This window comes from Pteropus medius, unplaced genomic scaffold (genome assembly GCF_902729225.1).
Source record: "Pteropus medius unplaced genomic scaffold, Ma_sr-lr_union100, whole genome shotgun sequence".
Lineage (NCBI taxonomy): Eukaryota > Metazoa > Chordata > Mammalia > Chiroptera > Pteropodidae > Pteropus > Pteropus medius.
Genome location: NW_024348304.1, coordinates 9,680,122 through 9,752,210, shown reverse-complemented (window position 1 = coordinate 9,752,210; position 72,089 = coordinate 9,680,122). Strand labels below are relative to the sequence as shown.

The 72,089-nt window shown below is 34.6% G+C and overlaps 1 non-coding gene and 2 pseudogenes across 1 annotated transcript; 1 reads left to right on the top strand and 2 right to left on the bottom strand.

The window, feature by feature from the left end:
* Positions 1–17,869: 17,869 nt before the first annotated feature.
* LOC120616273 (trifunctional enzyme subunit beta, mitochondrial-like) lies at positions 17,870–36,613 on the bottom strand (annotated as a pseudogene).
* A 10,361-nt stretch (positions 36,614–46,974) lies between these two features.
* Positions 46,975–47,093, bottom strand: LOC120616291 (uncharacterized; annotated as a pseudogene).
* A 22,444-nt stretch (positions 47,094–69,537) lies between these two features.
* LOC120616284 (5S ribosomal RNA) lies at positions 69,538–69,656 on the top strand. The gene has a single exon (XR_005656568.1). It is a non-coding gene; the product is annotated as a 5S ribosomal RNA (ribosomal RNA).
* Positions 69,657–72,089: the final 2,433 nt, after the last annotated feature.

Here is a 72,089-nt window from a genome sequence, read left to right as displayed (position 1 = left end):
TTCTAACACCCATATGGTCAATGCTGAATTTAATGTGACCTGTGACTTGGGCACTTTTTCTATTCTTACTTATGCTCCTGAAACAATTATAATTGCTCCCTCAGGGAAGCATTCAAGATATTCTTCACCAATTCACCCTTATAAATGATAGGCTATTTTAAAGCTCAAGTCTAACACAATAAAATGCAATGATATATAGTCAAAAAGACTTGCCGATAATGGAAATAGGTTGTTTAATGGAAAATTATAATCCTAGATTTCAATCTCTCATTCTTTATTATCTTTAGGAACTCAAATCTTTATGACATTTTTCTAAATTCACCCTCCCGCCCCATTTTTACCCTCACTTTTACAAGTTAACAAAATTTAATTAATTATAACAAAGATTTCTAAGTTAAAGCACTGCCTTGTGGGTTTGGCATTTTAATTGTATTTATTTGTTTACTCGGTCATTGTCAGTGTCTAAACCCCACAATGATTCCCTTCCTGGTGCTGATGCAGCAGATGAAATGTTATCACTGAATTTTTAATAGCTTGTTCTTTTAATATTTCATCTTTCAACTGCAAATATAATTATTTTGGAAATAATTGAAAAGCTGAGTTGTCAAATCTATTCAACTCTCCCATGTCAATCTGTTACATCTTATTCTTTCTAGCTAGTTAAAGTAGATGAGGCGATGCCCCAAGAGAAAGAAAAATTGAAAGTACGAAATGAGTTCAACATAAGTATGGAAATTCTCCTACATTTATGAAGTATACATCTCTATTTATTTTAGACAGTGAAAGATATTTAAGTATTGATAATGTCCAACTGTTGTTTGAGATTCTAATATGGTTTTTGCAAACTTGGCACAACATTGCATATTTGGAAATCAAGGTAAAATCCCTACCATTTAAAAGTAGCTCGTTGCAAGGTGGTGATGTTGTGATCTGGGGATTTTGCTATGAGGAGAGACAACAACAAGTTTTTCTTACCCATTATCCTAGGATTTGAGAACAATAATAACTCAGTGACTTGAGAACGCAGACAATAAAGATATGTCACCTACCAAAATGTATATAATTTAATATAAAACAGATGTAACAGGCAGGTATCACAAGCCCAAAACTCAAATTTAGAAAAATTATCAATTTTCTTACTTTCTTAAAGCAAATTCAATACAACTCCAATCCTTCTTTCTCAAAGGTGTTGAAAAACTAGAACAGTAGTGGTGTTAACCCCTTCTGTCTTTTCTGAAGATCACACAAAATCCAAGAGAACCCATGATATCAGTCGGATTTAGAGTTAATGCGAGTGTTTTAAAATAGACAACGAAGAAAAAAGAAGTTTCACTCTCGTACAAACGAGAGCACCTCACAGCTTGGAGAATTGGAAGAGCACTGTCCTTGATATCTTGAATATGATTTAGAATATATTTTGCTACAGAAATGATTATATTATAATCCTGTACTATCCAATTTAATATGGAATCTTCCGAAAATACAAAATAATATCAGCCTTATTTTATTTTCATATAACATGCAAATCTCAGAGCATATGTTTTTTTTCCCAAATAAATGAAAAATTTGTATCCGTTTATTTAGTATATTTTAATAAATTTTGAAGGACACAAAAATGTTTCATAAATCGATACTGGGATATGAATCAATCAATATGCTTATTGCTATTTAGTTTTCAATACGATTATGCAGCATGTGATAATTATATATTTTCTCTTTAGTTAACCACACATTATAATAAATGGAGGAATAATATTAATATGGAAATGCTATATTATTTTTGTTCTTAATATATCCTATTTAATATCATAAACATTAACACTAAGGCTAAAATCATCGCATTATTGATTTATAGAAGAATTATTTGTCTCCAACTCTTTCTAAAAAATTATGTGGACCTAATCTCACACTTTCTTTTACTTTCCCCTTGAGGGAATTTTTTCTATACTAGACTTTCTTGTTATCTGTTTGATATAAGAAATTGTCACTTTAGGGGGAAAAAGCTGTAACTTTGAAAATGTTATATATTAAAAGTAAATATCATTATTGTTTATTTGAAATTGTAGAAAAATAACAGTTATTCCAAACTGAACCGAATGATGGTTAACTATCCAATCATCGCTCCTTCCCACAGAAAGCACGTTTATTAAATCTGAAAGGATTTAGAACAAAAGAAATCGTGCCTGAGCACATCTTGGCTGCAAAATATGCGATTTACTTAAACATTAAAGCTATTTTAGTTTCAGTCTCATCAGTGATTTCATGCCGTCCTTAGAGATGCCTGCCTGCAGGGCACTGTCACCATGCCCAACAAAATGTAAAAATAGAAAATGTCACGCATTTCTACTATTCATCTGACTAATTCTTATCTACTTTTGTTTCTTTTCCTGGATTTCCCAGTAATTATATATTTTTGGAATCCCAAGTCATCTATCCTCTTGTGACTTTTGCCTCTGGACTTTTTTTTTTCTTTATAATCTGAGAGAAATTTTAAAAATATTTCACCTCAAATATTTGATTTCCAATTGTCTATTCACTGCTTGCTTAAGTTTCAAACTTCAATTATCTTTACCGTATCTTTTAAAATGTGCATTATGTATTTCACTAACTTTTTCACTTGTTAAAAACCCTACCCAATATTATTGGACATTCGGGCTTTTTGAAATTTTATTCTATGCAAAATACAAAAAAAATCTTCTATACAATATGTCGCATATATGGCTAATTTTTTCTTTGTGAACAATTTAAAAATTTTGATGTATATAAAATTTCCTGTATAAAATTTGAATCAATTTACAACTCGCTTAGCATAGATTAAAACTGATATAATATTTGTGCTTGGAAACGGGAGGGTAAAGCAGAAGTGGTATCTTATTGTTTTATTTTGCATTCCTTTCAATACTACCGGTTCGAAGAGTTTTCCGTATATTTTATGTGTCCCAGCTAGCCAAGAACATCTGTAGTCTCATGACTGAGGGTCAAAGCAGGGGCAGGGTGCTCCACTGCACAGTTATAAATTTCACTCAAACCAAGGCTAATTCTGAGTTCGTCTGTGCTCCATGAAATTTTTATTAAAGATAGTTTTTTTATCATTAGTATGATGTGTTCTACCAAAATTTCTATCTGCTCCATTGTTGTGATTTTGCTCTGCAATTTCAAGTTACCCACCTGCAACCAAAAAATCATTTTTTCCTCATTTTCAGTTTTTTGAATTGATGAAATATATTGTTTATTTTTTATACTCTTAAATAGAGCAAAACTTAAAGGTTATGCAGTAGGTCATATCAATCTCCAGTTCTTTTGTTATTAAGGTACCAATTCAGCATGGATTCTGCTGTATAAACATAGAAGACAGCAGACCCAGACCCTAGTGCCACTCAGCCAGACCCACGTCGACGTGACAGGATTCCTTCCTCCACACAGTGGCTCAGCGGAAGCTCTGTGCTCGAGGAATCAGTCTTCCTCAAAGGCTAACAGAAGGGCTAGAGAATTCAACTCAGAAATGCAGAGACTGATATTTACTCTGTGGGACAAAATCGACCCTAAAAATCAGGAGACAAGCAGAAGCTGGCAGTTAAATACTTCTCACTTACTTTGACGACTGTTTTGAGTTGTATCGACCGATCGCCTGGCTGTGCATTCTCAGAGAGCTGTAGCCAACTCAGTAGCACACTAACTAAAAGTTTCTTTCCTTGCTTTTCTAATTCACTCTATCTTCACCCTTGTCTCTTGCTGCGTTGAGTCCTTACTTCTGATAGGTTGTAAGGTTTACAGGATTTGTTTTCAAGGTTTCTCAGGCTATGAGACTTGCTCACGTCATTCTCACTCCTTTGCATATCCCTCAACTCTCTTTTTTCTTTAATATCACTCTATATTATCAAATTACAACCCTGGTTAAATCTAACTCTGCCTATGCTAAACCTACACTCATGCCATTGATTATTGGAGGAGAAATGCATGAAACAAACTTAATTTTCAATTAAAATTTTAAATTTAATTTTAACTGCAACGCATTGGACTTCCTGGAAGAAATGGCTTATTTTTTTTGAAACATATGACCTTTCAAGACTGAACCAAGAAGATATAGAAAATCTTGAGCTGACCAGTTACTAGTAAGGAGATTGATTTAGTAATAAAACAAACAGACAAACAAACAAACAAAAAATCTCCCAATGAACAAAAGTCCAGGACCAGAAGGCTTCACTGGTGAATATTAACAAATATTCAGAGAATATTTAATACCTATTCTTCTCAAACTCTTAAAAAATAAATAAATAAAAAAGGAGAAACGCTTCTAAACTCATTCTATGAGGCCGCATTACACCGATATCAAAACAAGACAAGGATACCACAGGAAAAGAAAATTACCATTCAATATTCCTGATGAACATGGTAGCAGATATCCTCCACACAATATTAGCAAGCTGAATTCAATGATGCAATTAAGGAAATACGACATAATCAAACGGGATTTATTCCAAGGATGCAAGGATGGTTCAACATCTACAAATTGATCAACAAAATGAAGATAAAAACCATACGATCATCATTTCACTAGATGCAGAAAAAGCATTTGGCAGGATTCAACATTCATTTTTGATAAAAACTCTCTCAACAAAGGGAGTAAGAGGGAATGTACTTCAATATAATAAAGGCCACATATGACAAACCCATAGCTAACATCATACGCAATAGCAAAAAGCTGAAAGAGGTTTCTCTAAAATCAGATACGAGACAAAGATATCAACTCTTGCCACTTTTATTTAACAAAGTATAGAAGTCCTGGCTGCATTAAATGTTGACTTTAATTAATTCACTGTCTCTTGTTTAACTTTTTATAATTTAGTACTTTAACTTAAATCCTCTTTACAACAATGTGATGCTGAATGGATGAAATAACCAAAAGTAATAAAATTTTTATCGTTTTATTGACCCTTTACATAGGATAATAATAAGTACTTACAATATGACAGTAAATAGATTTTCTAATTAAATCCTCAACAACAATCTTAAACACCTTGCTTGAGGATATAAGTATTTTGCAATTTTTTTAAAATGATTTCATGTGCTTTCTTATCTCTACATAAGTATATGATATTTAAAAAAACACTCACTGCTTCAAAATTTTTCATCAGCATAGTTCATTACATTATGTATGTATAAATTCAAAAATAAATTTCTCGAATTTATTTAGCTGACAGGTATTCTTTTCAAATACATTTTTATGTGGTATTCAGAAAAAGGCAAACAAATAATTGTCTGGTCCCTAAATAGCTAGATTATCTTTATTGTGTCCTTACTGTGTGTCAAGCACTCTACTAAAAGTTTTGCCCATCCTTTCCTCTCTATTCCTGCCAATGTCTGAAATAAGTCTTGTTATTTCCATTTTATTATTAAGTAAAGAAGTTCAAAGAATTTGAGTAATGTTACCAAAAGTTACACAGCTCAGAATAGTGCTAGGTTTATTTGATTTCAAAATCCTTTATCTTAAGCATGATATAATCACCAGTCTTAGCCTGTGTTCCCCAAAAAGCAGCAACTTCTGCCCACAGGTAACGTGCTGGGACCCAACATGTAGAAATTGCTCTGTGTGGCTCCTCATCCCTATAGCACTCAGTGTTGTCTTAAGTTTCAAGCAAACTACACTGGTTCATGCACACATAAAACATGCCCACCATGTTTATTGCACAAATTATGAATTTTAGGAAAGGTATTTCCTTAGAATAAATCGATACAAATCAGATGGAGTTTGTAAAATGTTTGTTACTATGAAACAAACTCTATGAAAATGTCGATTTATTATGTTTTTCTCCATCGTGAAGTTATGTACCATCACCATAAATAATAGACTCATTGCAATGGAGAAAGAATTTTTCACACATTCTATAGAGAATATTTTCCAGTAATCTTACACTCATCATATATCTGATTAAAGTTAGCAAGATTATAATCAGCCAGAATCTTGAATCAATCACACATGGCAACCGTGCTATTCTTGAAATGCATGCATAAAACGGTCATTTAACATTGCTAACATTTGAAGTCTTCAGAAAAGCAGCTGTTTTAAAGGTTAAAAAAATAATGCCTATAGCATTTTTTCTCATAATTTGTATAATTTGTATACAGTTAAATTCATGTAACTCAAGCATGTGTCATATCTCTGACAAATTATGAAATGAGTGTTAATATAAATGAATATAATTCCAAGAGACATGTTTTATAAAATGCATGAAAATGCTCATAATATATTTCTTGATTAAGTGAATTGAGAAAGTTTATCGTAGAATGATATACATTTTAGGAATACTCATTAGTGCTAAATATGGTTTATAAATTTTAGATAACATGGAGCTTGAGAAATTTCATCTTTAATTACTAGAGACTTAATAAAGTTTAAGATTCTGGGCACATTAACTGATAAATTATTTTAGTTTTCTTACTTTAAGTTCCAAGCACTTAGAACTAATCATCTGAGAAATCAGAATCATTATTTGGTATTTTTTAATTCTTTGTGATACTAAGACAATTACATAAAATATGTTAAGTACTGCATTTTCATCTGAAACAATAATTCTAAGTTATGATACTGTACTTATTTTTTTCCTTCTAGGGTCAACCCAATTCAACTCAATACGACAAATATTTCTTTAGTATATTAGCATATTTTTAACCCAGCATCTTTCACTTCAAGGGAGAGTTCAGAAAGCCCTTGAGGTGATAAACATACCTGTGAGTCAGGTATTACAAGACTGTACACAATATCATTTTCCCAGCCTCAAGCTGATGTGGAGCTGCACCTACATTCAAATATATGAAATGCACATATACACACATACACACACAGAGGCATCTGCAGTAACAAATGTTTGCAAACATCCAACTCCAAAATTAATTTCATGTCACTTATTCTTTAAGTTATTTTAAGCCAAGCTATTACCAGGGCCACAAATTACATGTATATTATTTTTGCATATTTTTACCTTTTTTGAACTTAAATCTTATGCCAAAACATGGTATAATGTTTAATTAACAAATGCATTTATAATGTTATGATTTTGTATGAGATTTATTTAACTCAGAACTCTGGTTTTGAGTGTCAGATGTTACTGTTCATCGTTGTAAGTCTTTACAGTGGCTCCAAGATAAGACAACTCAGAAAGTAGGCCTTCCTTTTTTTTTTTTAACTAATTCAGGATAAACCGCTAGCTTTAAATTTTTGAAAAAGATGTTATCTATAAAGAGTGAAAGTCTACAATTTAAAATCAAAACTGAGAAATTGTAAATAGCTACCTAATTGTCATAACACATGGAAAATCTGTTCCCTTATTTTTTAAATGTTGTATATACAGAAAAAATGTTAATTACCAGCACTGAATGATTGATAGATAACAATCACATCCTTTTACCAGATACCCTGGGCAGATGGCCTTTTGGCAAATACTTAATTTTAATATGGAAAGAATGCAGTCTGTTCCTGGACAGTTCTGAATTTGTATCACTAACTAGTTAACTACTAGTTATGTCACCTTGTCAAGTGATAGCATTTAATTAATAAATATTTTCAAATTTATATTATTATCACTATCTAAAGAAATTTATGGTGTAAATTTTAGATGAAATGGTACTGGGTGTCTTGATAGCAGCCCCTTTCACTCTGAAAAGTGTCCCAGTTTTGTATGGGACAGTCACCTTACAGACATACAGTAAATCGTGCGTACCAGTGCACGATTATTGCTCTGATACAGACACGGGGACGTTAACAGCGAGCCTGGAGAAGGGTACCCTGTAGGAGGCTGTAGCAGTCATGGAAGATTTCGGAAAGTGATGACACCTTGCATTTTCCTCAACCAAAAGGACATTGAAGTCAGAGGAAACAAGTAAAAGATCATTTAGGCGTTAGGTGAAAACGATCTTGTGCGTTCAAGTTACTAGTTGTCAGGATCATACAACATGTGGCTTTTTTCACTAGATAACATTTTGGGGTTTATGCAGTTTACAGCATGTGTCAGTAATTTGTTCCTTTTTATTGCCGAACACTATTTCATCATACACCTTTATGGAATATTTTTAACCATTCACCAGTTAATGGATATTTGATTCTTTTCAGGTTTGGCTATTACAAATAATGAATAATGCTGCCGTGAACATTCACATACATGTCTGCGAAGACTTGTGTTTTTTAATTTATTTTGGATAGGTTCCTATGAGTGGAATTATGGTGATGTGTAGTAAGTTTAAGTGGCCAAACTGTTTTCCACAGTGGCAGTACCATTAGTGTCCCCACCGGCAATACAAGAGGGTTCCTCTTCTATTCACCTTCACCAACACTCATGTTTTCTGTCTCGCTTTCCTGTAGCCGTTCTAGTGGATGTATCGTGTTCTCTTAGTGTGGTTTTAAGTGCATTTCACTAATAACTTGACATTAAACATTTTTTAATGTGCTTCTTAATCATTTATACATCTTCTTTAGTAAAATGTCTATTCAAACCATAGGCTTATTTTAAGTGAGTTGTTGGCTTATTATTGAGCTGTGAAAGTTTTTTTTCATATTCTGGATACAAATGGTTTATCAAATATATGCTTTGCAAATATTTTCTACTAGTCTGTGGCTTATCTTTTACTGGTGTCTTATGAATAATTGTTTATATTGAGTAAGTCCAAGTTAAATTTTACTTTTATAACTAATCATTTTCATGACGAATCTGAAACATCATTGCCTAACCCAAGATCATGAAGCCCCTTTTTCCTGTAACTTTCTAGACGTTTTAGTTTTAGGTTTTACATTTAGTTCTGTGATTTATTTCTATTTAATTTTGTATGTGGTGTCAGGAAAGGGTTTAAGTATTATTATTAATTATTTGCTTTTGGGTATCCCAATTCTCAAGGCACTTTTATTAAAAATCAATCTGCCATAAGTGTATGGCTTATTTTTGGACTCTCAATCCTATTTCATTGATGTATTTGGCTATGCTTTTCACTGTATTGCCTACTATGGCTTTACAGTAAGTTTTAAAATCAGGTAGTTCAAGTCCTCCCACTTAGTTCTTTTTTAAAAAGGTTTAGGATATTTAGGTCCTTACCATTTCCATATAAAATTTAGGAAATTTTTGAAAAGATGTATACAACTACACACTGAAAATATACCATCAGTTGCTTTCACTTGCTCTCATGAAATAGTGTAGTAGTTTTGTTTCTGTTTTCTGTCCAAACTAGTTGTAACCTAGCTTTTGTTATTCTTTTGATGATCTATTCTTCTAAAACAATTCAATTTACAGTAAATGAAATTAATGGTGTTTTGTGACTATTTATAGGCTCTGATTCCTAATCAAAATTTGCACATATAATTCTCTGTTCTTTCTAGGAATTCAGTATTTTCTCAAATTTATGGAAACTATGCTGACATGAATCTCCTTACTAATGCAATCACATTTAAAAAATTTTTAAGCTCATAAAAATTTTTGACATTATACTGAAAAAATCAAATAGAAGATAATTGATTAGGATTGTCACCTGTTAGACAACTCCTGTCAGTTCTATATTAGATATTTTCAATGTTAAACAGAACTTTTAATCAAGATTGGCGAAGTAATAAGATTAAGAGGCTAGCTCTGTCAGATAGGGACTGCTCATGAGTTGCTAACAAATTGGGAAACTTTCTTCCTTTTTAATGTTTTGGACTAGGGTAGGGCATTTGCAGCCTGTATAAAGCTTTTGTGTACAAAAATTTGTTTGATAATGATGTTGAAATATTCCCTGAAACAATGAAATAAGCTAAAATTTTATATATTCCTTGAATTAGATGTTTTCTCAGTATTTTCAAAAGCAGACTTAAGATAGCTATACAAATATAATATTGAATTATGTCACAAATATTATATAATATGATAAAATAAAATATGAATGTTTAAAATAATTTTATATGTACTTGCTACCTTATCCAATGGCTTAAAAAAGTCTTTAAAACTTGGAACAAGAAATGTATCAATTGAATAATGTAAGTGGCTTTGAAAATAACACAATATTATGGAATTTCCAGTTGCATCTTAGATATTATTTCTTAGATGGCAATTTCAGTATATTCTCAGAAACTTTTTTGAGACTGATAGTTCACTGGAGCCTCCAGAAAGAACACAGCCTGACACTACCTTAACCTTAGCTTTGTAAAACCCAGTCACACTTCTCACCTACAGAACTGGAAGATAATAACTGAGTTAGTTTAAGCCTTTAAGTTTGTGGCAATTTGTTACAGATGAATGGGAAACTAAAACATTTTGTATCTGGAACTTGGGTGTTACCGTAATAAACATTAACATGTGAAAGTGACTTTGGACCTGGGTGATAAGAAGAGGCTGGAAGAATAGTGAGGAATAAGCCTAGATTGCCTTGAAAAACAAGTGTTAGTACAAATATGAATGTTAACTCTGCTACTAAAGACATAGTAGGAAATGAATGCATGTTAGAGAAAACATTTATTATCATGAACAGACTGTTGGTAGCAATGCAAACTTAAAAGGCATTGCCAGAGAGGGCTTAGGTGGAAATGATCTAAATGTCAGTAGAAACTGGAGGAAAGCTAAACTGAATGGTGGCCTACAGTTATTTGAAAAGCAAATTTTGTAAACAACAAACTTGTATATTTAGCTGAAGAGTTTTCCAAGCAAAGTTTGAAGTTTACCGTAGCTTCTTATTACTACTTACAGTGAAATGAGAGAGGAAATAGGAGAAGGCAGGAATTGTTAAGGGAAAGGAAGCAGCACTTGATGATTTGGGAAATTCTCAGTCTATCCAGATTGCAGAAATTGCTTAAATTAGGAGATTTACTATCAGAACAGTGTGCTCTGAACAGAAGGCCAAAGGTGTGGACAACCTTTAGCTAGTTTCTCAGAAGGGTCAAAAAATCAGTCACTCAGTGGACTCCTAAAAGATTAGTCATGTGACTCCTGGATCTTTTCAAAGACCTGAGCAGAAGCCAGGAATAGATAAAAGATTATTATCCCAGAAGGATCTGTGGGGAAGCCTCATGTCCGATGGAGTGAATTTTTGTGACATACATGGAAGAATCACAAGATTCTTGAGAATTATATACCAGTTGGACTGACAAGGACAGAGAGAGGATAAGATAAAAGAAAGTTTTCATACTCTCAAAATTGTAAGGGCAAGAAGTAAGCTGATAAAACTACTCAACTTAAAACACTTGCTACCCTTCAAGAAAAAGGAAGGATTACTTTGAGGGTGGAGCCACAGCCTAGAGGGAGAAGCCTTAAACCACAGAGGATTGTTTATGATTTATGCGCCTTGAAACCTAATAGAGTTTGACAGGCTAGAATTCAAAATTTCTTAGGACTAGTGACACCTTTTTCCTTTCCTTTTCTCCCTTTTCAATGGAAATGTCTGTAACTGTTTTCCTCTGCCTATCTTATCATTTTATTTTAGGAGCAAATAAATAACTTGTTTCTTGTGTTTCGCAGGTTTATAAATGTAGCAACATTGTGTCTCAGGATGGATTAGGTCCAGAGCCTACAGATTTAGACTTACCGTCTTCCATCACTGCGAAAGTCAATTCCTTAAAATACATCTTTCTATATATTTACACAGTTTTGTTGGTTCTTTTTCTCTAGAGAAGCCAAATACACATCTTAACATATTCTGTTTCAGACATATAATAACTTAGAAAGAGAAAAATATAGAGATTTTACTGTTACGTGACCTGTTCCTTACCCCTTGTGGTGTGTTATTATTAGTATACATATTCCATCTATCTTAGGTTGTGAACCCCTTTTCCTACTTATTACTTGATAAGATTTCATGTTTTTATAGAGCTGAGAGAAGAAGATAAATTTATATTTATAGAGTTGGCGATGTTAACCTTATATTTACCCTTTCTGGTCCTCGTCATTTCTTCCTATTGGTGTGAGTCACCGTCCGTGTCATTTCCTCACTGCCACTATGCTTTGTCTCCTCTTCCTCCTTTGTGCTTTTATTGCCAAACATTTTACACTTTTATAGTCAAAAGCCCAACGGTACAATTATACACATGTTATTTTATATAATTGTATTCTAAAACTGTTAAGAGTTCTCAAGAAAGGAGAAGAAATAAGGAATTTTGCTGTATTTTATTTTTACCTACATAATTAGCTTTATTGACACCGTTTTCGTGTGCGGATTTGAATTACTATTTTGTGTCACTTGCTTTCAGCCTGAAGATTTTTTTTTTTTTTAGTAATTCTTATAAGGCAAATGGGCTAGCGATAAAGTCTCCTAGTTTTTGCTTATGACAGTTATTCATAGTAGTTAGATTTATTATGTTTTCTTAATGATTTTAATAAATTAATTTTTAAATTTCCATTTTTATATTAATATGATAGATAATGATAGATATAACTCACATAAACAAATGCTTTTGGATCCTCAGTAAGTTTCGAGTGTAAAAGTGTAATGAGACCAACAAGTTTCAGAACTGTTCGATTACATGGTTAATAGAAAGTCAAATTTCTGTCCTCTAATATATCCTATACTATATTAAATCTGCATGTGTCATGTTTGAATTAAATTCCATATGCTGTTACACATTTTTGGTCCTTTTATGTAACATCAATTTTCTGCTCTGTCACTTTAAGTTGTTTAAAAACTAGATATTTCTGAGTTCGAATTTAGTCAACATTTCATTGTATTACGATAGCTACTTTATACAGAGCTAATAATAGATTTATGGTCTCTAAGAAAGAAAATATTGTATATATTGTTATTTAGTCTTCTTGAACCTCGGCAGTGCTGTATCACTATGCCATTTGCTCTGTCAACATGGAGGTTATATTATATCTCTTAGGTGTTTGCTAACAGTAAGGGGGTAATGACAGGGGACAACAGAGAGCATAAAATATTTATGTAGTGCCACTTGTTTTGCCCATTTGGGAAATCAATATTTTAACAATCGTATTTTACAATACCCCGAAGTATGAGTCTACTGTGCTAAGAAAAACAGAGTTTATAGAAGTGGAGACGGAAAACACCAAGTGTATAACATTTCTTAAAAGTATACATCCTGGAGCTATAAAGAGAGAGCAAACATGCCACTAGCAGAAACTAAACCAGCAATGGTCCTCCTGCTTTTCACCCCATGTGCATTACATTTTCCTTATGGTACTTGATATTCTTCCGACAACATTCTGTAAAGTAATAATATCATACTGTGTTATTTAGGCTGTTTTTAAAAATCTAGTTTGAAAGATAAATACCAAAATTGTATAAAGGGTATTATTTTTTTCAGAATCTTTTTTCTTTTTTTTTTTTGGAGGGGGTGTACTTAGACACTTACAAAAATCTAGGGATTTTATAAGCAGGCCCACTCAATCTGAGATACTTGTTGATTGCTTGGTGTAGAGGAATTAGTTGTTTTCAGATATGAGTTGTGCCATATACTCCATTCAAAGAAACGAATTTCTTAGAGTTGATATCTACAAATCCAGTGGTTCTTTATTAGGCATTGAAATTCACACTCAAGTTGTACAACCGTGGGTTTTTTGTTCTGTTTCGTTGTGTTGTGTTGTGTTGTGTTGTGTTTATATTCTCATTCTTGAATAGGCAGCATGAAATGCAATGCTGATGGAGGTGGCCAATACCCAAAAAAATGTGCAAATATTAAAGATTTGAACAACTAGTTCATATTGTATAAAGATATGTCCAACCCATCGGTGATATAATTTAAGAGAATTAAAATATTTCTGTAGAAGAATGTCAAATGAATATGTCCTTTTTGAGGCAAGCACATCGATTGTTGTGTTTTGGTTAATTATTGAAAAGAAGGCATTAGCAATGTCAAAAGGTACATCCAAATGCCAACAAAAGCAGCAAAATATTCCAACCATGATTATAACCATAAGGGTCAGTATGTAGTAAGTTCACAAAGGTATTCAGCCTCCTCCTAGGAAAGGAATGGAAAATTGAGTTTCAGCCCTAGTTTTTGCTTCTGTTTGTCTCTTACCTCTGACCTTAAAAAGGAAAATCAGTTCTACATTTTTGCATTAGCCAATCTGCTTACGTGTGTTTCTGCCTAGTAGAAGCAGCCAAATCTACTCTTGACTTAACTTTGAGTTATCTGCATTTTTGCTTTTCACTGTCCTAACTATTACAGCTTCTAGCTGAGCTCATACAGGTAATATCCATAAGTCCCTGTTAGGATCCAAAATATTCTGCAGAGGAGTACATGGATGAACCACTACTAAGTACACGTAGTACCAATGTAAACTAGAGCTTGCTAGAGAACTCAAAGGCAAAGGGAGCAACAAAGCACACATGATTCCGAAGCTCTTAGTATCCTACAGAAAGATTAGTTGGGGGTAGACATGGCCAAATATCTATGGAAAGAATGTCACAAAAGAGATTCCACCCCATGATAACGTACATGGAAGGGGGACAGGAGACTTGAATTCAACCACGTAACAGTTAGAGCTTCCTGGCCAGGAAGACTTTGTTAAGACTTGGCTGCTGGTACCATCCAAAAGGCTTAGTTACGGTCTGTTTAGCTGGATTTTTTTAAAGCTGCCAAGTATAATTCTGTAGCTATCCATATTTGCCTCTTTTCATTAAAAATTGATGTTAATTAATTTATGAAATTATCTATTTATCATTATAATGCTTGTAAAATATAGACAGGATGGACACAAACTAAAGGTTTGTTGTTGAATTGTGTTTAAAAGAATTTTTTAACTAAAGTCTGTCTTAACAATAGACTGTCGTTCTCTACCTACCCATTTATGTAATTACCATTTCTAAATAAACTGATGTGAAAAGAAACAAGAGTTAGTGAGTGTGCCACCTATCTATTTGTTTCTATAACTAAAAATAATAGATAAGAAAATGATTAGAGAGTTAGATGCATAGTTGTTTAGAAACTATCTGAAACATAGGGTACATTTGAGAATAGGAAAGAGAAATGCAAATGTAGGAGAATATTTACTTTTCATTAAATATATTTTCTATGATGTGGATTTTTTAACCAGTTTAATATACTGTTTTATCATTAAAATACGAACACACAAGTGCAAAGGTTTTGATTTTTGATACCATTCTCTAATAAAAAGAAGCAAGTTTCCATGGAGAAAGCTGATTCTGAGGTGGGGGTGTGGAAAATCAAAGCATAACACGAACACCTTTCAGTGCTGGAGAGTACGGAAATATAAAATGATGGGTGTTTCAAAGGGGCACAGGAGGAGCCAGTTTAGAGACCTCCCAATGGCCAAAGCAATAAAATAACTAATATCATATTGGATTGTAACCCAAGGTATAAAATAAATACTCATGAGTCCATACTGATGTAAAGAAATGATTAAATGGATAAGTAAAATGAGGGGAGGATAGGCCAATCTGTGTAGAAGAATTTCAAATAATTTATGTAGATACTCTCTACTTAAGGAGGTGGGACATAACTCTCTCTTCTTTAAGTATGGGCTGCACAAAGTGACTTCCTTCCAAAAAGTAAAGGATGGCAAAACAAACACAAACACAAACACAAACAAACAAACAAACAAAAAACTAGTAACTTTACAGTGGAGAAATGTGACAAGCGCTATGCCATGCAGATGATGAAGGTTAATATCCATAGTGATAAGTGATATTAATAGCATATTCCTTTGATAAGGTGTGTCTCTCAAAATATGTAAGCCTTATCTAACATTAAGAAGGGAAAAGAATCAAGCAAACCCGAACTGAAGGACAGTCTATAAGATACCCTATCAATACCCCTTAAAACTGTCAAGGCCATCAAAAAGTTGAAAAAAATGTCACAGCCTAGAAGAGTCTGCAGAGATATAATGACTAAATGTAATGTTTTATCTTGGATAGGATCTTGGAACCAAAAGGACATTGTCTAAAGCCTAAGGAAATTCATCCAAAGTATGGACTTAATTAATAATGATGTATCAATATTGGTTCATTAGTGTGACAAATATACTAATGTAAGATGCTACTAATAGAGAAAGCTGGGAGTGGACTATGTGGGAACTCTGTACTAATTTTGTAACTTGTCTGTACATCTAAAACTATTCTAATATGAACTTTCATTAAAAGAAGAAAAAAGAAGATATAGGCACAATAGGTATAATATTAAAACCTTTAATTTCAAAATGGATAAAAACAATTGTATCTCCCAATAAATTAACTTATATTTTGTATTTATAAAAGTAAAATATAGATTTTCCTCAAACATTTTCAGTAAAGAATTAGTATATTTTAAGGACAAATGCTGTCAATAATAAACTAAGCAAAAGTTACATGAACATATAATTTCTTTCTCTGTTTAAATGTTTTAATAAAATCTGCGGAGTGATTTATAAAATAAAGAGGATCGAATATTATTGAAACAAGTCTTTGAAGTTGTTAAAATAGATTGGCTTCTTTTTCCTCAAAGCTTGATCAAAATATGTCATTTTATTCTTCAGCAGAACATCTTGTATTTAATTCAAAATACTTATTTTTTGCTATTATGACTTACACAACTCATACTTGATGTGATTTTCTTGTGTAACGGCCAGATTGTAGGACGAATACTACTTTCGTAATATAAACACTTTGCAGCTGAGAGATTTAAAATAAACTAAGCAATTAAAAGTTTTAAACGTACCAAAGTAAAAACAGTACAGAAATTTGGGGCATATTTCATCCTAATGTGAATGATTCTAAAGTGTTCTTGTATTTTTGCATACATTAAAAATCATTCACTATAAAATTCAAACATTGATTTGTTGCTCTTTTCAGCAAAGGCATAAAGATACTTGGGGTACAATGACAAAGAATTTGAAAAGTAGGTTCAGTGATACATATGTTAAATGATTTTATGCTTTCCTGTGGGTTGAGTAAAAGTCGCCTCGCGTGTATATACGTGCAAGCACACCAACATATACATATATAATTTTGGACATTCAGTTTGTTTTAATCTGAATAATAATTTAATGCTGACTACAGGGTTTATGTGTTAGGCAACTCCTAACATTCAGAGTACAGAAAAATCTCTGGATTTTTATTTTTCAATTATTTTGCATCCCAGGCAATCCCACGTGCTACAGCTGCAGCAGCAGGTGCAACAATCCACAGAAGCCAAACATCCCAGGGAAAGGTAACTTCATCACCTGTCAGTGAAGCTATAGTCTTAAGAAGATGGGGCAAAGCCTCCCTCCTCTTACCTTTTTGCCCCAGAGGCACAGTTGTGGAAGCTCGGGCCTGGGCAGCGTATTTAAAGCCAACTTTCTAACCTGAGGACAGATTAAAGGATTCTCAGAGAACAAGAAAGTAATGCGAGATCATGGAGCAGTTGGAGCTTGGGAGAGCAACCCTGTAAGGTTGATTAGGAATTCCTAGGCTTACATGTTGATCATTGCTAAATAGCACACTAAAGAAACTAACTATAAAAATACATATATTCTGAATGATTTTTGTCATCTATTTAGCTTAATCATATGAGCTTTTTATGGTATTTACTTAGCTTAAATTTTTTTTCTTAAAATTTTACATCAACGTGTAAATTAATGAATTTATGCAAATATATTCCTCTGTATCATCATCACTCTAAGGTGTGGGGCAATGTGTTAAGAGCTGTTAAGTCGGTGCCAACTGCTGGAGACTGTATAAATGAGTGACGTCCACACTGTCCTGCCCCCACAGCCCTGCTCAGCAACTTATAGACTCATGCCTACGGCTTCTTTTGTGGAGTCAATCCGACTCATCCTTGGTCTTCTTCCTCTTTTCCTGCTGCCTTCTATTTTCCCATTATTGCCTTTTCCATAGAACCCTACCTCCTCGTGATGCGCCCAAAGTAAGACAGCTTCAGTTTTGTCATTTTTGCCTCAGGTTCATTTCTCAAAGACCCACTTGTTTGTCATTGTGGCGGTTCAGGGTATCCATAGAGCTCTCCTCCAACACCGTATTTCAAATGAATCAGTTTTTTCCTGTCAGCCTTCTTCACCGTCAGTCTTTTGCATCTATACATAGTAATTGGGAATACAAGGTATGGAGGATCTTAGCCTTAGCCTCTAATGACACATCTCTACTCTTGATGATCTTTCCTCATTCTTCCATGGCTGCCCTTCTGAGCCTCAGCCTTCTGTTGATTTCTTGGCCACTGTCTCCATTTGAACTGATAAGTGAGCCACGGTAAGCAAAATCTTTTATCAGACCCTTCATCCTCGAGTCAGTCTGTAAAGATAGCCACCACATTAACTCTTATCATCATAAATTTATTTGCCTACTTTTGAACAAATTAATGTAGTCATACAGTATATACTTTTCTGTGTTTGTATTCTCTAGCTCAGCATAATGTCTATGAGATTCACACATGTTGGAGCTTCAAACAGTTTTCCCTTGTTATTATCTGTACTATATCACAGTATGAATACACCACAATTCATTTTCCATTATTTTCTTCATGGGCATAGGGTTTATTCCCAGTTTGGTACTACTAAGAGTAAAAGTTATATATATATTCCTGTGTGTATGTTTCAGTGGGTATAAATATTTGTTTATATAGAGTACATACCTAGGAGTCGAACTGCTATTTCAAAAAAGGCATATGTTTGACCTAATACCATCGGATTTGTACTTTTCAAATAGCATCTTTTGATACCCATTTATTACCCCCTATTACCTATGCATCAGTGAGTTTATTCTATTTTCACATTTCTATCCTCTTCAGTAGTTTCTAGTTTGTCAGAACATTTATATCTTATTCTTACCCCATTATCTCCAACTTTTGTTTTAGTCATACATCTACCATTGCATGTATTAAATGCCTACTACATGAGTTCTTTTTCTGGTTTCTGGTCATGTCTGTGTTGGAGAATGCTCATCCATTAGCAGGTTACTCAAAAAGAGGTTATATTTATATGAAATTTGTACTATTTTCTAGGGGCCCAGGGGATTTCTTTCTTTCTTTCTCTTTCTGTCTGTCTGTCTGTCTGACTGTGTATCTAATAATGTTCTTAATCTAAACAAATTACTAGGATATGTCTTACAGTCAACTATTGAAGGTCATTTTTCTCAGGTACATGGTGGGGCCTTGTCGCTATGTAGATACAAAAATTTTAATTCCAGAGATTTTTCCAATTTCCAGAGATCATAGCTCTAATTATTATTACTTCTGCTTTTTATATTTCTTCTTCAGAATCTGCAGTTACATATGTACTTAATCTTTGCTTCTCTTCAGTTTGAACTACTTCTCACTTGCCCTTTTAAACTTTATCTCTCACTTTCATTATCTTGCTTTTCTTACTGTATTTTTCAATGCCCCTCATTAATTTTGGTTTCAATTTATTTCCCTTCATAAATCTTGTAATTTGATCTTTATTTCTAATATAATTTTGCCTTTTTTTCACTTTTTTGATGTTAAATCCAGTCACTATTTTATATTTTCCTAGATTTTTTCCATCTATGTGTTTAGTTTCTGAAGTTCTTATTTATGATATTTTTTCCCCTTTAAAAATTTCCAGACGCTTGCTTAAGTATATTAATTCGAGTTTAAAAAGTTTTCTGTTAGAATTTTCTTATACTCTTTTTAAAGAGACATTTATCTGTTAACATATTTTGATTCTCACTTTTGATCGTCTCTGTTATCTTTTCCACAGTTACTTACCCAGTTTTAGGTTTTTGTTGTCTCATTTGGGGCAGCAGTTCCGGGTTAGAAGTCTGTCACAAAACCATCAGTTCAACACTGCCCTCTTCAGTCAGTACATTGAAGTGCAATTTTGTTTTTTAACAATTTTTTTTTGCCGGTGTTGAGCATTTAGTGTATCTTTCAACTTTGTAGTTTTCTTTCATTTCTTCAAGACCTCTTAATTTCCCCACTTTCTTCCTTTTTTCTATTCACTTCTGCATGGCCACACATTACTGTCCTTTTCCTATTTATTTCCTAATCTTACATCCCAGAAGCAATCGATGACTTCTACCTCAGTAATTACATGTGTTCAAATGTTTTCTCTTTATCTCCTGCTAAGATCTATCAGACTCAGACTTATTTTTAGGTTTTTTTTTTTCTTTCAGGTAGCAAAAGAAATTTTTCTTTCTGAGATGATTTTTTATCCATGCCCCTCATCCTCGAGCCTTCTATTCGTTCTCCTCTTCTCGTTTGCATGTAGCCTCTTCAGAGTGCACGCATTCTCAGTTTCAGGGCCCTGGTCTGAGCTGTCTGCTGGAGTATCATGTTTATTTCTCTACTTCTGCATAAACTGAGGTTTGTAGTCATCTGTATGTCCTGATATGCTGAGGTTGTAGTTATGTTTAGTTTTATTTGGTTTCTTTGTTGATCTGCATGGTTTTATGGATGCTGTGCAGAGAAACTCAGGTTTAGCAAATCGAAATTATTTTAAAATGACCTAGAATGCAAAGACATACATTTCTATTGGAGTAGAATTTTTGATCGTTTTAAGTTTAGAAAATATAAAACATAATGAGATATAAAACTAACTACGGAGATGACTGTTGTGAAAATGCTTATATAGTATTTTGTGAAAAAATGCACAAATGTACATGTGCAGATATTTATAATTTGGATCATGTCATATAACTTTTTTAAATTTTTTCCTCTAAATTACATATTTTTTTGCAAAATTCCTCTTATTGTAACATTTTTCAGCATGATTTTCCATAATATTTTTTAAAATATGTCTTAGAAATATTACTTATCATAGATTGCCAATATCAACATATTTATGCATACTATCTAAAAGTAATCTTGATGTTATTACAAATTTGAAAATAAATCTTTACATACTGTTGAAAACTCAACAGTATGTAAAGATTTATTTTCAAATTTAAAGGATAGTGGGTATTGCTTTTTATTTCTGACCAAAGTAGTTATATTTATTATTAAAAGATGGTTACTTTTGGATTATTAATGTTATAATTAATTGTGGAATGATTTATTTTGCAAAAGATATTTTTAAATATCTTTGAAAAATCTAGGCAAAAAGCCTGTAAAATTGCAACAATCAGCATTGCTGTAAAATTTTAAGAATGGATAAACATTGCTGAGTTATTGGATTCACTAGACCATCTGTTCAATCTATTTTTCAAACATTCTGTTTTAATACATTACTAAATATGTTCCCGATGCTCATCCCCTACCCACAACAAAGACATGGGAGATTTCTTAGTGTAAAAACTTTTTTAAGAAACTTATTAATTTAAATCCAGAATATCGCAATTAGCTCAGGCCTGGTAAAATTAGTCTTCTTATTATCTTTAAGTAGATGGCTGATAATGTTAACTTATTGCTCCATTTCCTTTCACTGGTTGAAGAATGACCTTCTAACTTTCATATCATGCCTGCTGTGATTCTTCTATTTTCTGCACTAACTAAGCAATGATATCCAAGTCACATTTCTGCGTTCCAGGTTTCATTGGAGAGGACGTTTTGAGAAGAGCTCTGACACTGACACACTGGAACATGGGACATAAAGGTAAATGAGACATAAAGTTAAATCGTGTTCCTTTTCCCACTTGCATCTGTCTAATAGAGATCCTGGATAAAATGTATCATAAATGAGTAGGGTAGAATCTCAATGATCTTGGGCACATAATGAATATTGACAAAAGAGTGTCAGACATTTGGACTCAAAATACTGAGTTAGTTTATTAGTCACTGTATTATTTTTCCTGTGGCTGCTGTAACAAATTACCACAAACTTTCTGATTTAACAGAAAGTTATTCTCCCACAGTTCTGAAGAAGTCTGAAATCAAGGTATCAGGCAGGCACGGTTCTTCCAAAGATTCTAGGGGTACATCTTTCCTAACCTCTTCCATATTCTGGTGGCTCTAGGTTCCTTGGTTTGTGGCTACTTAATTCAATCTCTGCCTCGTTGTACACGTGGAATAAACACCACTTGATAATTGTATATAATTCTCTTTATACATTGTTGAGTTACATTTGCTAATATTTTGGTGAGAATTTTGCACGTATGTTTGTGAGAGATTTTGGTTTGTAGTTTTCCTTTCTGGTAATGTCTTTTTTTTTTTTTTGTGCTAGGGTAATCTTGGCCTCATAGAATGAGTTAGGAAGTGTTCTCTCTGCTTTTATTTTCTAAAATAGAGTATAGAACATTAGTATTATTTCTTTCTTAAATGTTTGGTAGAGCTCACCAGTAAATCTCTCTGAGCTTAATGTTCTTTTTTGGAAGGTTTTTAGTTATTAATTCAATTATTTTAAAAGATATAGTCCTATTCTTATTTTCTATTTATCCTTTCGTGAGTTTTGGAAGTTCGTTTGTTTTAAAGAATTGGTCCTTTTAGTCTAAGTTATCTAATTCGTGGACATAGGGTTATTCGTATTATTCCTTTACTATCTTTTTAGTGTTTATTGAATTAGAAGCGATAGCTCCTCTTTCCTTTCTGATATTAATAATTTGTGTCTTCTCTCTTTTGTCTTAGATATCTTGGCAAAGTTTGGATTTCCTCATATACTATAGTGTACTGACTCCTGCCATAGATCCTTGAGGAATGAAGGTTTAGAAATATGTTTTGGTGAGAATTTTTTAAAATTATATAATTTAAATGAGGTATAAACATTAGCATTTATTAATTTTTCTCTTCTTACTTTTTCTTCAGTCTTCCTTTTCTATTACTCTCATAGCTTCTTATAGTTAATTTATTTATGCCTCTTCACTGAAGACATGTTCACTCCGTTTCTTAAGCTATTCATGACTCACTACTTGTGCGTAAGCTCCTTTAGACATTCCACTAAGTTGGGATTAGGAATTACTTATCTTTCTAGAGACTAATTTCCTTGTCATTGGTAAGGCTGCTTTTCCTATGAAATATGTTCTGCTATTTTAATATCAGCATCACTGTAAGCAGCAACTTCAATATCTCAACTACTTCTAACGGCCTAGTCTAGAGTTACCTTTTATGAGTTCAACAAAAGAAAGAGACAAAAAAGAAGTTTTATATTTATACATCAATAGTGGGAGAGTACAGGGGATTACGGCTTCTTTGCTTGTGTACGTGATTTAACCGAAAATCAAGGCGCTCACCAGAATTCATGAGTCTCATTAGGCCAGGATACTGTGGGAATTACAGGCACAGTGGACTCACTGCTACAATTTAAAGATATGACAATACCTTCCATTTTAAACACTCTATTTGGTATTTCGTAAATACATAGTTTGTTTTCTGTTTTTATTTTTGTGTTTTTTTGTAGGGTTAGGTTTCTCCTACCCTACAATTTCTCCTTTCCGAATTGATACCTGTGTTAAAAAGGCTTACCTACCTTCGTTGCCAAGAGAAGGTGCCTTTAGATCCATGTGTCTGTCTTTTTCTGTTTTGTAAATCTTTGGTAGTTTCTGTGATAATACATTATATTAAATACTAGGTTCCCTGCTAGCTTTTTCTGGCCCTGCAGATTTTCTGTGACATGGTCACAGTCTCTGTTGTACTTATGGTTTAGGTCATCCCAATCCACAAGCTCCATTTAGGGTCACCTCACCCCTTACTGCAGTGAAGGACCTATATAAAAGCAATTTCATAGACTCTTTCTGTGCACAGGAAAAGCTGTTACCTAAATTGCTGAAGTATAGGGAGATTGTGAGCATAATCCTTCGTGGCTCATTTCTCTGTTGGGCTCGTTCCAGATTAATGTAGGGACACTTGAAAAGGCAGTCTCCTCACAGAATCCAAATGGAGACAGGAAAAACATCTATTGTTTTAATTTGCTCAGGCTACCATAGCAAAATACCACAGATCGAGTGACTTAAACAATAGAAATATATTTTCTCAGTTCTGGAGGCTGGAAGTTCAGGATTACAGTGTCAGCAGGGTTGATTTCTCCTGAGGCCTCCTTCTTGCTGCCTCTAGATGGTTGTAGGCAGTGTTCGACTGTGTATGCGTACCCCTGGAGTCTCTTTGTGTGTCCAAATTTCCTCTTCTTATAAAGTCACCAATGAAATTGGATTGGCGCCAACCAATCCAATGGACTCATTTTAACTTAATTACATCTTTTAAGGCCTCATTTTCAAATACAGTCGTATTCTGAGGTACAGGTTAGGACTCTAATATATGAATTTGGGGAAAATATAATTTAACCCATAACATCTGTGTCTGTCTGTTTGTCTGTCTATCTATGTATCTATGTATCTATCTATCTATCTATCTATCTATCTATCTAATCGTTTCTATTCTCTCTATTCCAACAGCAGGCGTTTTGATCTAAAAAGGACCTTATGTTTTCCTTTCGCCTCCATTCTTTTCCCTCTCTCACTCTAAGAACCACTAAATTTTTAAAGATCCCCTTTTCCCCCTCTTGATTTCCTGTCATGCCTACTTTTCCAGTCACCTGGGAACATGGAGGGTAGGGAAATTTAAAAAATACACTGACAATAGTATTGTAACTACATTATTTCATCTTCTTGTTGATAAAACATCAAATATAGATATATTAAAGAATTCTTATATTTAGACAGTATTTCTAGTAAATAGAAACTTTTTGAAATATATAGCGGAAAACAAATATATTAGCAATTTATAAAACATGGTAGCTACAGATATAAACTTTAAATAAGCAAAAATAAATAAATAATTTTAGAAAACTTTTTGATGCTTTAAAAACTTTTATAGCCCCAACAATTATTGGCTTTATAATATGAAAAAAAGCATTATAAATTATAACAAATAATAATTAGACATGGTTCCCTCGGGCACATAAAAGTTCACGTTAGTCTCCCGGGTGTCACTGCCTATGGTATCCCACATCTCAATGCTATCTTTAAACTTAGTTTAAAGTTTCCCATAAACTGTGAATTTCAGTAATTGAGTTTTCCCAAAACACTGAATTACATTCTGTGAGAACATGTACAAGGAGGATTAAAAATAACAAAGAGGATTTTAAATACATAAAGCTATCAGAAAATTCTACATCAGAATTTGCCTTTTTTATTGTCAAGCATTGTGCAAATGTCTTAAACTGAGTTTACCGTAATAAGAAAAATAGTCTCATTCTGCTAAGAATAAAACGAATTCAGCTCAAACGAAAGCAGAGTAATTTTTACTATAGAGACAATTTCAAAATGAGTAAGTTTTTGAACTCAGACTAATATTAAAATAAACCAAAAGCCTACTCAACAAGGAGAGATTGAAGATACTTCCTAGAGAGTTGTCATAATTGGACAATGTGAATTCAATAAGTTAATCACTGACGAAAGATCACGGAGGTTTCAGCATCTTGCAAATGACCAACAAAGAATAATTTGAATTAAGGTGTGCCATTTGCAACTCTTTTTGAGACACTGATATATCTTAATAGATAAGATGATAGATAGGTAGGTAAGTAGATGATAGATAGATAGAAGATAGATAGATATAAACGGATAGGTAAGTAGGTAGTAGAAATGTAGATAGGTAAACAAACAGATGGTTGGATAGATAGATGAGTAAGAAGAAACTGAAGAAATAGATTCTTTGAAAATGTTTTAAGAATTTAGTATTTAGGAATTCTAAATACTTAAACGTTTGAAAGGGATAGGAAGAAAGAGCCAGGTACTGGTGAGTATTTTTCCACCCATATTTGGAAATTAGAGCTGCTGTCGTTAAAAAGTGGTAGTATCAAAAGGAGTATGTAAGGACTAGAAACAATTACAATAGCAATTACAGAGGCCCTACTTCTCAAGGCTTTAGTTCTCCTAAGGATACTTCTTAAGTAATTGTTCTACAATAATGTGAGAGATATTTATTTCTAAACGACCTTTTTCCTCTGAACGTGTCCTTTTTTTATTGGACTACCAATAGTTTCTTCAATTAAATAGCACTTCCTTATTAGTAAAATGGATAGGTTTGATGTTTTCCGATGGAATATCTAGCATCCATTAAAAAGGTTAGGAAGGAATGTTCACTTTTCTTGTGGGTGATTACAAAGACTGTCACAGGCAAGCATATGCTCTTCAGGCTTCCTGAAGTACTGATTGTAATGGATTTTTACTGATGTGTCTTTTTTCCACAAGACAAATTAGAGATCTTAAGAATGGAACTGACTAATTTCTACATGTGTGTTCTGGAAACTACTGATGGGAGGTGTCTTATGACAAAAAGATAAACATCAAAAGGGTCTAGAGGTCTTCCAAATAATCTTTTTAAAACATGAACTTCAGCAATCAGTTGGTCTCTTCGGAACCATATCCTGGGAAATTTTCCAGTTGCTGACTCGTCAGCTTTCAAGCTAAGTCCAACAACTGTGCTCCAGCTTCTCTCTTTCCTGATCCTGCCCTTACTTAATTCTGCATGCCCAGCATGAGGTTCTTTTTTTTCCTGTCACCTCTTAAACAAACCTACTCTACTTCTCTCTTAAATATATTTTAAAAAGTTGTTCTGCTAAGACTTTTTTTAGAGTAGTTTTAGGTTCACAACAAATTGAGGGGAAGGTGCAGAGATTTCCCATGTAGCCCCTGCCCCCACATGTGCACAGCCTTCCCATTATCAACATGCCCCACTCAGTGGTACAGTTTTTACAACTGATGAGCCTATATTGACACGTCACAATCACCCCAAGTCCATGGTTTACATTATGGTTCACTCTTGGTGTTGTACATTGTATGGGTTTGGACACATGTATAATGACATGTATCCATCGTTATGGGATGGAACAGAGTATTTTCACTGCCCTAAAATTCTCTCTGCTCCACCTATTCATCCCTCCCTCCCATGCCACCCGCCTACCCTGCAAACCCTGGTCTTTTTACTATCTCTATTGTTTTGCTTTTTCCAGGGTGTCACAGAATTGGAATCGTAAGGATGTAGCATTTTCAGATTGCCTTCTTCCACTTAATATGCATTTGAGGTTCCTCCCTGTCTTTTCATGGCTTGATAACTCATTTCATTTTAGCGCTGAATGATATTCCTCTGTCTGGATGTACCACAGTTTATCCACTCACCTAATGAAAGATGTCTTGGTTGCTTCCAAGTTTGGGCAATTATGAATCAAGCTGCTATACATGTCCAACCTTGGTTTTTCTAGGTAGTTTTGTGTAAACCACCCAGAATCTATTGCTTTAAAATTAGCCAAAATCTGACCTAAGAAAACTTCATGACATTCAAAAGCATCTACCATTCATTGTTAATTCTGACTTTCCTAGACTTTTTGGAGTAGCATATATTGGTCTGAGTGACAGTTGGTCTTTTGGATCCTGAGCTGTGCACAAAATCCCTCAGAATCCTTCAGTTTATAACCCACAGCTAGAGCTTTTTCTTCTGCCATAATCAGCACTGCAGGTTCACCATCAGTCAAGAAAGAAGACTTTGCAGCTGGCATTGCCGTAAGGCTTGTTGAATGCAGGTTTTTTTGCTTGTCAATCTGCTTCAGGGAGGAAGGATGAATGCCATTATCTTTGGCAACTTCTTTTTCCTGGTACTTTGAAGGGTGCAACATCAGAAAGGAGTTCTCTAACCTTTACCTGCTTGGCCAGGCTGTGCAAGCCCAGCAAGTACACATCCTGTTCCAGACAAGAAACAGCAAAGGCAGCAGCCAGAGGTCTGCAGTGTGGCCCATGGTCCCGCTGGTGGGGAATGTGGCCTCCGCAGGGAGCTCAAGAGATAGGAAATTCGATCCGAATTTACAGATTAAAGACAGTCGCTGACTTAGAGCCCTGGCCTTTTGAAATCAAGAATCAGTTTCCTCACACGCAGAATAGGGACAGCAGACACTGACTCTACACCACTTACCATGACCACATCATACTGGCCAGAAGTGGCCAAGCACACACTGTGGTTACGGCTTGGCTGGCGGAGATGCAAGGCATGGTGACAATGTGAGCAGGAGAGCTTCTAGCCACAGTGCTTGTTTTCGCTTCCTGTATAGCTGTGCCAAGTATGATATAATCAATAACTTCCTTTGAGATACGGGTCCGAGGCAACCGATTCGAAAGCGCTGCTCTAGGCAAAATCACACAGCATCAGGTCTTTGCGTGAAGTACCTGACAGCACAGATGGAGGGCAAACACCATCCACCACGATGCCTAGGTCTTCTTTGATTAGGTCTGGGCTGCTGGGTCAGATCACAGCTGGGAAGAAGAGCTCCGAGGTCTTAGAAAATGTGAGGGTTCATTTTGATGTACTGGGAAAGTTTTTAAAAATGTAAGTCAAGAGGAAAGTGATCCTGAAAGTTCTCACCTTCGTTCACACCCACTCAGGCTCCTACTGCCAGTAAGGTTTGAACCAAAGTGGCAGGACTTGGAGGGCCCAAGAGGCGGGTCCAGCCTAGAAAGGATCCTCCACACCTGCCTGCAGTACCTGTGGGCTTTGGGGGCCTGGAGGGCTGCCCGCCAGCCGCCTGACTGGAAAACCCAGCACCGTCCCCTCCTGGATGGGCCTCCTTCCTTCCAGAAGAAAAGGGCCTGCCAGCCCCAGTTGCCAGAAGTGAAGGGTAAGGATAGGGGGTCGGACACCAACATAGTGTGACACTGGGGTCTTAGTCAGGCAGTATGTCAGGAGCCTGACTGGGCGGGGCCATGGGAAGAAAGGTCCTCTGGTCCACAGCTGGGAATTAAAGCGCTTTCCACTTTCATCCTTTTCTGCTGGGGATGCTGGCCTCCGGGTCAATTGGCAACCTGTGGCGCTTTGGCCTCCAGGATGCTCGGCTGCTCAGATGAGGCTTGGATGAGGGCACCCCAACCCTGGGTACAACTCCTGTGGAGACTGGGCCTGCCCCTCAGCTGTACAGAATTCTAGGTTGGTGAGTTTTTTTTCTCAGCATTTTAAATATTTTATTCTACTCCCTTGCATGGTTTCAGAGAAGTTGGACGTAATTTTTATTTTTGTTTTCCTGTAAGATGTTTTTGTGTGTTGTGTGTGTGACACTCCCTCCCCTCCCCCCGCCCCCGCCCAATCTGCCCTATCCTTGGCTTCTCGAAGGATGTTTGTTTCTTTGCCTTTGATTTTCTGTAATTTGAAAATGATATGCCCAGGTGTAGTTTGGTTGGCATTTATTCTGCTCGGTTTTTCTGATTTTCTTGCAGTTTCCTGTATCCGTGGTTTGGTGTCTGGCATTAATTTAGGGAAATTCTCATTTTTTAATTTTTCAATTATAGTTGACATTCAATATTATATTAGTTTTAGGTGTATAGCTTAGTGGTTAGACATTTATATATCTTACAAAGTGATCCCTCTGACAAGTTAATTACCCACCTGACACCATACATACTTATAATAGGTTGACCATATTCCCCATGCTGTGCTTCACATCCCCATGACTGTTGAGTGTTTCGCAGTTGCCAATTTGTGCTTCTTAATCCCTTCACCTTTGTTTCTTCTATTTCTTTCCCTCTTTCTTAGGCTTTAGTGAACTACTCTCCCCAGAGGACGAGTCTTGTTAAAAATAATAGAGTATTCCCTGGAGTATTTCACAATGGTTCCCTTTCCCTCCACCCTCCCAGAAGACTAAGGGGATTTTTCTCTAATACTTACTGCGAGAATCTGGTCAAATTTCTCCAAATAAATCTTACAGTATTGTGGGGGCCCCTCCGTGACTGGGTTCCCCTGGAGTTATTTAACTCTCAAGCTTGTCCACACTGAGCCTCCAGCAATTCTTCAGTTACAGTTAAGTCTTCCTAACACTCTTCTCCCGTCTCTGGTGCTCATGTGGTTTCATCTTGCTATCTCTGCTCAGATCAGTGCAGAACCTGAATTCTTTTCTCTCTCTCCAGTGTTGGGGACAACGGTTTGCTGGTTTGTTCTGTGTCCTCCTTCCTTTTAGGGACCTGAGGAGTTTTTGATTTTTCAGACTGTTCAGCTTTTACTTGACAGCATAGTGACTTTCAAGATTCTTATATGAAGAACTGCAAAATGCACCCTAAATATGTCATTTTAAAATAAATTGCTTGGCCGTCATTTAATGCCTATCCAACAAGATGTACATCCCTCCCTTGCTAGAGAGACTGTGGCCCTGCACCGTATTTCCTAAGCCAGGAGTCTAAAGTCATCTTGAACACTCAGTCCTCCTATTACCTGTCTCACAAGGGAACAAAAGCACTAGAATACACTAGTATTTAGGGATCTTCTTTCTCTGCACCCATTTATGAGACAATTGCCTTTACCCCTTTGCCTACATTTATTGTTTACCTAGAAACCGAGTGTGTAGATATATCTTGTTCCCAGAAGCTCTTTGGTAAATAGCTTAATGTGTGTGTGTGTGTAGTATGGTGTGGTGAGAGTCACAGAGTAGGCAACTTAAGTTGTCCTTGTATTATAAATTTTTACTCTTGATCCCCAGCTTTGAGCCTCTAGCCGCTCCTAAAATTACAGGTGAAATTAATAACAATCATTCTCTTCTTTCTTTCTCTCTCTTAATAGCCTCTACATTAGACTTTTTAAATGTTAAAAGGTTGAACTGCTTCTCTACTGGGAGCAAAACAAAGGAGAAAAGAGAAGTTCTGAGCATAATTGTGAAGTTAAACGTCATGATTCTGTGGTTTCACAAAGGTTAAAACCTACATTCTCCATGTAACAATGCCTCAGAACACTGTCACCAGGCCATCCTGGTCCACTACCCACTTGTCCCAACATGTACTAAAATCCGGTTAGTATCAGCTACCACTTAACCGAAGAAACCTTTTTTACTAAAGAATAGATAAATAATTTAGTCTGTCTACTTATAAAAATATCCAATTGGTGAGTAGATATAATGTCACTATGTATTATTAGAACAATTGTTTATTTAATTTCAGTGTGGTAAAATATATTTCTTCACTTTGTGAAAGTTTTATTTTTAACAAAATTTTATTTGCATATTATTGTCTCTTTCCTAGATTAGACATTAGTGTTTCTGCCTTATTGATTTGCAAAAAGTAGTGCTGTCCAACCGCTCTGCACAATCACCAGTGTCTTACGCCCAATATTTTACTGGACTTTAGGGACCATTTTATGCATTTATCACCCTGTGCTGCTGTTCAGCAAAATGCCACAACAACATTTGTTAAGCATACAGAGACCTAAAGAACCCTTTGTGGTGTTTTTCACTCTGATTGATTTTGGGTATATAACTGCTCTCCAATGGATAAGAAGCAAGAAAGTAATTTTGCTTTACCAAATAGCTCTCAATGAAAGTGATCATTGTATTTTCTTATAGGAAAAGAAAGGAGGTCCGGGGGATTTTTTTCAGTGATGTATATTCACTTAATCCCTTACCAATAACCTTGTAAAAAATCAAAGAACTGATTCTTCCCACTCCCAGTACACGCATTTTATTTAAACACATCAATAAACCACTCACCGAGGAAAAAAATGGGAACTTAAATATAAAAATGTATATACATATGATCTTTGTCCTTATTCATATGATCATATTTTAGAAAGTAGAAATACTGCATATTTATGTTTGTACATTATAATTTTCACTCAACTAAATAGAAACATTTTTGTATTTCTCATTAACATCCTTGCTACAATACAACTTTTATTATGGAGTTGTATTAAAATTTATTAAACTAATGTATTACAGAATATTTATGCTATTTCTAAATGCTTACAAAATCACAGCAATGTTTCAGGGAATGTTTATATAAATGTATTACTAATTAAGAGTAAAGGTATAGAAGAGAGATTACTGAAAATGAGTCATTTTATGTTTTTTGGCACGATAATCAATCTTGGTATTAATATTATGTTTGATAAATATCTTTTCAAAAGAGAAAAATAACATTATTGTTGTTTTAATTTGAATTATTTTTATTAAATGCAAAGTAAAATAACTTTGGTATGGTTAATTGCCATAAGTATCGTGTATTTTTATCTATTTAAATTTTGTTTGTATACTCATTACCTGTTCTCAATTTCAACTGGAGCATTTTAACTTTTTTTATAGTTTGACAGATATAGGGCAAATAGTCATCTTCATATTTTTTTTTCTTTTCATGTTTATGTTAAATTTTACTTCACATTGAAAATTTACATACTGATTTCAATCAATAACTTTTTGATAGAGTACTTTATTTGTATCTAATTTGAAAGGCTTTTCCTGTCCCAAGACCAGAGATGTATATATTATAATTTATATTCCTGTTGTTTAATTTGGCATTTATTTTTAATTTTTAATTTTTGCTTCTTTAATATGTTTGAAATGTATATTGGTGTATGGTATAACGTAGAGCTCAAAATTTGAATAATATGCATACTTTTTGAAAGTCTTTCTTAAAAAATTTTCAGGTAACTTAAAGGCCTCCTTGCTTAATTCCTACTTATCAATATCTACTTACTTAACTTTTTTTACCAAATTAATGTTTTCGTATTACTTTATAAAATTCCATTGAATTTTTAATGGACTATCATTAAATATTTACATTAATTTGGTAAATATTGTCTTAAAGCTCATGATGTTTTATTTGATGTTGTCAAATCTTTTAAATCTTAGTGAAATTTATGTGAAGTAAGAATTTCCAGCTTTTTTGTTTTTCAGATTTGTCTATATTTTTAAATCCAGAATGGAATCTGAAGTTTCCATTTATTTTAATACATTATATTATTTTCCATTTAGGTTTTCTATCAGTAAAGGAGGGTGGGAAGGAGGGGCACGTTAAGAAAAGACACAGACTCCAACACAGTTCCAAAGCAAGTTCAGCCAGGCCAAAAGAGCGTACGTGAGCCCAGATCTGCAGGTGGCGGAGTCTTGTGTCTCACAAGAATGGAACTGCATTAGGACCACTGCTGAGCCCAGTCACTGGTGGGGACAAGCCTTTGGAAAGGGTGACCATATTGTGAAGGCAGTGATGGACCCACAAAGGCAGCAGCTGGGGCCATCAACCAGTTATGCTCCCTGTGGCAGGAGAGGCAGATTTTCATGGTTTCCACAGATGCTGTCTGACATTCAATGGAAAATTATTTAGTGTCCTCCATTTCCTAAAGCCTTTAATACTTTCCAGTTAAAGACATTTTGGAAAGGCCCTGCTAGGCTTTTCTCTACATACTTCTTATTTTCTTTTGAAAAAAAAAAAAAAGTGCGTTTTCTCTTAATGGTCTTTTTTAAATCTTGACTTAATAGGGACAAAATTCCTAGGAGCTTCGGGGTAGGAAATGATGGCCTTTTCTGATTTTCACATTTATACAAATACAACTTTTCTTCTTATTTTCTTTGATCATTTAGTTCTGGTTTTGGAAAGGAAGTTAGAGGACATGCTCATGTTTTCATCTTTCTCAGAAGTTCCCCTGATCCCTGTTGAATCCACCAGCTTATTCAATTTATGTGTGTAGCTGAACGATGGATCTTGTCCTTGCCTGAATCCTTCTAAATGCAAATGAATGAGGTCTCTGTACTGAAAAGGTGATTTATTTTAGGTAAGGTTTCTGCTTGGTGATAAGTAAAATGGTTGGATAGAAACATGAACAAATGCAGTCCAAATGAACATTGCTTTTTGGAAAGAAAGCATAAGAGCATGGATTCTACTAAATCTGTGGAGAGGTATTCTTCTCTGTGTTTCCCAATTAAGTATTCCTGAAAGATTACTTGTGCATTCGTGGAGCAATTAATTAAATTTGGAGTTGTCTTTTTAGAAAGTTAATATGATCAAATTAAATTCTTGGAATGTTAATTCATCTTTCAAGGAGTGCATTGCACATCCCTGCATTAAAGATACCCCAAAGAAAAACACAGAGAAGCCATTTTATCCTGAAGCCATTGCAACTGAAATAGTCTCCACCAGTTTGAATTTTTTTAATGTTATGCATATATTATAAAGATATTTGTAATGAACTATAGATATTATCCTGAAGCGTGTTAACGTACAGTCACTGACAAATATTTTTAAGTTAGAACCAAGGTATTTTTATTAAAAAATGATCTAGATTAGTGTTCTCTCCATATTTATAATCCAATGTGGTGTCAGTGATTGTAATTTTTTTTTAATTAAGTGAAGTGAAAATTATAGCAAAGAAATAAAACCAAAAATTCAAAAAAACAACTTGTAACTAAATTTGAATACAGATTTTTAAAAATTGCATCATTTCCTCCAGTATTTTAGAATTGAATAATTACAGCTAATTTAACAGCATTTTAAGATTAATTTCCTTTGCTGAGTCTTTCCAAAGCAATAGATATAGTTTTCATGCAAATACACACATATACACAGAGTTTCTTTGGTACATACATATCAACAAATCATTTAATACTTTATTAAATCACCTAGTACCTTTCACAGTCTTAAATTGCATGATTGAGTTGAGAATAACCTCAGTGGATTCTTGGTGCTCAACTCAGCTAATGGTAACTACAAGTGCCAAGATCTCTTCATAAATTACTTAATAGTTGTCAGTGTTTTAAAGATATGATTATCAGTAACTATACTGCAGAAAAAATGGAGGAAATAGATGGACTCCAGCAAGTTGCTTAATTAGAAGATGATTAAAGAAGCTTCTAGACCTGCAATTTCTACATTTTCAATATTTTATTTTTGTGGTTTATTTGTAAATAATATGACAATGTGCTACATCAACATACTCTGTAAGGAAAAATGTATGGGACTGTCTAGACGCATTTAAAGATACAAGCTATTTCAAAACGCTTGATAGTGGAATTTGCTAGGCATCTTAAGCTATGTAATTGTACTTAACAGTTACATAATTATTCTTAATGACATGAGAGATGAAGAAACAGATGAAAGTAAGCAGTACTTTCACAAGTAATATGCCATAATTATTCATACACTTAATAACTGATTTAGAAATTAAAGGTATCTCATTAATTAAAATAATTATCTTCCTAGAAGAAAAAAATCAACATAAAACACTATACAGGGAGTACTTGAATTTTACATTTGCTGTTTTAAAATTGGTTTTGAATTGGTTAAGAATACTGCACTGTTTAGTCTTAGCTACTTTTGTGGTCAGCCAGGTTTATTATTATAGCTGCAGTTGAGATTTCTCAATGTTACAGCTTTTAAAAGATCTGAATAATAAGGAAATCAAATATCTTACTGGATGGAATCATATTCGGTCTTCTCTGAATAATCTGACCTACATAATCTAATTCTTGATTTCAAGGTATTATTCCCTATGGACTTCCTGAAATAATTTGAATATATGAGAAATAATTATTCCCCATGGACTTCCTGAAATAATTTGAATATATGGGAAGTTTAATTTTTCAAGCATGAGAAACCAAGTTTCTTGATATTTCTTGTATATAACAAATGCTCATAAATTCCTAAAGAACTGTTTCATTGACATTTGAGCTTTGAATTGTTTCTAAATATTATTTATAGTCATTAAATTTATCTCTATGTGTACTTTAGTTTCTACAAGTAGTTGTGATCATAATTCTGCTTAGTACTTCCGTAGGGAACAGCATACATGTATGAATAATTAAAACTTTAAGTTCAAGTTTTTAATGGGTTTATATATTCATGAAAATAATTTTTCAATTATACCGATGCTTCGGTGTTTACGAATGCCATAACTCTAAAACGAGCAGGAAGATACTGGCAAATAAACTTCATTATTCATTTTTATCACAACTTAGTTGCTTTTATTGCTATTTCAGCCCTAAAATGAGGGCACTCAGTGCACTGAGCATGAGCAAAACTATTAAAATTATTCTGTGTGATACCAGGATGCCCTTTTCCGGACCCGTGCTACGGACGGCGCTTGAATATTGCCAAGAGTTTTAGAGCCGCTGCTTGGGTTTTATTACTGTGCTGTTGGAGATGCTTAACCTGTGTACCTCGCCTTCCTTCTGCTTTGCCTTCCTGCGGACTAACAAGCCGTTGGCAGTGAGAATGGAGAGCTGTGTGCATCTCATGAAATGATTTCTAAAGGAGGTTTTCAAACAACTCTCAATGTACCCTTTCTTCCTTAAGGAACATTCGTTTTCTCTTTTCTCCCTTCCTTCTTCTCTCTTTCCCTTGCTTTTTCACCCTCTTTCTTTCCTCTTTCTTTCCTTCCTTCCTTCCTTCCTTTCCTTCTTCCCTTCCTTGCTTCCTTCCTTCCTTCCTTCCTTCTTCTTTCTCTAAATAATATCTTACTGAAAATCACTTTTCTGAAAGGTACAAAAATATAACTCCTGCTGCTCACATATAGAAAGCAGTAAAAATTTAACATTTAGAAACTGTGACTCTGAAAATAGTGTTTTATGACTTAAGTGCTACATGTTACTGTGTTCAGAGCACTTTAACACGGAGGGGCAAGAAGCTTCATAGAGAAAGTATTTGTAATTTTGTCCTCTGTAAACAACTTTCATAATCTGCTTTCTTAGCAAAACGTTATCTGGGCAAAATAAATACTTATTTACAATGCAGCAGGTTAGTCATTCACTCAGATAGTAAAAGCAGGTTATACAGGCTTTTCTAAGTTCAAAAGAACATTCTGTTATGAGAATAGGTGGCCCAACAGTACATTACATAGAGGATAGACTTCTTAAGACATATAGCTGAGGACAAAGGGTAGGTGATCAAGCTATGCCCAAAGTGTGTGTTTTCCTATTGTTCTCCCTCAGTGTAACCTTTATAATCAGCCATTACGAACGTGCCTTGTACAGCACGCCTCCTACTGGTCATTGCACTTTCCATTGCGAGTAAACTGTAGGGGCCAAGAACATGCTTACCTGGAACCTAGTGTCCCCTCTCTTTCATCGTGGAACTTAGACCCTGGAACCATCTCTAGTTCCTCCATGGTCCTTGTCCCCAAGGCTACACAAGGGTTAGACTTTCCTGCCAACGTGCTTACCACTAGGCCCTAATGTTAGTCCTGGGCTTCCACCGTTGACTAAGGCAGCGGTCTCCAACCTTTTGGGCACCAGGCACTGGTGCTCCTATGAGAATCTAATGCCTGATGATCTGAGGTGGAGTTGAGGCAGTGATGCTAGTGCTGGGGAGCGGCTGCAAATACAGATGAAGCTTTGTTCTCTTGCCCGCTGCTCAGCCCTGCCGTGTGGCCCGGTTCCGAACAGGGCATAGACTGGTACCGGTCCATGCCTGGGAACTGGGGGCCTCTGGAATAAGGGGTCGTGGGTGGATCTTGTATCTGAGGGCTAAGATGTCCCTTTTAGTGAGGATTAGTGGGAAGAGAAGGGGACACACTGGGTGCCTACATTTGTAATAGACTTGACCCTGCAATTGCAGATAATTTTTAAAAGAGAAGCTTTTGAAAATGTCTGCTTTGTATCTCAAATCAGCTCCCTCTAATTTACATTTCCTAGTTCTCTAAAGGGCTGTTAGAAATTTATGCCCCAAAATAATACAATGTCGTAAATATGTTTTTCTTTTTCAAAATATCACTTTACTTCATTGGACTAAAAAATACTGTTAGTGTCTTTTCATTATCAAATACTATGTAAGCTATCACGGAACCAAATGCTAGGTGTTTTCTTATGTGTGGATTCATATTTCAGTTATCATGATAACTTTCAATTTGTTATATACTTTATTACAAACGAAATAGTCTACCTTTGTATCACATCTCTTATTTGAAGTAGTAGGTTTCTAAGAGTGCTCTAAAATATATAATAGTTCATTAATGATTACATTTCTATTATAGTTGTGACTATTATAGTTTCTACCACATAGAAGAGGAAGTAATACACAGGGGAGATATTTCAAAATAAATAATGAAGTCATTTTGTTCTGTGAATGATGAGACGATAAAATGGAACTGGATGCCTAAATTTTGTAATGAGTTACAACCACTCGTTCGTTATAAAACTCCTTCTCTACACCATCAGATAAATCTTTCAAATATACTACAGATTTTAGAAGGAAGACATTACATTAGAATTGAATTACAATCAGAGAAGATAAGCTAAATACAATTAAGGGCCTCTATCTAAACATAAACTTTATGCAGATCATTTGTAAATCCATCCTAAATGGTTGGATTCCAAAATGTTAGATTTGAAAGCTATTCATTGGGTCTTTGGTAATATTTTATGCTCCTCTCTTCTGTACTTTAGGTAGGAAATGAGCTTAATGTGGAGAATCCTAAAAATCTCGCACCTTTCCCCCACTATGCGTTTCCCTTGTCCACCCAACTGCAACATTACCCTCCTGCCTGGACAGCTGTAGACCTGTGCTAACAGCACTTTTTCTTGTACGGGAGCCGCCGTGAAGCCGTGGTCTGTAAGTGTGTCTCCCAGAAGACACGAGGATGCTATTGATCTGATTTTTCTCCATGTTATCTTTCAGTTCTTGATTTTACTTGACTTTCAGTGAATCAGTTAAAAGCTACTGCTGAGGCATGAGAATTCAGTGACAGCTTTCAGTGCTGTACCCCTCGTGAAGAGATTTGGCCGCATGTAAGATACGGTTTAGTTGCCAGTCCTTAGCACGCAGCTGACACCTTGAAATGATCCATAATGTTACGGGATTACTCGTGTGAGAGTTCCTACATGGGCTGTATAGCCTATTGGGATGTCAGTGTCAGTACTGTACTTTGTACATAGGTATCTAACAATACGTGATCTTGTGATACAGGTGACGAGGTCTAGAAAACAACACTTTGATGGAGCAAAGCTATTATAAAAATTAGATTAAACAAGTGGCATAACCATGTGCCTGAATTTATTGTGTCAAGTCACTGCGTTAGACACTTCCATCTTTTCATCTTCATGTATCTCTGAAATACTACTTGGCAGACGTTATTATCCCATTTTACAGATGAGGAATCTGAGGTCACTAAGTTTAATTGAGTTGTAAAAATCATGTACCTAATAACTGAGAGAGCTCAAATTTAATCCTAAACGTTTGATTTCTAAAGACCATGGTCTTTCTTTCGTGCGATATTATGAAGAATGACACACAGAAGACCCAAAGATTAAGTTTGCAAGTACGGTTAATCATATCAAGTACAATTTTTTGAGTTTTCATTGTCATATTTTTTATCCCTAGTCTCAGTCTGCAGCAGACAGTTGAGAGCAAGGGTGTAAACTTTGTCCACTTGTTTTCTTCGTATTTCTACTCAGACAAATCTTGGGTTGGAAAAAAGCCAATGCAAAACCTCTGGTGCCTTCAAAATCAGATTGAAAGTTCCAGTACCACTTTTCAAAATATAGATTTCCCGAATTACACAGAAATTAGGGGCCGAAGTAATTGAACACTTAATTGCTCACATTTTTCTTTGAATTTATAAAAACTATCAGTGGTTTGGGAGTTTTAGTAAAATGCTCTCTATTATTGATGACATGTGTGTGTGTGTGTGTGTGTGTGTGTGTGTGTGTGTGTGTGTGGTGTATGGTGTTGCAGAGAGGCAGAGACAGAGATTGCTGTAACCAAGAGTTGAATTATGCAGCAGAGACAGCCATCATTCAGGCTATGCCATACTGGCTCCTCCATACTACAGTGGCTGCAAAGCCACCCAGATCTTCCCAGGCCTGAAGTCACTGACACTGCTCTTCTCAGTTTAACAGACGGCATTGCCTTCTATGTCCTGGGACATGAGACTCAAGGATTAAAGATGTGTCTGTGACTCTAGGACCGTAATTCATTTCCTCACTCCCAGTTTCTCCAGATTCAGAAGGAGCTGTTTGGCGCCTTCTCTGTGAACTATTTTCATATGGTAAGTAAATTTCTGTAGAAATACATCTCCAGTGAGCCCCCTGTTCTTTGCTCTTTATCTAGAGCAAGGGCTTGCAGATTTTTTGGGGTAAAGAATCAGATATTAAATATTTTAGGCTTTATGGGCCTGATGTTCTCTGTCACAACTTCAACGCGGCCATTGCAGTGCGAAAACAGCCATAGATAATATGAATGGATGTGGCTGTGTTCTAATAAAACTTTATTTACAAAAACAGGTGGCTGATGAAGTCATCCCATAGGGCATAGTTGGCTAACTCCCTATTTAGGGCATCGCTATATTACTTGTCTTCTTTTACCACAAGTATATTCAATTTTGGATTACCCTGCAATATATATACTTACACACTTCATATAATATGTTCAGGCTGACTTCAGAAGCCTTTACCATCTGGCCTCAATATTTCTTCTTTATCATATCTTTCCTCACACACCACACACACACACACAGTCTGATGTTTTTCAACTGAAGTCTGTCCCACTACTGGTGAGCATAGTGTTTATTTTGCGCTTCCATATCGTTTTTACCATAATATGATGTCCACCCAGACGCCTACTACCCAAATGATGCTCTTTTGACAATTAGATGTAGGCCCTGGAATGAACATAGATATTAGATGGGTTTCATGATTGCTCTAACGATGATGGTCATGTGTTGTTAAATGCATTGATTGTGCATTCTGTGGATATTGATGATGGTATTTTGCAGTGGCGTAATATGGTGATGAGTGTGTTTTACTGCTAGTCTAAGATCTGGGGATTCAGAAGTGAGAAAAAGTCCCAAATTCCTACCCTTGTGGAGTTTATATTCCACTAGAGGAGACAGTCATTTGAGCATTTGTTTCCATATGATATTTTGCTTTGATTAAAGAATATTGTGCGGTTTACCATCCTCATTGAGATTATAATATACCCGAAGACCAAAACCTATTCTGTTTTGTACACATCTCACACAATAACTAGTGAATAGTGTTTTCATTACCAAAACTCAAAGACAAATACTGATTACATTAAAAGGTGAAGTTTGTTTTAAATTACCTTTATTTCAAATTTTTAGATATTGTAATTTGCCACATTTTCCCAACATTTTTTCTGTAAGAGCATCCTGAGCCTTACAACTGCAGATTACTTCTTCAGTTTCCCAAAAAAGGTTCGGTGAAAAGTGAGCCACGATTTGACCCTGACACTAGGGAGCAGTGGTGCAGGTGAGCGAAGGGACAGGACGCTTATGGGAGAAAAGACATTTGGGCCAACTGTAAAAACACTACAGCTCTCTCTCTTAACCTTTTTATTTTCCGATAGTAAAAGAAAAAGAAGCCTCACCTTGATGCAACTATTGTTAATTCAGAAAAATAAAGAGGTAGAGAATGATAAAGTAGAGAATGATAAGAAGGAAACATTTTTTTTCATATTTCTTTCATGCATGTGACAGAAATATTCAAGAAGAAAATATGCCACCATAGGCCTAATGTGGGTCAGTCCACTACCTTCTCGTTAAACCTCAAATTGTCTAATTGTGAAATTGGATTTTTAATTTCTACATCAAGTGACAAAATGTGTCAAAATTATATATAGGTCAGAAAGGGCACAATTCTGTCACCCAAATTGAATATCATTACGAAAGTTTATTTCTCACCTTGTCTTATGATTATTTTCATGTAAGTCTACCGCCTAATTTGCCTTCGACATAATTATGATGGCATAAGCTCGATATTTAATTAAGACTTATCTCCTGTTAACTAATGGTTGCATGTGACACCTTGCTATATCCTAACAGGCTTGAGTCTTTGCGAAGGTTTTGGCTGAGATCCAGTCATCACAGCTGTTCTAGAATGATCACTGCTTTGAGAAAACTTTTTCCCACCTCTAAATACCCTATTTCAATGTAATCTTTTCGTGAGAACTTCTTTTATCCTTTTTTTTTTTTACACATAATTTTTTTTCCCTATGGGGAAGTTCTTAACATTGTCTACGAACTGCCGTTCATGATTATTTACTCATCTGTGATATCATTTGAAAGTAAATCACCAGAAACTGTCCGATCTCAATTGTCAGGGAGAGTAGTATTTTATTGTTAGGAAATTAAAGCAGAAACCTTAAGACCAAAGAAACAGCACATATTATGACTGTGTCATAAAATGTTTAAATTGATATAAACATGTTAAATTCATGTCTTTATAACATTTTATTTTTACTCTTATCGATACGATACAACATTCAAATTGTAATAGGAGAGCAAGCCTGAATTATTCTGAATTGATTTTTTTCATTTTAAAATGAATAATTAGCATTTTTATAAACATTTTTTAAATTTAAGTATATAAGTATAGTTGATATACATTCTTATATTGGTTATATTAATTTCAGGTGTGCAATATAGTGATTTGACATTTTTATACCTTACAGTGTGATCACCCCACTAATTCTAGTAATCATCTGTCACCGTGCAAACTTATCTCAATATTATTGACTGTATTCTCCCTTTTTTCACCTAACCCCCACTCCCTCCCTTCTGGTAACCATCCCATTGGTCTCTGCTTCTATGAGTCTGGTTTTAATTTGTTTTGTTTTTAGATTCCATATATAAGTGAAACCAGACACTGCTTTTCTTTCTTTCTTTCCCTGACTTACTTTACTTAGCGTAATACCCTCTAGATCATTCCATGTTGTCACAAATGGCAAGATTTCATTCTTTTTTATTGCTGCATAATATTCTAGTGTGTGTGAATACCATATCTTCTTCATCCATTATCTATCGATAGACGCCCAGGTTGCTTCCATATCTTAGCTATTGTAAACAATGCTACAGTGAACATAGATGCAAATATATTTTTTCAGATTAGTGTTTTCCTTTTTTTTTTTGGATAAAAAACCCAGAAGTAGAATTGCTGGATCATATGGGATATCCATTTTTCATTTTTTGAGGAATCTCCATATTGTTTTCCATAAGGGCTGCACATGTTTGCATTCCCACCGACAGTGCACAAGTGGCCCCTTTTCTCCATGTCCTCACCATCACACATTTGTTGACTTTTTGAAACTAGCCATTCTGACTGGCGTGAGGTGGAATCTTGTAATGGTTTTAATTTACTTTGAATGGCAACATCGCTCTGTTTTGGCTTCCCTATAATCTTTTCTCTGCTGATTCAATTCATCTACTTCACTTAAACCTGTATCCCAGCTTGATCCCTTTTATAGCTCGGTATCTATAAATAATGGTCCATCTGGGAATATTAAAGGTTACTTTTGTTGTTCTCTTACTGGTCATATAAAAATATACACATAAAGGATTTTGAACAGGGCTCATAGGCGTGAGACCTGTATAGTTACACTAGGCTTCACACTCAGACTTGGCGTACTGTTCTGCTGTCTGTCTTGAAATTCTTAAAAGTTTTTTTGAACAATTTCATTTTTCACTGGGCTTAACAAATTATGTACCCAGCTTGCTTTTGAAGTTTGGCAAAGATAGTAAGAAATCTGGTCATAGGTGATTTGAGATATTAATTAAGGAGACAAGAACTCTCAAGATAAAGGGAAAGCTTTAATTTGGTAAATATTTATTAAGTGTGTTCTATTTGGCAGGCACCATTCTAGATAGTGGGGATATGGTAGTGAAGCAAGCAGACAAAATCCTTGCATTATGGAGCTTGTCTACCAGATAGGAGAGACAAATACTAAGCAAATACTCTACTACATAATATTCCATGTGATAACAATTGTGGAGGAATAAGTATTATAAGAGGAACAAAGAAATAGAGACAGACACAACCCATCAGGACAGAGATGGGATAGAATTTTAGCATCAATCTCCTTTTCTGCTAAAATTATCTCTGCCTTAGGTCAAACTCACTCTCCTATCCAAACTAATATGAAAGGAGATCATTAGTCTTTTATTTAGGTAAGAAAATGGAGTTGGTGAGAGATTTTTCTTATAAATTATTGTAATTGAATTCGTAGTTGATTAAAATCTGTCTCTGACTCAAAACAAATTCTGGAGGCAGGTGTGTCTATGACCAATTCGTTACTCTTATTTCTGCCAGATAAACCATTTCTGTCCTAAGCGAAGAACAATCAGAGTGGAGATGGGTCTTGGTATTTGTAACAAGAACTTGTCACACTTGAAAATATATTCAAAGATTTGTAAGAGCGTATAAGGGTCATATATCCAAGATGATCAATTTTCAAGCCATTTGTCATTTAAAAAAATAATAAGGACCAGAAAATTAACCTCATGATATTACATACTCTATAATTCAAATGTTATATCTCTTTAAGAGTATGTTATTTTTACTTTCACAGACGCAATATGTATGTGCTATTTTAATGTACAAATCATAAAATTGGGTCTTAATGGAAGAACACAGCTGTCAGTACTTTATTCATGATACCTTCTAATTATCATAGCATCTTTACTACCATGAACTAAAGTCCCTTCAGATACAAAATAAATGGAATTTTACACTTTCTCAAATAATATATTTCCATCATGCTATAAGGGCTCATCACACAGATTCAGGAAATTGAATTAACCGGTAAATTTATGTATTAAGTCAGTAGGTCAACTGATAAATGCGTGGCGCCTTGTAAGATTGTACTGCTTTATGGACATCAGAAACTTGTGTTTATCTAACCTTAGCACCCTTAAAGTTTATAGACAAAATTAAATTGAATAGAAGTGTATATCGCCAGTCACTGGCTGAATTACGTAAAGTTAAAAATCTGTTCATATTATCAGTGGTGTCATCAAAAGTGGTCATAACTTAAATAGTAACAGTCTTCATCAAACATTATTACTTTTGGCTGGCCATTCTGCCAGTGCCATAGTATATTAAACAGATACAATTACCTCATTTCTGCATTTAATTGTATAGATTTTTTCCTTGGTCATATTCCATTTCCTGTTTGCATTGTCTTAAAAAAGTGATTTTTCAAACTCTACTACTCTTTACATATTGGAACATCTTTTCAATAGGATTTGATGCAAAGTACATCAGTTTGCATCTCTATTCATTCTGGGTAAGTTATGCTCTTGTTAGCCAATTAGTTTCTAAGATGTGCTTTTCCTACCATCTGTTCCAGTAACTTTAGGGGGAGTAGGGATTAATGGTTCATGATAAACATGTAGTAATATCTCTTTAAGATATTCTGTCACTTTGATGGGCTCACTGTTACTGACATAATCATCTAGCTATTGAAATTTAAGTTTAAAATCTAAGTGATAGTGGCAGAAATATTTTGGGTTTTAATTGAATTGCAGACATCATTCAAAATCATCTTGCTATTTATTTTAATTTTCTTTGATTCCAGTTGTAGAATCTAATAGACTAAACTTGGGACTATTTTCTTAGAAAGGTGGGTAGTACTAATGCATTTGTAGGTCATGCATCATTTTCAGAATGTCTGAGTAACTTCTGTAAGCGTGTAGCACTTTATGTGGAAGAAATCAGAACACACTGTATGTGTTGTTTACACTGCAGTCTTCAAGTATCTCAGCAACCTAAACTAATAAAAATGTTGGGTAGGTTTATAACCATTATGAATGTAGAATACTTTTTGTTAAAAATCAATAGTATCTAGTTTAAAAAAAAGACTAAATCAAATAAGGTTTTAAATTTATGGTATTAATAACAACAATTTAAAGCTAGGAAAATGAATGTTAAAATAGCGTTAACATTCTTTCTTTGTTTTTAGTCTATTTTAAAACTTCATTGACAAACAAAAAGCCCAACAAATAAGATAGGTGGAAAAAAATAATAAAATAAGATATAAAATTACTGAAAATACACATTTTCTTTTCTATGACTTAGGTAAGTAATGTGCATACTTCGTATTTGGAAAAATAGTTAGGAATGGCGATCCTAGGTTGTAACTCGGGTCACTGGTCTCCCCATAGCTCTCATTGGCAAAGCACCTCTCCTACAGTAAGGACTCCAGGTCTGTGGCTGGGACTCCAGCCCTAAAGAATATCATTGTAGCTTTTCATCAAAATGCAGACTCTTCAGAAAATCATCGTGATGAATCGTGTACCTGCTCTTCCTCAAACTATTTTAGAATCCTACAAATGCACACTGAAAAACTCATCACTCTGCCTTAAAACCAACAAGCAAACAAGTCACAATAACGACAACAACGAAAATTTCTAGGGTCAAAATATCAAGAACAGAGCAACTGATGACAAGTCCGAGTGTTTCTATGTCGTTTCATACCAAGTGCCTACTCAGTGCCAAGCCCTGTCTTGGGGGTCTGAGTGTCACGGTAACATAGCAGACATGTCTTCTCCCATCCCCACTGTACTCATCAGACAGAGTGGAGATACATATTCCTGGCAGAGAGAGGGGGACAGCATATTTAAAGATTTAAATGAGATAATCACGGGGCCATCAGAGACTGAAATTGTACTTACTGGCCTGTAGATGGTCAAGGATACAAGTTTATGAGGCAAGGTTGGAGAAGGGAGAAGGGACCAGACCATGATGGCACTCGTAAGTCAGGTTTAGGAGTACAGTCTTTCTCTTAAAAGGAAATGGAAGCCATTGAAAAGTCACAAACAGAGAAGTGCTATAATCAGGTAGATGTCTCCCATATTAGGCAACTGGGTGGACATCAGTACTATTCACTGATAAAGGGATCACTGGAGAGGACGTAGGTTTGGGAGATGATGAGTTTAGATGTCCAAGTATGAATATGGGATGTGTCTGGAAGACAATCATACATGTGAACTAGGCAGTTGAACACATATCTTTAGTACGCAAGAGATCGGTGTGATTTGAGACAGCTTTGTAGCATTATAGAAATAAAAAGTAGTAAAAAATGCTATCAAAAGGTCACTTACATGCAAATAAAAAATAGCATCAGTGAATTTAAGATAAACAAGCAAAATGATTTAAGATTTCAGATTCAGGAAAATTATGGGTGCAGACAACTCATAACAATCACATAAGGAAAAAAAAGGAGATGGTGAAATTTCTATTTCAAGAAATTTATCTGTCATGGAAAAGAGAAGTAGCTGTATGATGATTGGATTAATGGATGGTTTCTTTAAGAGAAAAAAATTAATGTTTGAATACTGGAAAACGGCCAGGAGCAAAGTGATCTCTATTTTTCTGTTTTTCTTTCTCTTTGCTTTTTGGTCTAAACGAGGATACCTGTATGGAATGAGCAGATTTTGTGTACATATGTGTTAGAAAAAAAGTTGAGATTTTGTTCTGATTCTACTTTGATAGTTGAGGGGGGAGGGGGAGAGCATGAGCGAGATATCGCCTGATCAGATGCAAAAATATTTTCCAAAGAAAAATGAAGCAGAATCCTAATTTCAGGACACCTTGGGAGGAAGTAAAGAACTGTACCTTGAGAGTCTTTTTTTATTTTTATTTTTACTTTTTAGGCAAGGCAACCCTTGGTCGACCTCACAGATTTCAAGGGCCTTGTCAGCTTACAATCCCTTATTTTTTCTTATTTTTTTTTTTATGCTTACAGCACCTGGTCTTCCTAGGTGGTCTCCCATCTAAGTACTAACCAGGCCCGACCCTGCTTAGCTTCCAAGATCAGACGGGATCGGGCTTGTTCAGGGTAGCATGGCCATAGACTTGAGATTCTTAATGGCAGGACAACCTGGCCTCTGGCAACTTTTTGTTTCTGACTTTCTAGAATACGCCTTTATGTACTGTTTATACTGTCCCTGATCACTCTGTTTCTGCTAGGGCAGTGCAGTCAACCCATCCCTACTACTAAGGCCTTGTAAGTTCTGCCTCTGTTTCTTCAGGAAGCAAAGCCCATTGATCCCCGAAATGGTTCTTCTGTCTTGGCCGTGGGAGCACAAAGAGAGAAAATAGTAGGAAAAGGATCAGGGAAGAATGGCCTACGGTATTCTAGGTCAGAAATTGAAATTTGTAAGTCTCATGATGTGGCTATATACCACCCCACCCCGAAAAACAAACAAACAAACAAACAAACAAAAAAACCTAGATAGGGAAATATAAAAATTTTAGGTTTGAAGCAAATTAATATAAGGAATGAGTGTCTTTTTTTCAAGAAGGATCAAAAAGGCTCTTCATTTTCTTCACAGGGAAATTTATTGGGTTTCTAACTTATTTAAATACGAAGTGTTGGCATAAATAGTTAAACACATGTAACCAGTTTGGTTCAAAGCATCGGGACTTTTATAACAGCACCAAAGAGCCTCAGTCTATAACCTATTAAAAATGCTTTGGAAGTGTAAATTAAAGATGACAACATGGAATAGTCCTATTAAAACTCCTTTTAATTATAAAACTGTGTAAGACTATGCAAAATATAAGAACTTTATGAAAAATATTAAAATTTTTCTAAGGAATAGAACTTTGAGTTTATATCCTAATAAGGGTTGACAAACTTTTTATTTAAAGAAGCAGATAGCAAATGTCACCATCGGGGCCGATCAGAGTTCAGTGTCACCCCAACATGGGGGCGGAGTGATGAGGGATTGGGAGGGGGAGGGATAACTACAGCACAGGAGTGTAGTTAGCATTTTCCCTTGGTTCTTCCTCAAATGATGCAATGAAGAATCACAGGTCATTGAGATTTAGAAGAGATTTATTAAAAGTATATTTTAGACAAAGGATGCCCCAAGGAAGCATATAAAGACAAAGCGTGCCCCAAAATGGTACGTGGTCCCGGCGCTGTAACCAACACAAAAAGGCCACAGTTCCAACTAACCTTCAAGTGAATATCTTTAAAAGCAGCTCAAGTATGTAAAGATCAAGTTATCACACTTTAATTCTTGTTCCTCAAGTGAAAAGAATAATAGCAAGTTGAAACTGAAGAAGTTAGACGGAAGAAATGATGCAGTCAGCACAGAAATGCAGTATGAATTTGTATAGGCAAATCTGAAACATGCTATGGCACGACTTAATTACATTTTAGTTTAATGTATTTGTCACCAACCATATTTTGAATATCTACTTTGAATCTGGCACTGTAGTACAGGCTGTAGCTATAGTGATAAATATTTCATCCTTGTCTTGGAAAAGCTTTCAGCCAAGAAAGGGAGAAAACTTCAGAGAAGACTGTGATATTCGCTGCAACAGCGTAAGCACAGGAAGTAACAAGAGTTCAGGGGAAAAAAAGATGAAGAAAAAAACCCACCTTATTCTCCCAGGAAGAATTTCCTAAAAGACGGAAGACCCTAGCCCCTCACTGATTAGACAGGACATGCCTCCTTTATTACCATGGGAGAGGAAAATGGGGCAAAAACGTCCAGGCCTGCTACTTCTGCAAAAATCTCTCGATAGAAATGGGAAAGCAAGAAATTAGTTGTTTTTTAACATCCGTGTCCTGGGATGATCAAATTAGAGTACACTTAGGTCTTCTGTCTTCTGGGAGTAGGACAATCACTTTTTATGTGAAAAAAAAAATAGTAAGGGGCGAGGGGTGGCCTTCAAGTTACCAGGAGGAACACTGGCCGGAAGCCAAAGCTGACACTGAATTGAGGGCAATGGAATAGAGCCAGAGCCTCAGTAAATACTGCTGCCTGCGTACTGTTTACCAGTTCAATTCTGTCAGTGCATTCACCTTCATTTATTTACTTATTATCTTTTAAACCAGGGTGTACACCATTGTTTTCTTAACCGATATTCAAAGCGATAGAAACAAATGTCCTGAAAGATCCTTAACAATTTTTATGTCAAAATGTGCCAGGTATATTTGTTTCTGATACGTATTTATATTATATATATTTAATAAGCCATGGATATATGATTGCATGCTAGTATTCTCAGGAAGCATACACAGTGAGACCTACTAACTGATTTCAGTTTTTATATCATTGTGTTCTCTTCGCATTGAAATATTGCTTGTATTGGTCACTGGCTGAGGCAATCTGCCTAACTAGGTGGGCCAGAACCTAATCTGGTGTGACAAATGAAAGAGACACACAATGGGCTATGTAATTCTAGGGTGAAACCATTATAAATTTTAAGCAATTGATGTTCTCAGAACAATATTATACACAGAGCTAGTGATTACAATTACTGTGGGGAATCGCTGGATGTTTCTCTAATATTCTAGCGAGTTTTAAAATTAATGGAAACTTTTGGTAACTGGTATTTTACTCACATATGATGATCTGAGTTTAGCTTCTTTGATGCAAAATGGTCTTAACCATAAAGCTATTTTATTTTATTGTGGAAAGTTTTCCATCTTTAAAAATAACATGACTGTTTTCCTCTAAGTATAAAAACCTTTACCTTTAGATCACGTCCAAGTCACTTACCTGAAATGTCTGCCAGCTCGGGGCACTCGTTTTGTTGACCTCAGCTTCTGTTGTCTCTACTTAACCTCATGAAACTTCCCCAAACCACCAATATTATTCTTTCAATTGCTATTGCTCATACACTTTTATACTCACTCTAATTTACCAGAAAAATGAACCTTTTGAGATTTGTGGGAAACTGAAATAATTATATAGCTGAAAGTTGAGAGAAACTCTGAGCTATATACAGAGTTATTTACTAATCACTTCCTGGCTTGCATCTTAGGGATCTGATGAAATTTAGCCCAGACTTTGAAATATCACTCTTAGCAAGAGATTATGCTATACTGCTATTTATTTCTGGTCTTGCATTCATTCCTCCAGTATATCACATGTGTCCTACCTAAAGCTTCTTAGAAAATTGGCTCGTTCTCCATTTCACCTATTTTAGTAGGTTCTGTGTGATTTGGCAGTTGAAAAGACACAAACATGACAGTTCTTACAATTAAACTCTACTCTTCAGCATAAATGGATTTGCAGAAAACAACTTTATACCCACAACATTTAAAACATTTAAGAAGCATTAATTCTTTCTTATGTCTCCAAATATAAAATAATATCACAGCAGGGCATAATAAGTTTCCATGGCTATGTAGGATTCTTAATGTAGCAGTGATCAGATAATATGAAACACCCTAACAGAGTGAGAATTCTAATAATAATAATGAGGCATATTAACACACTTTCAGTTTTTTTCCAGGCACTGTGTTAAGTGCCTGGAAAACATACATTACATTCTAATCTTTTCAACAAACTCTGCACACTTGAGATCATTATCCACTTTTTAAGCATGAGGAGTTTGAGACTCATGTAAGTCATTTGCTAAAGGCCACATACTGGGTAAGAGAAAGGACCACTACTCAAATCAAGTTTTGTTTCTCTTTAAAATGTGTGCCTTTTAGATTATAGCACCAAGTTCAGCTTTAAAATATCAATCCCAATTAAAAATTTTCTGTCATAAATTATATAATGAGTAAAAATAGATATATCATGGAAAATCGTCTTGGTTTAAAAAGGAATGGAGGGTATATCAGGACCCCGAAGAAGGTATAATATACTTACAGAATATATAGATATTCTGTAAGTATATTATACCCTTAACAACAGAAGTCTTAGTTCAGGGTTGACAGGCAGACATTACCCACCAATTAACCCCTAATTTTTTCTCTAGGCAATAAACTAGAACCACAGTATTTGTCACACGTAAGATAGTTTCTTTTGTTTTCTTTTCTGATTTTTAAAACAAAACATTTTAGCCATTAAAAAGCTTTTTCTATTGTACAGTGATTGTCAATATTATAATAATATTGGCTGTACATAATAAAAAAAATCCAAATGGCTCAAGATTATCTGTAGAGATTCATTTGAATATGTGTAACTGGTAGATATATTCTGGACAGAATTTAGTTGGTGTGGGTATCAAAGGGCTTCAAAATAAAATTAGCTTACCATTCTTATACAGTGGAGCTTAATCAGCCTTACAAGTTAAAGAAGACTTTTGTCACAAAGGTTTTTTTGACAAAGCCAAATTAAAGTCCAAGTAGGTCTTGACACAGGGAAAGAATGCTCAGTCTCTAGTAGGTCTAGTGATAATTAACATCTGACATAGAAAACCATTGGGAATGACTTGGAATGTCTTAATTGATCAACCTTAGTTACCTGTAGGCTTTTCTATCGAGGGGATGATTTAAATCTCTTCTTGTCTCAGCATGTCTCAGATTTCTGAGGCCACCTTTACCATTTGAGGCCCTAAGGAAAAAATGAATTGTAATTCAGCTTTCATCTTACTTCTTGGAGAACCTAAGTGTTTCTATAATATTAAATGGAAAGCTGATTAAGAAGGAAGGAATCAATCACAAAATAAAGGAGAATAAGTACAAATAGATCTTATTGTGCACTAATACACATGACCTACTTTCATGTAAAATGTATCAGGTGGATATATAATTTAATTTAAAAGAGTGATAAAGGAGTTGGTCACAAAATCACTGGAGAGGCAAGTAGAGATACACAGAATCGGTATAAAGCCCTATATTTGCTGCAGCCTATCAATATTTGTTACTCCTGCAGTAAAATGAGACATAAAATTACGGAATGTTAACTGTATCACTTCCATATTTTTATTGTTGCCTACTTTGGATGAAACCCATGGGAGGGTGGTTATGAAAAATAATGATATCCATTAAGAGTGCAGATCTAATTGAAGGCATTATCAAGTGTGGTAACACTTGCAGCTGGACCACCATGGAAATAGAAATAAATATGCAGATGGTCGAAACTAGTCTGCCCATCAATGGACCATTAAGGCACATTATCCCAGCTGTCAGAATCTTTTCTATTTATATTGAGTATTCATCTTTGCTAAGTGGTAGGCAAATTAATCTGTTTAATTTTAAGACTCTATTTTTATAAATTTAGAAAGGTGAAAGTTTGTTCTCTGGAAAGTTCTTGTATTGATTTGTTTGGTCTCTCTTTTATTACATATCATACTATCCTAATTTTAGACTATTATTATGTCGTGTTATAATATATTAGTATTTGAATGAACACAGTAATAGTTGCTTTATGTTAACATGTATGTACATGTAGATTTTTTTTTACAAACTTATTCCGCATAAACACTAAATCATTATTATGAAGAATAGAGTTCTTCATTTGGTTTTGAGCTGTGTAGTTATAGATAATATGGTTCAGAATAAAAAATTAAAAATCTCTTTGGATGGAGAGAAAAATGGGCAGCAACACATTTTCTTTCTTTCGCTTTGTCACTTTCACTACACACACATGTGCGTGCGCACGCACACACACATACACACACTTTAAGAGGAGTTTCAGTATTTCCATTATGCAGAGATAGAAATGCCGGAATGAGTTGAAAGTGGAGTCCTGCTGTCATTGAGAGCACTTGAATCTCTAATTCTGAATGAGTTATCTGAGGATTGCCAGTAAACATAAAGGAAAATTCTTGTCAATCTGTTACTTAATTAGATGCATTTCATTCTATTTGTAATCTCTGGAGAAAAGCCCTCTCAAACAGTGGACCCATAACATTTATAATTAAGATAGTGCACTTCAAGCTTTGCTTTCGTTTACACTGGGCAGAACTATTATTTTAAGAATCACATGAATACATGCCATTAATACAAAACATATGCATTAAAGTCTGTAAGATGAATATGTAAGAGTTTGGTTTTTGGAAAAGTTTTCTCTTAAATTCCTCTCAATCCTTAGTAATTGGTTTCATTTCTGTGTAGGAAGAAATTATTCTTTGTGACATTCCACCAAAATGTTATTTCGATGATAGTAAGAATCAAATTTGTGATCTAAAATGTGAGAATGTTTCTGAGTTACCCCAAACCCAGATTCATCTTCAAATAATCAAATGGCTATGAAACAGGAAAATGAATAGCATGGTAAACCAGAAAAAAAAAAAGTTGTATATACAAGCCAAAAACATAAGGACATTTCTGCCAGCAAAGTAGAGGTAAAAGCGGGAAAAATGTGGCGTGGGACCTGCCTGCCACAAATCACTTGTGAATTGATAATTGAACTTGTGATTTGAAGGGGTAAGGACTCGATTGTGTCAGGGACAATCAGTGGCCTTTCCAGCAGTGTTCGTTTGAGCTTAACACCTGGCATGTGGGCCAGGCAAAGCGGCCATGAGCTGACCCTGCTGCTTTTCAGGTAGTGCATTCACGCCAGGTGATGAACAGTTGGCTTCAACTAGAGTCCAGCTGCTTCCACACAAACAAGAAAAACCACCCATCCCCTTCTTCCCATCTTTTCTTACTATCTTGCCTGTTATCAAATCTCTCCAACAACCAAATGGGCTGCAAGAACTCTAGTGTCCTCTTTCTTTATGGCTGAGTAATATCCCATTGTGTTTATATACCACCACCTCTTTATCCATTCATCCATTGACGGACACCAAGGATGCCTCCATATCTTAGGGGCTGTAAACACTGCTGCAAGAAACATATGGGTTCACATGTCCCTTCAAAGTAGTGTCTTGGGTTTCTTCAGATAAATACCCAGAAATGGGATAACTGGGTCCTTTGTCTCTGTTATAAACTTTGTTTTAAAGTCTGTTTTGTCTGGTATAAGTATTGCTATCCCAGCTTTTTCTTTATTTCCGTTTTCATGAAACATCTATTTTCATCCCTTTCTGTGTGTATCATTTGATCTGAAGTAGAAATATTTCTTTTTTAATGTAAGCATTCACTGTATACTAAGTTAACTTGATAATGGTGATGATGATAACTGACAATAACAATCATTAATTTCCAAAGTGCTTTACATCTATAAACTCATTTAATGTTCACAAGTTATTAACCCGATTAAACCTTTTTAAAGGAGTACCATTATTATCAGCAATTATCAGCATTTCGCAGAGGCAGAAATTGAAATGCAGGATGAAAGATAAAGCTCAGATTCAAACCCACAGAGCTTCTCCCTGAACCTTTCACTCCAGTCACCTCTAACAGATTTTGTTGATGAAAAGAAATCCACATCTTATTAAAGTAACTGCACTTCAAGAGTAAAACAAACAAAAGCTACATTTACTCATGCAGAAATATAAAAATCAAAACACTACGAAACAACATCTCGGTGCCTAATAAGATAGGTCTGAGAGTTGTCAAAGACAGAAATAGGTGCCAAAAACAGTGAATCCATTTCTAAAGGGTTTTGAGTAGAACAGATTGTGATTCATATTATTATATCTGGTCATAGGAAATCTCAAATTTATTTCTTTCAAATAAAGAGTAATTCAAAGACATTTGAATCCAATAGTGAGATAAATCAAACTAAGTTATTTGGTAATATGGAATCTTTTTTTTTTAAAGAACCATTAGTTAGTAGAAAAAATATAAAAACTATTAATAGATTCATAAATTGTAATGTATATATCAATAATGTGGGACACAGATGTTACGTCTTAATGTAATCATTTAATTTGATTTAATCATTTGTTCAATAATATTTACTGGGAGACAACTATGCGCTAGGTCCTAGAGATTTAACAATAAAACAGATATGTCCTTGCTTTTATGTAACTTACAGTGTGGAGAGTGGAGGCACAATTAAAAAATCAGGTTGTGACGAATGCTGTGAAGTAAAATAAAGCAGAATAAAGGATGGAGTGGGGACAACAAGGAAAGGCCTTTGTGTTAAGGGGACCCTTGGATGGTAGGAAGGGAGGGAGTGAGTCTTGAAGCTGTCTGGAGGACATCACCCCAGGGAGCGAGGGTACACGTACAAAAGACCTAGGATGGAAGAGTGTTTACGAGGAAGTGTGTGAAGGAAGTGAGTTAGGTTATAAGGTCGGAGAAGAACCACGTACTCAGGTGGGTCAAATTCCGCCTACTGCTTTCTTTTTGTGACAGAAGCTTTATTGGACCACAGACACACCCATTCAGTTACTTATATTGTCTATGGCTGCTTTCACATCGCAAGACCAGAGTCGAGTACTTGCATATTGTGCTTATTGCACGGAAAGCTGAAAATACTCACTTTACCGACTGTTTACAGAAAAGTTTGCTGGAACCTGGTTTACATGTTGTTAAGTTTTAGATTTTTATTTATTCATTCATTCATTCATTCATTTATTTATTTAAATTAGTTTCCAGTATACAGTACATTGGTTAGACATCTACATAGTTCATAAAACGATCCCCCTAATTGCTCCCTCCCTCCTCCAACCCTCTACTTAGCCATCATCTTAATGCTAACTGTATTCCCTGTGCCGTGCTCCCCATCCCCATGACCATCTATCAACTACTAATTTATACTTCTTTAACCCTTCATCCCATTCTCTCAGACCCCCAGACTCCCTCCCCTCTGTCTGTCACCAAATTGTCCACTATATTTGTGAGTCTGTTTTTGTTTAGTTTATTCTTTTTGTTCCTTAGATTCCACATATAAGTGAAATTATATGGTATTTATCTTCCTCTGTCTGACTTATTTCACTCAGCATAATAATCTCTAGGTCCATCGATGTCATTGCAAATGGTAGGATTTCATTTTTCTGGTGGCTGAGTAATATTCCATTGTATATATGAACCATAATTTCTTTATCCAGTCATCTGTTGATGGGCATTTACATTGCTTCCATATCTTGGCTATTGTAAATTGACCTGCCATGAATATTGGGGTGCATAGATCTTTACAAATTATTGTTTTGGTTTTCTTTGGATAAGTTTTGGATTTTAATATTAGTGAGAAGCCGTGGAAGGTTTCGGAGCAGAAAAATGATATTATATGACTTAATAGTTAAGTAACATGGATGCCATTTAGCAAATGGACTTTATAGGGGCGTGGGGAGAAGAAAGGAGTACTTGGTAAATTGTTTTCATAATCTGGGCCCAAATTATTCGTGATATTGACTTGGGAGATAGAGGTTGAGTATGCGAGAAGTGTTTGGAGCCTTGTATATATTTTGAAGAAAGTTTTGAAAGAATTTGATAACTGATTAGTTATGCGGTGAGAGAGAGAGGAAACACAAGATTGCCCCCTGAGTAACTGGTAGCATGTAGGATTTGTTTACTTACAGGGGAAATGGAAGAATTAGATTGCAAAATAAGAGGTTCAGAATCATCTCTATGTGAGACTGGGGATTAGTAAGAATAGAGGTAACAAATAGTGTTTAATTCTTGACACTGACAGGTAGAGAAATAGGTTAGTTATATTTTTTTAAACTTACATATCACTACAGTGCCAAAGTATAGAGTAAATAATCTTTGAGTCCATTATTACATAAATCATTACTAAATAAATAATTTAGAATAATTTTTTTTTTCTCCAGAAGAATCACAATTAATTTATATTAAAGTCCTGTCTGGGAGATGGAGTTTTAATCCCACCCACAGCCCCTTGAATGTGATCTATACTTAGAGACTTGCTTCCAAAGAATGTGGTAGGGAGTGGTAAAATATGTGACATTTTTACAGTGGAAGAACCAGACAAACACTACCTTAAGTGATCAGGATGAACTTTATCAGTGAGAAGTCATGTGGACAGTATGTGTGGTGATATGACTTGATAAGAAAGGACTTCATCTGTGTGGTGGTCTTCCCCCAACTCATGTCTCTGCTAAGACCATGAGGACAATATCAGACAAACTTGAACGGAGGAACATTTTACAAAATACCTGATCAATATTCAAAAGTGTCACGGTCATGATAAACAAGAAAAGTCTCAGAAACTGTCATAAACCAGAGGCAACTAAAGAGACATGGCAGCTAAGTGCAACGTGGTATCCTGGATGGGATCTTGAAGCAGAAGCAGGACGTTAGTGGAAAAACTAATGAAATATGAATAAAATATGCAATGGAGTTAATAGTAATGCACCGGTGTGGTTTCTTGGTTGTGAAAAATGTAACTTGGTAATGTAAGATGCTAACAGTAGAGGAGGTATATCGGAACTTTCTGTACTATCTTTCAACTCTTTTAATCTAAAATTATTCCAAAATAGAAAGGTTATTTAAAAGGCATGAGCTAAAAAAAAAATGACTGCTAGTGAACATATCTTAGACTATTTCCAAATTCCTAGCAGGAAAAAACAATTAAATGACTATTTACAGTGAAGGAGACAAAATACAAAGTACTAAAAACAAAATGAATAAACAATTTGGTGGATAAATCTTCATAACTTAAATATGATTAAAATTAATATATTCTTTACAAGGAGTAGAACTTGCAAGGAAAATAATTTTGTAATGGGAAATTACTATGTTATGGTATATCGACGTATAAAAGGCTGAAAAAAATTATTTCTCTGGATTGTGAAATCACATCTGATTAAATGAATATTTTCTTGGTAAACTAAAGGTATAACATCAGCATAAATCTAGAGTAAAATAATTTTCTTAAATATTATAATAAGCATTCCTTTTAAAATTGTGTAATTTACCATATCATTATCATGGAGGATTCTAGGCAATGTGATGTGAAAAATTAAAATGTTAAAAAGCACTTAATTAAAACTTAATAATTTAAAAATTAATATCTGTCTTTTCAAAAAGAAAGATTATTCTTAGAAAAAAATTTAAAGAGAAAATTTATAAAGGATATCTGAGATATAATTGACCTTAAGCTCAATAATAATTGTGTTAAAAGCAAAACTAATTTAAATTAATATTATGAGCTGAGAAGTTTTTAATGTATTTTCAGTATAGTTCTTTCATAATTGATAAAAATAAAGATTAGAAGTTTAAAAAGGCAGCTTGCTGAATTTTTGCTTAATAATTTTAACAATAAAATACTTTTACTTTCTGCCAAGGTGTTTGCTGGATAAGTGAATTAATATTCTTTTACTTAATTTTCTTATACATCATTTTAGAAAATGTGGACAAGCGAATTCATAGGAAGTATTTAATTTCATATTAACTGAAATATATGTATCTAATCACATGTAGCAGCCAGACATGAATAAATCACCTAAGAAAAAAGGAAAATTACTACATAAAAATTTCATTATGTGAGAATTTTATTAGAACTACACCCAGAACCTACAAATAACATTTCCTTCACTCAAAAGTCCTCCCTCCCTTCTTCCCTCCCTTCATCCTTTTCTTTCTTCCATCTTCTCTCTCTCTCTCTCACTCACTCATATGGTAGATGCTATGATTATATATAGTAAAACAAAATATCTTCAAAAAGGTCACAATCCAACTATAAACAAATACTTCATTTTATAATGAGTCAAATTACAATGGAAATGTCTACAAACTACTACAGAAAAAACAGATAATGGATATTGGGAAATAAGTGACAGGCAGACAAGGAGGGTGTTGAGGAGAATGTACCCATAAAGAGGAACTTACCTGAGAAATTTACCAGAGACATGACATTGCAGAATGTATTTAGCATCCTGTGTGTGGTCTGCTGTGGTATGGAGGATGGGGAAGCAATGGAGTGCTGGGAAAGAGGGAGTAAATAAGTGGAAAATATTGTTTTACTTTGCTTTTATTAACAATAAAGACCCATTGAAAAATTTGTGTTTTAGATTCAATGTGAAGAATAATTGCAAAGAAAAACTAGAAATAATGACAAGTTAGAAGGCAAGAATCCATGCAAAAGAAAATGAGATCCTAGTTATAGGAAAGAGGGAAAAAAAATTTAAGACATCTTTTTGAAGTTATAATTACAATGACATATAACATGTATTTGATGGCTATAGATATACAGATTATATATCTATATAAATGAGAGCAAAGAAACATCTTTAAACTTCTGGAAGGATATCAATGTCTTTGTTTTGCATGAAAATTAGGGTTGCCATGAGAGAGCCTCTCCAAAATGATCTTTGAGGTTAAGGGTCTTTCATTGCACTTAATAGTTCAAGGTGAGTACAATAGAAATAGAGAAAACCAAGCTGACCATAGCTATGAACTCTTATAAACCAAGGAGAAAGCCAAGAAGCCCTGCTGGAAAGGAACCATAGCTGTCTAAATCACTGTTACATTCTCATGATCTAGCACAGAACATTTTAGGCGAATGAATGAATGAATGAAATCACCTAAGATGAATAAATCACCTAAGAAAAGGAAAATTAAAAAAGAAAAATTAAAAATTTAATTAAAGAATTAAATTTAAAGAAGGAAAATTCTTTTGACTAAACTTCTGACAAGCTACAGAAAATGAGACAATGAATTATTCGCAATGATATTTCTATTCTAATACAGAAAAACAAAAGTATAACAGGACAGAGTGGACCATAGTGTAAAACTTGGAAGGCAATGCCAGTAATAAATATTGTTATCTCCAGTCTGGTCCGTTTGGAGGACAGAAAGTCCTCACTAGGCTCTTGGAAAAGCAAAGGTAGAGAATACCTAACATAGAGTATCAGTGATCTAGTTTAATGTATTTTATTTTTAAATGCTGCTTCTAGACACTGAAATGACCAAATTCTGACACTTACGAAAGGTAAATTGTAAATATACAAGCTGAGAGAATTAATAAAAATGTGACTACTAGAAATTAATGACTCTTTCCTATACCACAAGAATTAATGTGTTTCTTCTTATGAGATCGCTTTTTAATTTTGAAAATAGTATTTCTATGAAAAAAATGTGATTTTTGTGTTCCAGTGGTAAATGTTGTACAAAGTATAGTTTTCGAGTTAAAGTGATGAAGGGAGAGATATCTTGATTTACTGCTATTCTAAAGAAAAAAAATATATACAATTATGAAATTTTTAATGAGATGAAAGACATAGGTGACTTTTTTGTCCTTTTGATATAAAGAAATATCTTGAGAAAATCATCTTCTTTTGAGCTATGTATAAAAACTAAGGGGAAAATGTGAACTTCCCAGGAAATAAATTGGGTTATTATGTTAGCAAGGGATTCTGAAAAGAGAAATGAAAGAAATATGAAATACCATATTCAGATATTTGTTTGTGCCAAAGTTTAAGAATGAGAGAAGACAATACAGTGATTCTAATTCTAAGCTAACCGGGATGCGATTCAAATAAACACAACAGTTGGGCTAGATATACAATAAATGGGTAATAATCTAAATGTGCTTGCCTGTGATGCTTATCAGATCATTCTTCACCTACTTTGTTGATACAGCAACCTTGCTGTGTGCCAAATACCGATCTAAATGTTGGGAATAGTGTGATAAAGGAAACACACCAACTTTCTGCCCACTTGGAGCTTACAGCCCTGATGTGGACAGTTGACATCTAAGGAACAAATTCCTGTTTAAGTGCTACGGAGGGTCTCCTAAGCTCTCTCATATGAAATTAGTGGCTCAGTCCTTTTTGTTAGCGAATAACGTTAATTCTCCTACAGAGCCTTTGCCATTCTGGATTAAGATTCATCTGTTGCAACATTTGTCTTTGCACATTCTAGGTACTTCAAAACTCCAAGTCTCAGATGAAAACAAGAATAAAATCTTGAGCATATTCTAAATTCCTTATGGAAATGGGTTAGCCTACTGCCTGGATTTGGAATCATATTAAGAACCTAACATTTCACAACAGAATGTCAGTTCAGCTGCCTGAGTGTCTGAAATGTAAAACATACGGATCGTTTTATCAACAGCACAAAATATTGGCATTTCATACACTCATTAAAAATGTCAATCATAAATTAACCGTGATGCCAAAAACTTGTTTGAGACATCTGATATTTGAGAGATAGGATCTAAAAGTTATATGAAGCATCCGTTTCTCTAGTCAGGCAATCAAGAAAGCAAAGCTCAGATTTTCATTTAGTTTTCCAAATTTCACGACTTGAACGAACATAGAATTTGCTCTTTCTCTTATGCCTTTATGCCAGTGCTTCCAGAGAATAAAATTTAATGGTTTAATGATTGCATTCATCTAGTCATACATATTTAAAGATTTATTGTTAACCGTTATGCCAAATTAAATATAAAGGACATATAAGAAAATAAACTTACTTTTTATTCACACAAAAAAAGTGTTGTAACCAAGAGCCTTAGCTCTTTACTCAAGCCAACCTGAGTTTAAATCCCTTTCTTACTAATAAGCTATATCTTCTTAGGCAAATTTTATTTATTTTCAAAACATCAATGTTTTATTTGTGAAATAGGGATTAGTAACATGTGCCTGTTTCATAGAGCACTCATAATAATAAAAAAATAGGTTGTACTTGGTACCTGGTAAGTAGCTATTATGATTGTGGTCATTAAGTTCTGATTATTGTATAAGAACACATTTTGAAATAATTGTAGATTAATATGTAGTTTTAAGAAATAAATCAGAGCAGTTCTGTATGAATTTCACCAAATTTTTCTCAGTCTCAATACCTTGCATTAACTCTAGTATAAAAGCATATACACGAAATAGACGTGATAGATACATCACAGACCTTATTCACATTTTGCCTGCTTTATAAACACTGAATTGTGTATATTTGCAGTGTGTGTGTGTGTGTGTGTGTATGTGTTCTGTGCAATTTCATCATAGATTTGTGTGGCCATGACCACATTCAAGATACAGGGCAGTCCCGAGATAACGATTTCTCATGGTGTACCCTTTTACTGAAATACATTTAGTTGTTCCAGATTAGAAAGCTGCAGTGAATATTTGTATACAGGTTTTTGGTCAAACATAAGTTTTATTTCTCTCTAGAATAAATGCCCAAGAGTACAACTGCTTGGTCATATGGTAAGCAAATGTTTAGGTTTTTTTAAGAAACTGTCATATATTTCCAGAATAGATATCCTATTTTATATTCTCACTAGTAATGTGTGAGGAATATAATTCCTTCACATCCTTGATGGCATATGATATAATGTTAAAGTTTATTTTAGACATTCTTATTAGTGTGTAGTAAATATTGTGGTTTTAATTTTCATTTCCCTTGTGATTGACAATATTGAATATATTTTCATGAGCTTATCTGATATCTGTATACCCTCTTCTGTGAAGTAACTCCTTTGTCTTCTGCCTTTTTTCTAACTGGATCATTTGTTTTCTTCACTGTTGCCTAGAGAACTCTTTGCATATTCTGGATATAATTCTTACCTTAGATATGTGGCTTGAAACTAAAGTTTGTAGAATCTTTCAGAGAAAAAAGCTCTTTTAATTTTGATAAGGTACACTTACCAAATTTTCTTTTTATATCGGATTGTGCTTGTGATAACAATTCTAAAAACTTCACATCTGCCCTAGGTCCCAAAGAATTTCTTTTATGTATTTTTCTAAAAGTTTTACAGTTCTGTGTTTTGCATATAAGTCCATAATCTATTTGAGTTTATTTTTGTATTAAGCTGTGATACTTTGAGATTTCTCCCTCCCTTCCTCCCTCCTTCCCTGCCTGTGAATGTCCAATTGCTTCAACACCATTTATTGGAAATTATTAAACTTCTTCCCTTGAGCTGCTTTGTCATTTTTGTCACTCTTGGTTAGGCACAGATTTGTGGGTCTGTATCTCAGGTCTCTATTCTGTTTTATTGATCATTACGTCACTATGTAAGTGTAAGCCCGAACACTGTATATGTAAGACCTAACATCAGAGAGAGTGATGTCTCACACTTAAGTCCCACTTTTCAAAACATTGTTTGCTCTTCTGGGTTCTGTCTCTTCCCATGTAAATATTGATATATGCTTGTCTAGGCTATAAAGACACTTGCTGGGATTTTAATAGGCATTGCATTAAACCTATAGGTTAATTTGGAGAGAATTAACATGTTTATCTCGTTGAGTCTTCAAGCCACAAATGTGATTTATCTCAACATTTATTTAGGTCTCCTTTGATTTCTGTGATCAGAATTTTATAATTTTTAGGATATAATTCCTGGAGCTATTTTGATAGACTTATGCCTAAGTAATTCATTTTCATTAAAGCACCCATAAATGGCATTGTGTCTTTAATTTCAGTTTCCACAGGTATTTTAGTATCTAGAAATTTGATTTACTCTTATATGTTGATCTTTCATTCTGCCATCTTATGGAACTCACTTCTTAGTTCCAAGAGTTTTACAAATATTATGGACAGTTTTATTTACCATTCTCTATGACTTTTCTTTTCTTGCCTTAGAGCACTAGCTGGAACTTCCAGCACTGTGTTGAATAAGAATGGTGAATGTGAACATCCTTGCCTTGTTCTTGAATTTGGTGGGAAAGTATTGTCTTATACCATTAAGTCTCATGTTAGCTATAGATTTTTTTTGTGGATATTCTTTAAAGCAATGTGTTAGTTTGCTGAGGTTGATACAACAAAGTACCACCTTCTGGGTAGTTTAAACAATAGATATTTACTTCCTTATAGTTCTGGAGACTAAAAATCCAAGGTCAAAGTGTTAGTAGTATTGTTTTCCTCAGAGGCCTCTCTCACTGTCTTGTACATGGCTGTCTTCTCCCTGTGTCTTCTCCTGGCCTCGCCTCTGTTTGTGTCTGTCTTGATTTCTTTTTATAAGGACAGCAGTCATGTTGGATTAGGGTTCATCCCAGTGATCTCTTTTAGTCTTAATTATCTCTTCAAAGACACTATCTCCAGTCACATTCTGAGGTACTGGGGTTAGGACTTCAACATGTGAATTTGACAGGTGGAGAGAGAGATACAGTTCAGCCTACGAAAGAGAGTTCATCTCCATTCCTTGTTTGCTGTGCATTTTTATCATAAATGAGTGTTGGATTTTGTTCATTTTTTTTCTGGATTAGTTGATATGATTATGTAACTTTTTAAACCAGTTGGTATGGTGGCTTACAATAAATTATTTTTTAATGTTGAACCAGTCTTGCATATCTGGAATAAATCCCATCTGCTCATAGTGTCTATTTCTTTCCATATATTGTTAGATTCAATTTGCTAATATTTTACTGAGGATTTTTGCACCTATGTTCATGAAAGATATTGGTCTGTAATTTTCTTTTTCTGTTCTGTCTACTTTTGGCATCAGGGTAGGAGTAGACTCATAGAATGTGTTGGAAGTGTTTAGTCATCTTCTATTTTCTAGCAGACATTACATAAAATTGTGTTAATTGTTGGAATTCCCCAGTGAAATTATTTGGACCTGAGATTTACTTTTTTGAGAGTTTTTTAAAATTAAAAACTCAAAATCTTTAGTGTTTTTAGAGCTATTCAGATCATCCATTTTATCTTGTTAAGTTTTAGTAGTGTTTCACCCTGGGACCATTTCTTCTAAATTGTACAATTTATGCGTATAAAGTTATTCAAAGTAATCCCTTATTATACTTTTGATGTTGGAAGGATATTCCTGGTTTTATTCCTAATATTGGCAATTTCAGTCTTCTCTCTTTTTATTATCCATGTTCATTTTCCTGAGTTTTCAATTTTATTGAAAAATTTTTTAAATGCTAGCTTATAGTTTCATTTATTTTTCTTCTGTTTTCCACTTTTCAATTTTATTGACTTTTGCCTTACTCTTCGCTGTTTCGTTTCTTTATCTAGCTTTGTGTTTATTTTACATTTTAAAAAAATCTTGAGTGTAGAACATAGATTATTGACTTGAGGCCTTTCCTTGTTTCTAATGTGAGCACATAGTGCTATAAATTTCCCACTTTAGTACTGTTAATTGAATTCCACGTATTTTGATACGTTGTATTTTCATTTTCATTCAGTTCTATATTTATTAAAGTTTCTTTTGATACTTTTCCTTGAACCTGTGGATTAATTAGAAGTGTGTTGTGTTTTGTCATGTTTTTGGAGATTTCTTTTTGTCTTTTAGTTATTGATTTCTCCTTTGATTCCATTATAATCAGAGAACATGCTGTAGTTCTTTAAGTTTGCGGAGATTTATTTTGTGGCCAATGAGGTGGTCTATATTGGTGACTATCTTTTTGAAAAATATGTGTATCCTGCTGATGTCGACCAAACTATTCTATATGTCAATTAGATCCTGGTGGTACTTATGTAATTCATTTCTTTGCTGATTTTATGTTTAATAGTTCTATCAGTTGCCAAGAGCGGGGAGGGGGATGTTGGAGTCCCTAATTGTACTTGTGAATTTGTCTGTTTCTCTTTTCAGGTCTGTCAGTTTTACTATTTGCATTTTAAGACTCTGTTATTTGGTGCATGTTCAGTTTAATATTGCTATGTTGTTCTTTGATTGATCTTTTAATCATAACAAAAATACATTTTAATGGGAATAGTTAATTATGTTGCCTTATATACATTTTATGGAATCTCAGGGAATGTAATCTATATAAATTAATAATTAAATAGAGAAACCTCAAACTCCAGTGCAGTACTAAGATAAGTTATTTCTACCTTAGCCAAATTAACTGGAAATTTATAGTGTAGCATAATAAGACATTGAAAAAAGAGACTTAGTCCTTATTCAAAGAATATTATATAGTAAGTATGTAATTTGTCCTTTCATTTATTAATACAATAAGTATTGTGCGTGTATACATATACTGAGCAGTTATGAATAGGGAAGAACTACTTACTTTACCCATAGGAAATAATAGATAGGTACACTTGCAGTGTGATTGCAGTATTAACTAGCAGTTCCTTATAATGAAGCTATCACTAAACGCCTTGGCCATAAATGGCAAGAAATAAGCTAGAGATAAAACAGCTCTGGTTATGATCTGAGCCTCTCAGCTTCCCCTCACCCCCATCCTGTCGCCAGTTTTATAAAGATATAAAGATATAATTGACATACAGCACTGTATAAGTTTAAGGTGTACAACGTAATGATTTGACTTACATATATTGTGAAATGATTACCACAATAATTTCAGGTAAAATCCATTATCTCATATAGATAAAAGAAAGAAAAAATGTTTTTTCCTTGTGATGAAAATTCTTGAATCTACTATCTTAACGACTTTCATATATACTATATTGAGCCTCTCATATTTATATATCATGTCGGTATTGGGTAATCAGATAATATCTGTAATAACTTTTTATTATTATTATAAAATTTACTTTGTCTTATTTTTTTTTCCACTAATGGATTCAAGATCAATCAGTCAATCAAATAGTATGAGTAAAATTGTAGGGACTAAGCATCTTGTTTCTAGATTTAATTTTTTAATGACATGTGTCATAGTGATAGAAAAAATTTTGTTACATTTTGTAAGATAAAACTAATTGCTATAAGAAAAAAAAAGTAATGCTTCTCTCAAAAACCATGTATTAATTTTGTACTGTCATCAATTTTAGGTGGAATCTTATATAAATTCTGTGTTTTTTTTGTTTGTTTTTATGTTACTTTTAAAAACCAAGTTGTCTAATTCTGCAGCTTTCCAAGTACATCCTCACCAAGTTGAGAATACAGAAAGTGACTTGTATTAGTGACTATGGTGATCACATAGAAGTGAAAATACTTAATTTTGGGGCCAATTGAGTTTATCTTGATTTGATACAGGGATGGTGTAGAATCAGATCAAAATAAAGACCAACGTTTTTCTGATATAACCAATAATTGTGTGTGTGTGTGTGTATGTGTGTGCCACCATCCCCATGATTTAAAAATGGTTTTTAAAATGAGACTCTTGCCACAACAATCCTCTGTCCTCCCTTTTCAGATGTCTTTCTTCCAGTGATTATGTGGCATCTTATGGGTTGTACAGAATCTTTTTCATGGAGTGGTTTGAAACCATGCTACTCTGTACTTAACTTTCTGTCAGTCAATCAGTAGATAACCTGTATGCTTGAGATGTTCAATAAATAATTGGTAGCTATGGTAGTTGAAATTTTATACCTATACTTATATTTGTATATCTGACATCGATATCTATATCAGGCTCTGAGCTAGGGGTTTATGTGGCAACAACCGAAAGGGTAAAAAATTTAGTTTTTATTTTCAGAATCTTTCTGTTTGTAGGGCTAATTTCCAAGGACACTGTGGCTTAGGTCAAAACCCCTTGGGCTATAGAAGTTGAAACATAAAAATTAACCTATGTCTAATACCTCTTTTCGAGCTTATAATGCCATATTAAAAGTTATCAACAATTAGAATAAAACACAAAATGGCAGTGCGACTTGCAAGTATCTGCAGCACCAGCTGCCCACAAACTGTCACTCATGATCAGCATCTCGGGGGCGAACAGCAAGCAGATCTCAGTTAACTCAGCATCGGACACTAAATCTCGGATTTCCTTTGAATATTCATTGTGGCATCAGGAAATTTTGTTCACTGATTGACAGGTTCTGTATGAGATGCGAGGGGGGACAAGGTTGTACTATCAATTGTTATATGTGAAATGACCCCCAAACTTAGTGGCTTCAAACAATAAGCATTGGCTATTTCAGAGTTTCTGTGAGTGAGACATCCCGGTGTGTTATCTGTCCCCTGCTTTGTGGTCTGTCAGAAGGCTGCAGTCATGACCTGGCCTGGGGTTGTAGTTTCACCTCAAGCTCAGGCACGTGGCTACCGACAGACCACAGTTTCTTACCAGCTCGGCTGAAAGGTCTGCCTTAATTCCTTGTCATGAACACCTCCCGATGACACAGATGGAAGCGTGGCTGCTGACTCCACCCGAGGCTGAGGTCACCCTCTTTTTGTAGCCTAGTTTTGGAAATTCTATCCCATCACTTTTGCTTCAACCTATTCAGGTCAGACTCAGGGGGAGGGAATTATACAAGGGTGTAATAAAGACGAGGCAGGAATTGCTAGGGCTCATATTAGTGGCTCCCTGGCATTGTTAATAACGCTGACATAGGTGAATGATTTTCCTTGAAAACTCTTTTTATTTTTTTTCTCTCATACTTGCGATTAAAGAAAATGCATGTAAATGAACAGGAGAATGTACACACCCTTAATATAATCTTGCTTTGGCGATGTGGGTGGCTGTGGGGTAGGTGAGAAACTAACCATTTAAAAGGAGAAGAAAGATAAATTTAAATAAAATATCAACAGATTTCACCGGCATTTAAGGCTGTTATGAAAATTCAACAAGAGACAACCAAACTTTGAATTTCAGATTTTTTTCATAATTTTGATAGCATTGCTCTTTCTAATATTGGAGTAATACATAGCCAGTTATCATGTTTTGTCTTTATACCAAATTGTTGAACAAAGTCAACATTTGATCAAAAACTATTAACTGGCTCTAAATAAAATGATAGGGTATTATTTTCTTTGTAAGGAACCACAGTTATATACTTTAGGAAATCAAAGTGATATTTTGACTTGTTTTTTGTTTTTGTTTTATTGCTGTTTACTTCTAGTTCTTAGATAAAGTGTAAGTTTTACCCCTTAGAAGGGCCACTTTTTAGTTTAGTTAATTAGAATGCCAGTTTATTTTATTATTATTACATAATTTGCTCACAGTATCCACTAAGAGAGAATATGGCTATAATTACAAATATCAGTTGGTTGTGATATGTTCTCTCTTTCTTTGACTTTGGATTTTAGAATCCAATGTTACATCACATTGATTTCTTGGTAAAGTCTGTTATTGTTGTTGTATGCAATATTGAACCACTGAATCCTTTTCCCTGCTGTGGAATTAGATGTGTAACTGTTGTCTCATAATGAATATGCTGTCTAACAATGGACTTCTTTATAAACACAACAATAACATTTTGGATTTCATCATTATGAAAGATTAGAAATGTACAATTTAATTCCCAGGGTTTTAGCGTTAATGCGATACTAGCTAAAATATTTACATTTTCAGTGCCAGCTTAATTAAGCATATTCATTGTCTTGAATCAAAATATAATTTGCACTGGGTTTAAATATTTCAGCATTATATTTGTATAGAGTTTGAACACTGTCACAGAGGTCCTTAGAGTTAATTTTAAACTCCAGCAAATGAGTCATTTTAAGCTAACCCAAGCTTCGTGGTGCTTTGCAACACAGCCTTACATTTCCTGACAAATTGAATTCCAGCCAGGTGTCACTCTTTAGAATCCCCAAGGTTTATCTCTGCCCTTTCTGCTCTGACATATGCTTTTGACATACCCAGAAAATTGTGTGATAGAAACCTGTGGAGTGGTAATACCCTCTACAGCAGGGGTCAGCTGTAAAGAACCATTAATGAGCCCTCCCATAAACAAACTGTTCTGAACAGCGACAGTGGCAGAGGAAACTAAAAGAGACATGATCCTCTATTACATGTTGCTTATAGTGCAAGGCTTGCCTATCACCCGTCCTTCAGAGTGTCTTTCCAAAAAGTGGAAAGAAGCTGCTTCTTTGGTCCAGATTTCCCATGAGAAAATTGTTGGACGTTATTTGACTCTTATTTTTTCTCTCGATTTGAGAAGTATTCAGTATTTACTTTTATCAATGTTTTACAATAGACATATCACCTACTGTCTATCTTTGTTAAAAATGTCACTCTGGTCTATGGCCATGCCACCCTGAACGGGCCCGATCTCGTCTGATCTCGGAAGCTAAGCAGGGTTGGGCCTGGTTGGTACTTGGATGGGAGACCTCCTAGGAGGACCAGGTGCTGTTGGCGGTAAAAAAAAGTCACTCTTTGAAAACATGTACCCAAAGCATTTGAACGAAAATTGCTTAACATTTATACAATTTTCAATGAACTGTTCCTAGTAGACCCCATATCGTAGGTCAGTCTGGAGTGAGAATAGTGATGGACAGGAAAGAGCATGACTATGTACAATAAGTAAAAACTATCAAGTGAAAATGAGGTAGGAAGTTCATAAGTTTTTCTTAAAGTGAAACCATCTGAAATGCATTATTGTGCCTTAGAAGTGCAAAGGTCACGTTATTCAAACTATTTCAAAAGGAAAGACAGAACATACTGGCATGTGAAGCAGAACGTGAGCTGTGAGTGGATGGCCGAGATAACCGTGGAGTGGTTTATCTACTAACTTCATTTGTTTAGATGTGATAGTTGATGATTATTTCTCATTTGTATATTTGTTGACATTTAATATTGTGTTTATGTTATATGATATGTATATTCCCTCCAGTATAAATATGCATATTTATTAATATACAAAACAGTTATTTTAGAATTAAATTAAGGTCAAACCCAAGAACTAAGTAAAGAGTTTGCAAAACATCTAGTATGTTGTATGCAATATGCTTTAGATTTCTGGACTCTGACATAATTTTTCTCAAGTTTGTTGAATAAATGTAATGCATACATAGATTTTTTTTTAACACTCAGCATATCATATATGAAGACAGTTCAAGTTTTTACATTTATTTTAAAAGAAGGAAAAAATGCCTCTTTTGTCTTTGTAAAATATGCTTAATAATATGGTGGTCATGTGTAAGTACAATTTGCTTATGTTTTTCCCACTGATCCCAAATATGAATAAATGAAATAAAACACAGGAAAATAGTCTAAAAGTCCCCACATAAAAATGCTGACTCGTTGAGTAGAGCTGTCTAAGGACACCACACTCTTCCTCCTTCCCACAGCACGTCTCCTTGACTACCCTAGCCTGCCTTTCTGTCCAGTTTTAAATCAAGTTCAAGGACTCTGAATGAAAGAATCTTTATTTATAGACCTTCTTTCTCTTTCCCCATTCCAATTCTAAGATAATAGTACTCATGAGTCTCAGACGCTGTATTAATGTGACGTGTGTGTGTGTGCGCGCGTGCGCGCGCGTGCAAAAGACCATCTCAACGTCTTGTCAATGACTTAAATATAGAAACAGTGCCTTACAGGTATCCCCCTTGGAGAAAAATTCAGGTTATCACTTATAATATTTATAATTCTTCAATAGGATAAGTAGTCTTACGTTGATTAGGTGAGTTTCGAATAGATTTGGAGTGGTCTCTGCTCTCAAATGCCCCTTTTCTAAGTTTTCTCTGATTAACAATAACCGCAGCTATTGAATAACTAAATAGAGTTAGATATATCATCTGAGGGTGTAAAACAATTTTTCTCTGTGCAAACCCCTCCCCTTTTTTTTTTTTTTGGTGCTTAATAGAAATCTAAGCCTAAGGGTCATGTGAACCATTTGGCTCCTATATCTGGAATTTTCTCCAAATAGTTATCTGTATCTCTATAGTTAATGTGCTATGGAATAAAAAGGAAGAAAAATGTCACTGGACTGCACCCATTTGAATTATGTACTTTGAAGATTTTCCATGAATACAGTGGCAGAAAATTAAGAAACAGAAGGTTTTCAATTAAGGATATGATAGGCTACGGGTGTCATTTGGAAAAGCTTAAAGTACACCAGTCACTTCCCCTTAGTTCAGACTCAGGGCAGGCACAAAATGGCATAGACAAAATTTATTTTTACCCCTGACTATAATAACTACCCACGGCAGGTTGGGCAATTTTTGTGCCATCAGGATCTTAACTCATTTTGAATTAAAATATGTCAGTGGAAGGGAAGAATGCATAAATGGAATTTCGTCCCCTTTGCATTTTAATCAAGCAGTGGAGTCATATCTTTGCAAAATTTGAAGTAACTTAAAGCTCGAGATGAAGTTAATGTCTTAGAAAGACTGTGTGAAAGGCAAGGCTATAAATTATAGTTTTAGAATTATCTTATCTAGGGAATATTCTTTTAACTTTATTTAACATATTTCATCTTAGAATTGTGAAAGTAAAATTGACTTAACTACTAGGTAGTATTCTTTCCATTTCTTCAGTTCGCCATCCTCCTCCCCTTGCCTGCCCTTCTTCCTACCTTGCCTAAACAAGGAGTAAAAGATTAGCTTTTCTATGCCAAGGACATTCCTTGAAGAAAGTACATGTGGATGAAACCCACCTCCTCCCCTCAGTGAGCTGTGTTTTCATAGAGTCTGACATGCGCATAACTGTGCAGTTAAGTATCGCTGTTCTTGTCTCTTTCACTTAACAATCTCCTAAGTGTCTTTCCGGAGACTTAAAATACATAGTATGAATAAACTTCCAAAAGCATGAAACTTAAGAAAGAAGTATTAAAAGATAAACAGGATCAGA